The 72,089-nt window shown below is 38.7% G+C and overlaps 3 protein-coding genes across 4 annotated transcripts; 2 read left to right on the top strand and 1 right to left on the bottom strand.

The window, feature by feature from the left end:
• Positions 1-21,544: 21,544 nt before the first annotated feature.
• Positions 21,545-23,271, bottom strand: LOC147889272 (putative serine/threonine-protein kinase PBL22). The gene has a single exon (XM_087392038.1). The coding sequence runs from the start codon at positions 23,193-23,195 to the stop codon at positions 21,744-21,746; it is 1,452 nt and encodes a 483-aa protein (XP_087248164.1). The 5' UTR covers positions 23,196-23,271; the 3' UTR covers positions 21,545-21,743.
• Positions 23,272-37,147: 13,876 nt separating this feature from the next.
• On the top strand, positions 37,148-60,625 carry LOC147889271 (uncharacterized). Its single transcript, XM_087392026.1, has 6 exons — positions 37,148-37,207; positions 37,325-37,390; positions 37,509-37,586; positions 37,669-37,731; positions 37,825-37,898; positions 60,388-60,625. Exons 1-6 carry the CDS (start codon positions 37,148-37,150, stop codon positions 60,623-60,625), a joined length of 579 nt encoding a protein of 192 aa, XP_087248152.1.
• Positions 60,626-61,583: 958 nt separating this feature from the next.
• Positions 61,584-64,251, top strand: LOC147889270 (G-type lectin S-receptor-like serine/threonine-protein kinase At2g19130). Of its 2 annotated transcripts, XM_087391625.1 has the most exons (2): positions 61,584-62,199; positions 62,593-64,251. In XM_087391625.1, the coding sequence occupies exons 1-2, from the start codon at positions 61,587-61,589 to the stop codon at positions 64,152-64,154; spliced, it is 2,175 nt and encodes a 724-aa protein (XP_087247751.1). In that variant the 5' UTR covers positions 61,584-61,586; the 3' UTR covers positions 64,155-64,251. The 2 variants fall into 2 exon arrangements, with proteins under 2 accessions (XP_087247751.1, XP_087247750.1); XM_087391624.1 differs by having other exon boundaries at positions 61,584-64,251.
• Positions 64,252-72,089: the final 7,838 nt, after the last annotated feature.

Here is a 72,089-nt window from a genome sequence, read left to right as displayed (position 1 = left end):
GAATAGTACGTCCCGCTCGGTGTTGTGGACTGGCCCTACAAAAGAGAGGAAACATACCATTTTTCAAATAAGATGTTAGAGGAAGGAGGAGATTACAAAAGCAACTTCTTGAAAGGAGGAGATTGAGGAGACAAGGAGAAAGAGAAGGAAGAGAAATACAAACAAGACTAGAAGAGGTGAGTCTTCTTTCTTTCTTGAAATCTCGTTTTTTGTTTCAATCCTTTGAAATCAAGCATGAAAACTAGTTTAAAGGTTTAGCAATACAAGGAGAAGCACTCACAAAATGAAATCCAACAAAAAACCTACCTACATTGTTGAAAGAGACTCACCTCTTGAAAAACTTCCTTTCCAGAAATCAAAGAGGAAGAAGGGTGGAGAGGGAGCACAAGAGCTAGGAGAAAGGTGAGGAGTGGAGAATAGAGTGGGAGGTCATCGAAAATAGGTGGGAGCTCGTCGGAAATAGGTGGGAGAAGAGATTGCCTTGCTTACTTGAAAGATTAGAGAGTGCTAAAGAAAGCGCCGTGCATCACATCGGGTTTCGGTTTTAACCCACAGCGTCGCTATATAGCGACGCTTTTAGTGACATTTTTAATTAAAAGCGTCGCTATATAGCGATGGAACAGAGCAAAACGTCACTATATGTATGAACATCATTGTTCGAAGCCTATGTATGTTTGAATTGTGATAGGTTGCTCCAGAAGATGTTGCCCGCACCAAATACCATGCCTGCATCAAGAGATGAAGCGAAAAAGATGCTAGCAATGGTGGGTATGGATTATGATACCATCCATGCTTGCCATAATGATTGTATTCTCTTTCGTCATGAGCATGGAGATTTGGCTAGTTGTCCAAAGTGCGGGGAACAACGACATAGAGATGACTTGTAGGGTGAGCGGATACTGGTAAAGGTCTTGCGACACTTTCCCATCATTGCAAGAATACAACACATGTTCTGATGCAAATCCATAGCGGAGTTGATGACATGGCATGCATCTCATCGGTCCACTGATGACACATTGAGGATTCCTGCAGATTGTGCAGCTTCGAATCACATACACAATCAGTGGTCGGACTTTGCGAGGGAGCCACGCAACTTATATCTTGGGCTTGCCATGGACGGCGTGAATCCTTTCAGGTTACGCTCGACATCTTGGTCGACATGGCCCATAGTCGTGGTGAATTACAATATCCCACCATGGCTAACAATAAAAAAGGGACACCTCATGCTTGCACTACTTGTGCCAGGAAAGTACAAGGCAAAAAATATGGACGTGTACATGGCACCTTTGATAGAGGAGTTACAGATATTATGGAGAGGAGTGCAGGACTTTGATATTTCCAGAGCTCCTAGACATACCAATGATATTTTGGTCAGGGGTATCTTGATGTGGACCATGCATGACTACCCAGGATATGGAGAGTGCGCAGGTACGTGGTTGTGTCTCTACATGTATAATATAGGATTATGCTTTTATGACTCTCTTTCACATGCATGTCTTATACTAACACATTCATGCACGCGTGCAGGACTTGTTACAAGTGGGTACCATGCTTGTCCTGTTTGTGGACCGGGTTTGAAATCGCTTGCACACTACTCCAAACATATAGTGCATGCTCTGGGAAAAATTATCCTCCCGAAAGCAATGTGGATCCTCTCTACGAGGGAGGAGGCAACGGTCAAGGCGGACATTGCCTCTTTTCAAACACCGACAGGGTACATGCATTGCTTGAAAGGAGCATTTTCAAAGGACAATAAGCTTAGTGGGCTCAAGTCCCATGATTGGCACAAGGTCTTACATGTATTCTAAGTAGAATTAGTGTACCGATAATCGTGATACGTTAGCGTAATTATGATTATGCTATATTATTGACATGACTTCTTTGTTGCTTTGATAGTTCATACTCCCAATTACAATAAAAGGGTGATTACAAGAAGATGTTAGAAATGCTATATTCAAGATCTATGGTATTGTGAGGTATGCTTACTATCAAATCGCATTGATTGCATTTTCTTCAATTTAAGCTAATTAATCTGTAGACTGATTATGAAAATATCTTACATGGACATGTGAAATAGGTGGATATCTCAAAAAGAGATCTCCATATCGAGCATCGAGAAGGCTAGGGTGGAATCCATCGAAGCCGTATGCTTCCTTGAGAAGGACTTTCCCTCGAGCATTATGACAACTCAGGTCCACTTGCTTGTGCACATAGTTGATGAGGTGGCTATTGCAGGTATCGTTCATAGTCGATGGATGTTTTTTCTTGAGCGGTTTATGAAAACTTTGAAGGGATTTGTAAGACAAAGAGCAAGACCAGAAGCAATCATGGTAGAGGGATGGCTTGTGCAAGAGTCATTAGTATATATCACAGAGTTTCTTGCATCCACGGATCCTTATATACCGCAAGCTTGGCATAACAAGGATGATGATCGCATCGTTGGTGAGGTTCCCCAAGGAAAAGGGATTGAAAGACAGATGAGCGAAGAGCAAATGGAGAAATTCAATAAGTTTTGTATTCTCAATAGCCCTGAGATGTAGAAGTGGATTGAGAGATATGAAGTGGCCAAAGCAGAAAGAATAAATGCAAGGACGAGATTCAGAGTAATGTACAGGCGATCGCAACCATATCCACGGGATCTGGCTCTTCTCCCCCCTCACATGTCACTTGATTGGCTACAACTAGCTCTACATAAAGCGGAACGCGATGGAGAGACAATAAACGAGCGCGAGCGAGAGTTATCATCTGGACGTATGGTGCATGTAAGTTTGTTACCTCTTCACGTAATTAAGTAATTATTTGTGGCAATATACGCTATAAATAGATGCATCTTCATTGTTTTAATGATGCTCTTTTACAGTACAAAAAGTACAGTGCATTATGGTCATACGGACAACATTTTCGCGTGGAACGCATCGATTCAAAGAGAGTCACGTATGATTGTGGAGTCATGGCTAACTTCACACAAGATATCTGAGCAAGTGCTTCGGATACCAATCTTCTCTCCTCACAGTTGGATTATTGTGGAACCATACGCGAAATCTATGAAGTTGATTTCAGACGATTTAGTATTTTCATTCTTGATATAAAATGGTTTAGAACTATTAACAACGGTCCCCATGCGACAGTGAGAAAAGATAGTAGCGGTTTCTTTGCAATAGACTCCACCAAAATTGGACCGATGAAAGTGATACTTTTGTTCTTCCCGAGCACTGTGAGCAAGTGCATACTAATGATTTAATTAATCGAAGCTTTCGTTTTTAAAGATCCATTGATACATGTACTTGAGCATAATTTCATATATATAACTGAAGACATTTGGGACCCATCTTCAATATAGGTGGTTTTTCAATCAGATCATTCTGATCCAAGATGGTGGTACGTGATCCAAGTTGCACCACGAAGTAAGCAAATTTTTGAAGATAGAGATGTGGATATGGAGATGCGACTACCAATGCCGGATCCAATTGATCCCGATGAATCTAGCGAAGAAGATGAAGATCACAATATGAGCCAAGAGGAAGATGCGCATAATGACATCGCACAGGAGGAAGATGGAGATCACGATATTGAGGAAGAAGACAATGATCATCAAGAATCACCACACTTTATTGAAGAAGATGATCAAGTACTTTTAGGTGAACGTACGATGCTAGAGTACGATGATGATATAGGAGATCAACTCGGTATAGAGTTGGAGATAGACTTGTTTGGCCCCTTAGACTTGGCTCAAGATGAAATAGTTGATGTAAATGCTCTTAATTGATTTTTTTCATCTCAAACTTGGACATGAATATATGAGCTTCAAAGGCTTGATGTACATGCTCTCATATTTTTATTCTCTATGAGATCAAACATGTATGAAAATTTAAAAAATTTTGTGATTGGAAAAAACTAACTTTTAAGGCTTATATGAGTAAATAACCTCTCTGGAAAACGTCGCTATAAAATAGTATATCAGTGTCGCTATATAGCGACCTTTGTAAAAGTCGCTATATAGCGACGTTAGGTAAATGTCGCTATATAGTGATGCTTTACGGGACACGCTTTTCATACCGACGATTAGTGCCCCGCGCGTGCTAAACATCGGTACGTAAACATCACAATAGGATCCGTGTGTGGTAATGCATATCTTTGCCATGAAGGCCTATCACACAAATTTCAACCATTGGTTTCCAATATTGTAATTACAAATGCTAGCTGGAAAATGTTTAAAGTGGGAAAAGGAGCTTGGGTACTAATGCAACCCAAGAGGAACAATCAATGAGCACTTTCTTGGCATCTTGGAAAGGCAGAGTAAAAGATTTTAGAGTCAAAGAAGGCACAAGATGCGTAAAAGAGATTTTGGTGCAGCATGTTTATATGCATCAAGATGTGAAAGAGAAGTTGGATATTCACACAATATATATTGTGTGAATATCCAACTTCTCTTTCACATCATAGATCGAATTGTAAACACATACTATAAATTAAATTATTTTTAAGGCATATAGAGCCAAACTATTTGTAGAAGTGCACATTCATTAAAACCAAATATTGCAACAAGAATAGTCAAATTCACTGTTTTTGTGCCTATCAATGTTTCCGTAGATATTTTTCAAGAATATCCAATCAAAGTTTGTATGACTATGTTTTCATTTAAAGCAAAAGGATGTGATGACATTCCAAAATTTTTGGACAATGGTTGGGATAAATTATGGCCAACACTATGTATTGTGAGGTTGTCCATGACACAATCAACCTTAAGTACATGTTTGCCTCCCAAAATTTTATTTTTTCATTTTACTATAAACGAAGCAGAATGATAGGTACACAACTTGTGCCAATGGAACAAGACGAGAGCTTTAGGTCCAGAAAATGATATTATTGATATAGGTGTCATTGAGAATGGCAGCGTAATAGCATCCATCACACTTGGAAAATGCTTCATACTCTCTCGATTACGTAATGACATTATAAATGAGACTGAAGGGTGTGTCTGCATGGGATTTTCCTTCATTTTAAACAACAAAAAGGTAAACTGAGTTTCCTAAAGTACTCATTCAATGTTGGCAGAATTGTTTTATCACTTTTGAAATTAAAAAAATATAGTCCTCTCATTTCTAAACTATCATATTGCTTCAGATACTGCAAAGAAGAGAAAGCAAGATCCAATGCAGAGATATTGCAAGTAGAACAATTCCGATAGTTCAATCCTCTTGAAGTCAGATACGGTGGACAATTCATAGATACTTATACCAACCAATAAACGCAAATACATATAAAAGCACTATATAATTCTAAACATTTTCAAACCAAAAGGTGATTCCTTGAGAAAAAGTAATTGCAAATGTATTTATATGAATGTATAACAAATACTGTTGTTGTTTTTAGATGTACAAATGATGGTATATCTACAAATGTACAAATATTCCTATGTCTAGGATTTCAGCTAAGGCTGAACTTGGCTTTGGTCCAAAGACTTTGCTAATGGCTCCTTCTCGATGTGGAGCTCCTTTGGCTTCTCCATGTGCTCCTCAGCAACTTCCAAAGGCTCCATATTTTCTAGGTGAGGCTCCTCTTCCTTTGTTTTTCTCTTTAGGCTCTTCAAAAGGATACTCCTGAACTTTTTGGAACCCATTAAGAATGTCATCATTTATATTGAAGGATGTCCGATCATCCTTCTGCTCGTTAGCACCTTCCACATCAACATTGTTAAGTGGAATCTTGGAACTCTCTCCTATATGGGATTTTGGCTCAATAGGACTTAGAGGAGTTGCAAGAGTTGGAGAAGCAAGTGTAAGCAGCCCCAAAATTGTATTGGCTCTGAAAGTATTGACATAGTTAGAGCCAAAACAATCTTCTTGCATCTGCAATAAAGAAAATATTATGTTCAGATCCAGATTGCATTTATGTTTAAATTTGGAAATTTTGAAAAGTGAAAAATCTTTTTACTTACAAACTCAGGATGTTTCTCTCCAAAGTAGGAGTCCAACATGTATTTAGAATGGCCCCTCAAAAGTCTGAGAAGAAAAGAAAATGGATTGTCGCGAGCGGGAAGTTTCAAAAATACTCTTTCACTCTAAGATGGACTAAAATCTCATGATAGAGACACGATGCATATGAGAATTAGAAACAAATCTTCCTATTCATCTCACACGCTTCTACCAACATAAAATACAATTCTTTTTTTCACTCTTTTTTTGTGGATTTTCTACATTACGTTGGCCTTCTCCTGATCTGTTGAGAGACATTTTCTCCAAATCCTAAAAGGCCCCAAAATGATGTCCCTTTTTTCCTAATGCATCTTGGCATTTTGGCAAGAAAAGGCCAAACTTTTGTGAAGCTTGGCTATGCTAGGAATCCACCAGTAAGCTTGCTAAGATTGGTAGTGGCAGAAAGTGATAAGAAGGCAAAGTGTAGCTACGATCTATGGCATGCATCACCACATTTTTAGTGTAGCTAAGAGTTGGAAAGCCATGCATTGCCATGTTTTTTGGGACTTTATCTCTAAAGATTCACGTCATTTGGACAAAAAGTGAACCATTTTGATCCTATAGCACTATCTCCCTTGGGGGCAATGCTAATACATGAACTGGTCATGTATGTAATATTTTTTTATAATGATATTCAAAAACCTCATCTTTTTGAACCCATGTGATGTGTTTACGTATATTCTCAAGGGGGGCCCTCCTAAGAAACCCTATGTATCACGTGCGTTCAAGGGGCATTAAAAATTTTCATTATCTCAAAAATTTTCTTGAATTAAATGCCCCCTTTTTTGTTAGTTATAAACGTATGTGTTTTTCCAAATTTGATTTAAAAAACACTTCATGTAAATCTTATATTTTAGGTGAGGCCTCAAAGCATATATTTCAGTGACCCAACAAGGAGTAGTGACTAAAATTGTACATGCTATAGCCGTCTCACATTTTCCCTTGGAGCTTTATGACATGCATGAAGCGAAACATATCATTAATATGCTCTTCCAAGGACAAATGTCCAAACAACCATCTCTCTTTTCCCCCTACATGACACATCAAGCTCGTTATTATGTACAAGTTAGAGTTGGACAAAAACATGTCAAAAGCCATTACCTTTTTTTATATACTAGTGATGGAGTGGGAAAAAGTACAAAATGAGTCATAACTAATTTCTCTATCCATCTCCTTTTTAAAAGTTACTTTCTGGATAAGTTTAGTGGTCTCAATCGATTGCTGCATACTTTTTGTATGAGAATATTAGTTCAATGGTGGGAACCTATGTTTAAATAAATATGCAGTAAAATGTCTAGAAATTGGGACGTGCAAGTTCAAGGGTTGAGAGCTGTACATCCACCAATTGGAATGACTCTTGAATAGCTTAAGGGCTCTAGCTAGGCACCCTTTGATTGTGCACAATAGAACCTTCATTATTGTTGAAATAGTAGGTACATATGAAAAGCCTGCACAATAGTAAACACATGGATTACTTATGCAGCATGCCCATTGTCATCCATTCGCACACATCATGAAGAGAAGGTGCTCTTTGATGACGTTGCATTGTTCATCGACCTAGCAAATAGCTACCACTCTCCTATAAACATAACATAGCAGCAAGTAGCATAGCAAATAGTGTCTATTTCTCTAGCAACATATTCAACAATTAGTGAATGATGATGTGGTAGGCCAACACCAAAGGACTGCTACGGCAAGAAAGGATGCTTGTCGAAGGTAGAACGGCCCCTTAAAAGTTCGAGATGAAAAGAAAATGGATTGTTGCGAGTGGGAAGTTTCAAAAAGACTCTTTCACTCAAAGATGGACTAAAATCTCATGATAGAGACATGATGTAGATGAGAATAAAAAACAAATCTTCCCATTCATCTCACATGCTTCTACCAACATAAAGTACAATTCTTTCTTTCTTTTTTGTCACTCTTTTTTTGTGGGTTTTCTACATTACATTGGCCTTCTCCTGATTGGTTGAGAGACATTTTCTCCAAATCCTAAAAGGCCCCAAAATGAGCTCCCCTTTTTTCTAATGCATCTTGGCATTTTCAACAAGAAAAGGCCAAACATTTGTGAAGCTTGGCTATGCTAGGAAACCATAGGTAAGCTTGCTAAGCTGGGCAGTGGCAAAAAGTGATAGGAAGGCAAAGTGTAGCTACAATCTATGGCATGCATCGCCACATTTTTAGTGCAGCTAAAAAAATAGATAGTTCTCTCTATAAAATGAGAAGAGAAAACAAGTTTGGTTTTTTTGCACAGACCTGCAATGCAATGGGTTAAATTAAGTTAAGTAAATTCGCATTTGGTGGACACAAGTCCAGTGCATCAAAAAGTCTTTTTAAGATGCTACAATACCAAAACAAAATGTGAGAAATATTCATGAGTCTTTTAGATTAGCTTTTTTCATATTCCAAATTTTCATGAGAATAAACAAAGGAAAAGACTTACAGGCCTAGCTCTTGTTGGGTACCTTAAAGAGAGTTAAAAGTATAACATCTCTTTTGTTCTAAATCTATGGATACAAAACTCCAATGAGAGATGCAAAGACAAGAATAATGTAAGGGCCAGAAAGATAAAGATACAACCAAAGCAGAGTACTGTAAAATCTTAAATCTGGGTGCAGTTCTTTCTTGGAGTGGTATGGGAGGAAGATGACATCAACTACTTCAAAATTACAATATCCGAACCACTTTGCAATGTTTGCACTGACCTTTGTATGATTTCTGAGCTTGAAAGAGATGCTTGGATCAATGATGAAAACCCTATGCATTATCCCAAGATGTAATTTGCTTTTGAACATACTGCAATAGGAAAGACTTAGTTAGCCTTTGAAGAGAATTAAAACTGTTGTAGAAAGCTAAATCTTTCCATATCCCTACTAGAGTGTAGCTAGGATGACAGTATCTGTAAGGTAGGTATTTGTTTGGGAAAGAGCTCTAATGCAATCTTTTGTGAGCTTGAACTCCAGATCAGAATCAATAGTTCAAATTTTATTGTGATTTTGGGCCCAACCTCCAAAATCTTCTCTTGTATCTTCAACTCCTTCACTAGTGTCTTTGACTCTAGGTCAGAGGAAGATGCTTTGACTTGTTGTTCATTAATTATTCATAAGTAGACTTGCCCCTAGTCTCATAGGTATGAGTGACCTCATCTATTCTCACCTCATCCTCAGAGGACCTCCTGGTAGGTGGTATTAGTAAGATGTCTCTCGTCTTAATGTCATCCCAGTCCTCTGCATTGAGAGTCTTATCATACCTGTATCTAACTCTTACTAAATTGTTGATATCATTTTTCATGATTGTAACTTTGTGTGCATGGGCAACAACTAGCATGGTATCTTGGAAGAACTGTATTAGAAAATCTTATGATGCCTCCTGAAAAGTGAGAAGTGCTGTCCTACTCCATCTGAATCCCACACCCCAATAATCACATATTTGTCTCACAAGTCTCTGAAAAGGTGCCATAGGCATTGCAAATCCTACTGCCTTTTGTGCCTTCCTGATATCCCTAAGTATATTAGTTTCATGATTAATTCTTCTCTTTTGGTTTCTCTGAAGCATGTGCATAGGCTTCCCCTTTTTGGAGGACTTTGACCTGCCTTTTGAAGGAGCTCCAGCTACTGCTAAGTTGGAATCACTTCCTTTCTTCCTTGTAGTTTCCTTGGTTCTTGCCATCAAATCTGTAAGAGAAACATGTGACATGGTAATTTAGCAACAAGAGGTCATTAAAGGTGCCATGGAAGCAAGGAAAGCTCACTGATAAATAGGGACAATGAGGAAAACTGAAGTTGGAAATCAAAAGGGAGATGATTATGAGTGTAGAAAGAGTCACAATTTTGCCAAAGGATATGAAGTTAGCTCTTTGCTTGCATGGTGATAAGGTTTTTTTAGTGATAGATTTGACGTAAAAGCTATATAGCTAGCTATGTGTACAATTTTGAGAGAAGATACTTTGTATTGTGCTTCTTCAATGCAATATGAAGAGTTTTTGTGCAAATTTGCATGTTTTTGTATTTGGTGCTAGAATTTTTTCTTTTCATGTTGCTAGAAAGGGGCACAAATGCCCAAAAAGGAGGGAGAAAACCTTTTTTTTAATTAAAGAAAAAAGCACAATAAAGGAGGGGGCCGGGAGTGCACAACTTTAGAAGGGTCCGACTCTATCAAACCTTCCAAAGTCGCGCTCTAGTGTCCTCCTTTTTTAGGAAAAATTTTCTCAAAACTTTGTTGGAATATTAAAAAATGGAACATTTTCCTTCTCTAACCATAATATACACATGCAATGTGATGCTTGTACACTTTTTTTTTCCAAATTTGTTGGAAATGTTTTTTTAAAAAAGGGGCTTCTAGGGCCTGACCTTAGAAGGGTTCGACTTTGTTGGACCCTTCTAAGGAAATTCTATGTCGGCTCCTTTAAATTTTTAAAAAAAAATCGACCGTATAATGCCCTGAATAAACTCCCACATTCACAAAAAATCTACTAGTTGCATTCAAATTTTATAGAGTAGCAAGTGTACACATTCAACCATGAAGGCTTGAATTATTACATGTTAATGTCACCTTTGAAAGCAGTTGAAGCATAGAATCCTTGCCTTCAACTCCCAAAAAGGACTTGAAGTCCAGACTACCTCTAATATTTTCAGGGTCTTACTTTCTACATTGACCCATTGCTATCTTGACCCTAATATTTGCATCGATGTTAGAGCCAAAAACATAGTTGGCAATGTCTCGCCTCACTAACAAAGCTCTTTCTATATTTGTCCTCATTGAATGATTACCCAGGGCTTTAGAAAGAACTCTACACTTCATTATCTCATACAAACCATTTGGAGAGGATTTTATATCAAACACAACCAAAATAACCAAAATACCCCTTAGGAATCAGTCCGATGTAATCCCCCAATGATGAATTTATGCCCACAGCAAAATGAAGATCAACTTTTCAACTAGAGAATGAATCATGCACCAATTGGTTTTCCATGTGCCCCATTCACATGTTAGATATCCAATTTTCAAGCCATAAAATTGATTCTTCAAATTTAAAAAAAAAATTCTTACTGATTCTTTCTCATCATACTGCACAAGCTCATTTGATGCTCCCAGATGCTTGTGCCTCTTCATTTGATGGAAAATTAATTTGTGGCAAAGCAGTATTGGTAGATAGTCTATTAACTCTGTATTGATGGTTGAGGTGTGAAATCCCTTTAGTAATAAAAACTATCAAAAGATTGAGTATGAGATAAATTTACCAATATGCCATGAGTTAAAATTAGCAGAATTAGTATGGTTGGGTTCTACACTAAAAGATCTTCAGATATGTCTTTGCACCTTGAAATTTGGATATGTGACGAAGTTACAAGATTTTGGAAGGAGGTTGGTTTTCATATTTCAGTGTACTTTTTGTTTTACCCCCCCTCATCCAAAAGACCCCTCCTTGAGTCTCACATATTATGAAAAATATGTACAAATCTTTAAATCTGCATATTTTTCAAGGTATATTCCTTGAAAAATATGTACAAATCTTAAAATCTACATACTTATCATCTGTAGGAGGGGGGAATTTTGATTTTCATATTTTTCTCTTGCATATTTATAATTTTAATAAGAAATCCATCCATATTTTGTATGGACCTTGTCCCGAAATACCCTAAATTTTGAACGAGGGTAATAACAATGCATATTGAGTTGGTGCCCCAAGCCATAGATCTCACAATGGCCTCTTCAATAGGCATTTTTGCAACTGAAGGCATGGATGCCTCCAAGTCAAGATGAATTAAAGATGGGTCCGTTGATTTAGAAGGGATGCCCAGTATTTCATCTAGCCCAAGCTTTAACTAAGTATGAATATAGTGCAAGAAAACATATGTTTTTCCATCTATCAGCATAGATGGAAGAAAGGTTAATTCTCATTGGGGATCTTGTGTTTGATTGCTCTCATCTTTGACAACCTCGATACCTTCCCCGCCATGTTGACTACTTTCACCTACACTAAATCTTTCAACCATAATTGCTTCTTCCTCTACATAGATATCCTCCAGAACTTCTCTTGGCTCCTCAAGCTCTTTTTCTTTAGAACTTTGCTTTTCATACACATGAGTTGATGAAGAATCATTTTCAACATGGCTCTCATTTAAAAAAAACAAAAAACACATCTCTCAAGACAAAAAATGCATGCCAATAGCACCTAAATTTTATTTGATTATTTCCTCTTCCTCTGCTTCCATGTAGTGATCTACATGCAAGTTGGCTATGAATCTTTGAAACCTCTTTTTTAAGTTTTGTCATAGCCAACAAGATGAAATATAATGTCAAACAGCACCTAAGCTTTCGTAGTATCTTCCCACCTCACTACATGTGGAGCAAAAATTGTGGCCATATAATCAATGGTGGGTTGGAATTCATGCATGTACGTAAAGGCAATCTCCAAAACAATCTATCTTCTTGCAAAACATGTCCAATAGAGCTTCTTCTTTACTAATGTAAGAAGTCTCAGACAGGAAGCGATGGAAGGCATCTTTAGCACTCACCATGGGCTCTTGAAAATATGAAGAATCAAGTTTTTTGTGGGAGAAATGAGCTTCACTTATATATATATATATATATATATAGATCTTTTCAACCCTAAACGTTTGGGGGAAAAAGGCTTAATGTATGAAAATCTTGTAAATGGTCATGTAAAAGACAATAGTTCTTGTAAGGAAAATTTGACTCATTAGCAACTTTTTTAAAAAGCCCTATACGATTTTGTTAAGACTTCGATCATATGAAACAAATGGTTATGTGAAAGAGAACAACTCTTGTAAGGCAAAGTTGATAGAGTAGTAACCCCCTTTTTTTAATACTTGTACAATTGCATTATTTCTAAACTGCAAATGTGCAAATGTGAAGTTGTGTAGAACACCAAAAAAAAAAAATCCATTGAAAGTTTTGAAACATGTGATTTTACAATCGCATAATAGTAGTTTCTAGCAATGTAAAATTAAAAAAATCAGGAAGCCAATGACCCCTTGGATATAGTTTTGTACTTGTACATTTTCCTAGTGCTTTATTGACTCTTTAATTCAATGTTATGTGGTTTTCTTCACCCACCACTTTCCACTACGCTCTCTAGATTGATGCCACTAAAGATGCTTCGCTACATCAACCCCCTTTTTCCAATTGTCTCTTGTTATTGTTTTGTGTTCTCACCATTGTCTGACCATTCCTGTGGATAGTCAATTGGAAACAAGGGAGTGGATTGTCTTCTCATTGCCACATGATTAATCATATTTTTATCATAATTGCAAGCACTACACGAAGATGTTAGAGATTGTTTGACTCTGTATACCTTGGAAGACCTTCAAGTGTGTCCCATTTTTCCACAATGATAACACCTCTTCGGTATCCATTCTTGTCTCTTTGGTCCTCCTTTGGTCTTCATCCCATCTTCCTAAAAGGAGATGAGTAATGCAGTGGTGTTTGGGGGGGTTGTGAAGCATATTTCATTGTTTTAGCCAAGGTACCATTGTTGTGGTCTTGTGAAAGATCCTTACTAGAAGGACATAGTGGATTTACCACTCTGACTCGTGGTTGTATCACAAGTTCTTCCAAAGTGAGACTTCTTATGTCCATTCGATGTGGCCGTTTCCCTCTCTTGGCAAGTTGGGCTTTGGTAGGGATGATTGGCAACCAAGACACAATATCATTTATATCATGGCATAACCATCCAATACGCTGACCAATGGTAAACATAATTGCCATATCTAGTGTAACTGGTTGTTATTGCATCACATAGCAACTCACAGACACATCTCTCAACCCTTTTAGAAACCATTTGATCAGAAATTGTTGAGATGTCCAAGGTCAAGCCTTTTTGCCAAGGATCTAACTTGCAAGACATAATTCTGAAGTGTTTGGCCTTCTTGCATTTCCGTATATGCAACCCTTCTAGAATATTATATGAGCTTGAGATTGAAAATGAAGCGAGATTGTCATTGGTAGAGGTTGACTGAGAATGTTGGACAAAACAGCAGGTGGAAAGGGTAAAGTGGAATATCTCAAATTTCATTGTTGATCCGTTGAATAGCAATTAGCATTTCATGATCCAACACAAACATAACTAGCAATGTCGAATTCGCAAGCTGGTCCTGATACAAGTTTGCCATTTTGTATCTATCTTCTATGCCCTCAATAAACCATTAGATCTATTGTTCCTACTGTTGCAAAACATTGTTATCAACTGCTTTTGACAAACTCATCACTCTTTCCACATAGGATTGAAATGTTGCATGATCACTCATCTCAATCGTGGCAAATTCCTTCAATTGTAGTGTTAATTCCTTCTCTGAGAGATCGGATGTATTGGATACATCATCATCTTCTTCTTCCATAGTATGTTCCAAAGCCACCATCATGTTAATTTCCACATTAGGAAAGACACCTAACCAATCCAAAATCCCTTGATCAAAGTCTTCACCATCACTGCAATCTACTTGTAAGACACCTTGATTATTAGCATTGATCTACAACACCACATGATCCGACTTGATCTTAAACAACTTCTGAGATTTTGCATCCGATCCTTGATTAATCACCCATCCCTTTTCTTCCCAAGTATAATTCCTTGTTGTCGATGGATGTACATCCATTTGGCTGGGTTGTCCCTTCATTACATTTTTTACAGTTGTTTTCACCTGCTTGGTTGGTTGTCCATCTGTTCATATGCTAGAGTTGATATTTGCATTCTCCTTGGCTACGTTGACACCCATACTTGCAGATTCTCGCTCTCTAGAAGTATCACCTTGAGTGCTCGTGATCCCCAAAGAAGTATTGGATTTGTTTTGGCTATAGGACAAGTTGTGAATCACTAGTTTACCTTCAATTGCACCATCTGAGATGGTTAAAGTCCCTTTGCACCAATTGTGTACCGCCTCAGCTTGGAATAGCCAAGGTTTGCCTTAGAACCACAGTGAATACGCATTGGCAGCTACCAAGGTACGCAAAACAACATAATCTTAAATTTGACATCACCGTTTTAACTCCTTGCAGGATACCTACTGGCTTAATCCGTTGTTAATCAACAAGCCTAATGACAAAAGGAATTGGTTCTATGTGAGTCAAGCCTTTTTTTTGCATTATATCACAAGTCATGATATTAACACCTAAACCTCCATTAATCAACCCCTCTGGAATAAAATAGTCATCAATTTCCACTTCAATAGTAGGTGCACTCATGTCCACAACCTGCGTTGTCATAGCAACAAGAGATTGTGGTTTGACTTGTTTACGGGCTACTAGAGTTGAAGATAACACTCTCCTACATTCATGTGATAGCATAAGCAAGTGATTAAGAGTGATGTTGGGTTTCACATTGCCTAGATCACCCAACAGATCATAAGCTTCAGTCTGCCTAGCCAATTTTGATACTCTTTTATGTCTTCTCCTTTGCCTTTTAGGTTTGCCTACATCCATTAGGAAAATTTTGGATTCAAAAAGGGGCCTTGTAACAGATCCCTTGGGATGGTAATGTGGACAAATCAAGCCAATAAACCCACATATAATATTGGAGGGTAGATGCGTCATTTTTGAGTTCTTTATTCCATTAACTAACATGTGGCATGTTTTTTAATTCAAAACAATGCCTCTTAAGTATAGTTTTTTATTCCCATTATGGTGCCTTATTTTATTGAAAAAAGTCACCATTCTCTTTCTTCATTGCACTTTTGAATGGAACCAAGCCAACTTTGCTTGCCAAACTTGAACTGAACTTCGTCCCTGCAACCCATCATCTTGCATTGTCTCCCTCATTCTCTTCTCGACTCCACAACCACAACCACTCCAAATCTAAATTGTTTTGAGCAAGAAGTTTTTGATTTTCTCTTCCTCTCATTCACATTCCTTCCATTTTGGAAGCTCATAGCCTCCCGCATCTTTCTCACACCACAATCTTCCTCTCCATCTCATGAGTGCCTGCCTACCTCCAAGTTTGTGGCACATTCAATGGAACATTGATTCATCATACATCAAGGTTTGAGGAGAGACTCAGGCGGCAAGTTTTGAAAAAGGATGGAAAAGAATTTGTTCTTCATGCACCATACCTGCTTGTGCATGAATAACAATCCTATTTCTTACCTCTTTCAAGTGAGGGTTGTGCTTACAAGTATTGTGTACATTTTGGTGCATCCATTTGTTTGATGGACAAGGAGGTATTATTTAGTGATGATGTCTTTTGGTTTTAATGAAGCAATCTTCTTCACGGGAGATAAGCATAATATCTTTGGTTTCTTTTGGTAAAAGTGTGAGTTCATGATGACTTTTGGTATTGTTAAAGCACAAAACAATGCAATGGAACCTGTGAAACAAAAGAAGAAAAAGGTGGACATCCACTTCCAAGTAGAAGCCGACTATGCTCCCTATTGTAATAGAAATTGGACTAGGCCGGCATGCAAAGCCCACATTATTGAGCTTCGAAATGAAGGACATAAAAATATGGGCCTATGGTTGGATGGTAGTATTTATCCACCAGATCCAACCTCCTCTCAATCTCCATCATTCACTGGGTTGACAAGTTTCTTCAAGATTTTGTGTGAGGGTGAAAATGGATTGCTTGGATATTGCAAAAGATTGTTTGGCCAATGTCAAAGTATCATTCAATGTAATTTTGAAAGACATTTGAGTGATAGAGATGCCAGAATAAAAATGCTTGAAGGTGTGAATTTTTACTTGGCATTAATCACAATAGCTGCAAGCTTCATATGAGGACAAAGCAAAAGTTTGTTCTAAGTTACAAAAAGAGATTGATCATTTGCAGTAGACTGTTCATAAGATGCAAGCCACTATTGAAGAGAAGAATGAAATTTCGGTAGTTCAAGAATCACTAATTTCACTCTCAAGAGTGAGAATGCATACTTTAGAAAACAACTTGAAAAGTTCAACAAAAAATTACAATATTTGAAAGACACGCCATTGGGTGCTCGATTACGCAAGAGACAGTTCAAACCATTGGAAGAACTCAATGTTGGAGGTGGCCAATGGAAGTGTCGTGTAAAAGCTTGCACGTATTATGGGATCTATAATTTCTTTGAACACTCACTTTTCATTTTCATCTTTAGTTCCTTTTTCCAAGATGGGGGATTGGGGGTGGGGGTGGGGATGGTATACTTAGATGAATGATGGACTACAATAGTTATCGTTGTTGCTTCAGGATGGTCACACATGTTGTGGGTCTAAAAGAGCAAGGTTCTGATATATTTGGCAAAGTTTTGACAAAAGACATCGTGGAGTCAGCAATACATCATCCTAAGTTTGCAAGACTTCGATCAGACATAGCAAAGCAATCCTTGCAGAAGGTGAGTGAAGCATTCACTCCTGCAAATGCACAAGGTATATGTGACATGGCTGGCATAAGCACAAAGTCTTACAGGATGTTGTTTAATAAAGTTAAAGAAGGTTTCAATTCTAAGCTTGGGAAAAAAACAGTAATTCCCATTCCAAAACCATTTCACATGAACAAAGCTCGAAATATTCTCAACTTAGGAATGGTCAAACTTGTTGGAGAGCCTTGTCATGTGTCTAGTACATTGAGAGTGACTAAAAAGAGTGGGGAACAGAAAATCATAGAGCTTACAGAGTTCAACAATTTCATTATGGATGTTCAAAAATTACAAATGGCTATGGTAAAATTTTATGACATCAGTGTTCATGAGTGCAATGGAAGGCTAAAATTTGTTTTAAAACTTTGATGAGAGTCAGGTGATCAAAGGACAGAAGCTGGAAAGGGTTAGCTTGACTTTAATGAATAGAGCTTTGGATGCAAGTATCAGTAATGCTGATGAGAGGCACTTTAGTATACAATCAGAAAATGAGATTTGGTGGCTGACTGCATTTGAGGTGAGGTGCTATCCATTCAAAAAAAAAGTATATTATGTTGCTATCCATTACATGTTGTAGACAACTTAATTGGCCTCTTATTAACAGGTTCCAACAGAGACTCATGAAATTCTAAAGTGGTACTTTAACCAGACTGAGCTTCCTTCTACTATCCAGTAGCAGTCAAATGGTGAAAAGCTTTATGTAGAAGGATATGGTGAATATGAGGTTGAATGGCACCTGGCTGTAGATCTTAAAACCTTGAAATGTATGTTTGGTATTTCCCAAGGACTAATGGCCAAGTATCCTTGCCTGTATTGCATGGCCGAATGAGGTGTCTCCAAAGGAAAAAAAGAGAGAGAATGGAAATTCCTAAATGCAAACAGTAATAGGCGTCAAGCCCCAAATCATGATGCTCTAGGAGCGGATCCTAATTGGGATCCAATTCTTGCTATCCCTTTGATCAGAGTTCATATTTGTGTTTTGCATGCACTGGTTAGAATAATTAAGAAACCAGTCTACATATACATCAAATTTGCATGGATTATGAAACCAACATTAGAGAGTGAAAGAACTATTAAAAAAATAGAGCAAGTGCTTTCAGATGCAGGTTTATATTGTGGTCAAGTGAAGATTGAGAAGGACTTGAAAAGATCAAGGAAGACAGGAAATGTTCCTAGCAAACCATGTTTTGGAGGTGCAAATGCTAGAAAGTTCTTATCTAATCATACCTAGAGAGGTCACCTAGGTACAGATTTTGAGGTGTGGACAAAGCTTCATGCAGTTGTACCTAATCGAGGCTCTTCAGAACAAGCAAGGGTGGCAAAGGCCAAAGCGTGGTTGGCACTTGATCGCCTAGCACCTTTGTTGCAAAAAGCAAGGTTTGAAGATGGGATTGTTGAGAAATTCGAGGTAGTTGTGACAAAGTTCTACACTAGCTATGAAAAGGCATGGGGCACGACAAACTTGACACAATACATGGTTATTACTTGAATACCTACAGCTTTGAGTTTTTATTGTTGTTCAAAATATATTGTATGGTACTAAATGTCTTTTTGTTGTTGAGCATTTGTAGCACATTGTATGGTACTAAATGTCTTTTTGTTGTTGAGCATTTGTAGCACATTTTGCATGCACATGGACCCTTTTTTGCGAAAGAGTGTGGGAAGTCTTGGGATTTGGTCTACCCAAGGCATGGAAAGATCTCATTTGCAAGCACGTTGTGCCTATCAAAGGGCCACTCAACATGGAGGAGGAGTGAAGAAACGTAATCCCATGAAGCAACTGTCAGTGGTGGTATAAGCGGATTCAAGTGAGGGCTCGTGTGAAGATCAAACAGTCTAAATCAGCTGTGTCATATGCAATAAGAGAGATGCACGCTGAACGGAGACGATCAATATATGTCTCCTCACAGGGGAGGCAAATACATATTATAAAACAATGATGTAACTTCAAAATATTTCAAACAGGGGAGAGCTTTCATCTATGTCCCATACAAATGTTTTCAATATATATACATTTCATAGTTTTTAATGGTAAGCAAGAAGATATTGAGAAATTTGAAGAAACTTCTTAACAACTAGAACAATCTAAATCTATTGTTGTGGAGCAGAGTCATCCCCCAGCCTAGCCCTTTTTTATGAAGTTTCTGTAACATCTTCTTCTTCCTCTATTAATGGCACAGTAGGGACCATTGGCCTTGCTATTCTAAGAAGATGCTTCTTCCCGTAAGCACTCAATAGATTAGGATCTGTGATTCCACATGCTAAGCTGTAAGCAGCATGCTGTAAGCAGCATATGTTAAATAATATTTACATCTCAATGAATATACTCTTGGTCCCTCCCCAAAAAATTGAACAGCCGCTTGCCGCTCTAGAAGTATTGCCTTGTTTGCATTCAGCCTTAAGTGATAGCCGCCTAGATACCTGGATAGCATCTTTATCACCATCAGAGGAAAACTTGCATTGCCCTTGGAGAAGCTAGCATGGAATATTACAATTTGAGGGAATTTTAGGCGATGTATATATGTTCCTAGTGTCGAATCATGGCCCAATCCTGCCATACGCTTGCCTGAAGCACGTTTGAGGAATGTGTTCATATATTTTCAACTGAAAAAATAAAGGAGCATTAGCCCAGAAACAACATCACCAAACAATTCAGGACAAAGTTAATAAAGCCAAATCCGCAACAAAAGTACGAAAACACAATAAAAGAAAATAACCTCTTGGATCTCATCTACTTCAAGCAAGGCGTCTTGCCATAAATTAGTGCTCGAACTAGGAACGGTTTCTGCTGTCTTACTTGGCACATCCCTACACTCTCCCATGTTGAAAATATTCAGTCTTTCCCTTGCTTCTTGTAGCTCTTCCTCTGTAGCATCTTTTCCTTCATATTTAAGGGCATCAGCATAGATCATCTTTAGTGTTGTTGCAGCAGATAGGAACTCGGTGTCTTTCACATGGCTATCCACTAAAAAGTACTCATCTATCCCATCATCATTTGCAAAATTGTCATCAACCTCCAGATTTTGGGCTATGAAGGCTATGCAATGGGGCCTCCCTTAAGTTAAATACATGTTGTATGTCTATCAGCAATATATACTTTGAATCTCCTACTTGGTAGGAGGGGAGCAATGGCGTTGGAATGGGGGAGAACTCATTTGATTCAATCACAAGTTGGCCTATGTTAGTGTCTTGTTCTCTCAGTGCCTCAATATCAACCGCCGCACTCAGCTTCCTCTCTTCTTCAACATTGAACTCCTCCATCACATGAGGAGTGTCCTCCTCTTCAGCAACTTCCTCAATGGTGGGACTAGCCTGACAAGAAACCATGTCTTTACTTTCATTTGTCGCACGCGGCTTTGTACATTTTTCATCTGTTAATTGCACATTCATGTGCAAGAAGCATAAGAAGGCATAAGAGTATTCCATCAAGCGGCATTTTCTTTTGTGAGCAGGTCATGGCAAAGCTCTCTTCTTATCACATGGTACCTTGTGCCAATCCCTATTTAACCTCTGCTTCTTCTCTGGCGACACCTTGAGATTAAAATGAATGTAATTTCTCCCATCAATCGTCATTGTATCTTAATGACTTTTGAAGAGCTGAAAGCAACCCCAGAGGCACAAAAAAGGCCAAAAAGGTCCAAAAAAAACAATGGTGTGGAAGAAAGTGATTAGAAGCCTACTCAACTTATCAAATCGCCTTTTGCAGATTTGGTTTTCCAAGCCTTTTAGGCCCTTTCCAAGCCTCTAGTTGTTCGTTTTTAGTGTTTTAAAAGTCATTTCAGTTATTTTGGCCCACTCGAGACGCGTTGATGAGGTAAAAAAACACCAAATTCTATATCACGTGTTAGATATAATAAAGTAGCTCAAGTATTCTTATTAAATGCACGTCTACCTAGAACACATACTTTGTAAGTTTGCTTTTAAAAACTATTTATTTTGAAGCAAGACAAAAGAAAAATATAGCGATTTTCTTAAGGCCCCAAAATGAGCTCTATTTTTTTCTAATGTTTTGGCAAATGAAAATTATCCATTATATGGAATTTCACATCCCACCTCTCATTCTAGTTTTAAAAGTGGAAAATTAAAAAAATGCCTCATGCTTGACACTTCACATCCCACGTGGAATTCTAGTTTTTAAAATGGGGGATTAAAAAAGTACGTCATGACTCATAAAAAGTCCACAAAAACTATATATCATGACTATGAATTTTGAAAGGGCAGGCAATTACATAAGACCTCTTAGGCCAAGAAGTACTTTCAAGAGACTTACAAATGAGCTCCCTACGCTATAGAAAAGTGAAGAGATTTGTGTTAAGCTTATCTAGCTGTACTACATTGATCAGCATATGGCATCTTAGAGTAGCAAAGGGAATTAGAGATTTATGTTAAGTTTATCTGCATTTGGCATCTTAGATCAGCATTTGGCATGTTACATAATTTGCTCTCCATGAACGACAGATTTCTGTGAAATTAACGGATTGGACCTTAAAGCATGCGAAAACTCCAAGAGACCAGAGAGTGGAGGAACGGAGACTGCCTTGTGCCCTTTGATCATCACTAGCAAATCCTCCATAGATGGCCTTTGATTAGGATCACCTTGCAGACACCAAAATGCAACCTTAACCAGCCTCTCAACATCCTCTTCACTATAGTTTCCTTTCAAATTTTCATCACTAAAATCTCCATATTTTCCTTCCTCCATCCATTCAACAGCTTGCTGGAAATACAGCACTCTTTTCTTCCTTGCCTCTGCTTGACCACCATCTTCTCCTAGTTGTTGTTTTGCTACCCTCTTTCCACTTACAATTTCCAGCAGAACCACCCCAAAACTATATGCATCTGCCTTCTCCGTCACCATAGCTCCCAGCCTCCAGCACTCTGGTGCCATGTAAGTTGGTGTACCTCCAGGAGCATAATTTGTCAGATGTGTTCTCTCAGGACCCATTATTTGTGACACCCCAAAATCTGCCACTTTGGGTTTGAAATCCTGATCGATTAGAATGTTTGCTGGTTTGATATCTCTGTGCACTATCTTCTTCGGACAATGGGTATGCAAATACTCTATCCCAGTTGCAGCTCCTACTGCAATATGGAAGCGAGTGTTCCAATCTAGTACATTAGATGTAGAGAAAAGATACCTGTCTAGAGAGCCATTTGATACAAATTCATACACTAGGAGGCGTTCTGGACCCTCAGCACAATAGCCCAGCAGGCTTACAACATCATTATGGCGAATGGATGCGAGAATTTCAACCTCTGCAAGGAAATCACTGTTTCCTTCGTCTTCTCTGGCACCTTGTTCTCGATTCAGCCTTTTGATAGCCACATCCAGCTTAGTATTGGGCTTGTTGGCTAGTTGGAAACTTCCTTTATACACAGATCCGAAGCCCCCAGCCCCAATTTTGCTACCTTCACTGAATCCCTCCGTCGCCATGTACAGATCCTGGAAGGTGAACCGCTTCGGCCCTCCAATCCTCTCTGTCATGTCTAGTTCCTGAATGAGAGGAACTCTGCCACTGCCACTGCCCCAGCTCCTCCATGGTGATCTTATCCAGTACGCCGCACACAAGCAAATTGCTACTAACGATGATGCTGAAATAAGGACTATAGCGTAAATTGGAAACGTCCTGCTACCTTTGCTGGTGTCGCTTGTTGTTGGAATAGAAGCATTAATGGTTCGAATGTATGATATTCGTGTATCACTAGCGTTACTTTTTCCGTTGGAGAGATTATCTCTGTGAAGCCAACAATATAAGGTAGAGTTCTGGTGGGTGGCTGCTTTGCAAGTGCAGTCTTTGAGACAATCGTTTACGCAATCTTGCTGGCTCAAGAGCTGCAGATCAGGATTCGCTGTGGGCTCACCAAAAGCTGTATGGGGCATGGACGTCGTAATGAACTGAGAGCAGTCGATTGCAGAATTTGGGCGACAATATCCATCCGATCGCGTAAAACCTGCAGGGCAAGAGCATATGGAATCGGTGGGTTCTGTCAATGGGCAACCTTCCGCACCCACCGTTTTGGTGTTTTGATCATAGTCACAGATAGAATTGTCTCCACAAGCATCCGACGCGCTCCCTACTCCTTCAGGCACTTGGACATTGAGGATGAATTCTACAGCTACTTCAATTGTTCTTTACGATGATGCGGGCCTTGCACCCCCTTTGCCGATCGACACATTCAACTGCAAACGCTCCAAGGTCTTCAGAAAGGTCCGTTTGGACGTGGATGGCAACCTTCGGTTGCTTGAGTGGTATCCCGTCCCAAAAAAGTGGAATACTCTGTGGAGGGCTTTGTATTTACAGTGCAGTGCATGCACAAGGGACTTTGGACCTATCTCTATATAGGAAATTGCTAGGCAACTAGAAAATTCAAGCATATTTCCTAGATAGGAAGAGCGATTTTCTCCCCTTTATGTAGGAAATTCTTTTTCCTATATAGACAAGGTAGTGCTATCTAGGAAATTTGACTTTAATGTGGAGAACCAAGTGGATTCTATGTTATCTATATAGGAAATGAGGTCTTTTGTATTTCCTATTTCCTATATAGACCATGCAATGCTATGTAGGAAATGTGACTTTCTATATGGTGAATGAAGTGGATTTTATGTTTCCTATATAAGAAGTGGGGTCTTTTCTAAGAAATGTGACTTTTTATATGGAGAATAAGTGGATTCTAAGTTTCTATATAGTTATTTAGCAAAAATATATCTTTTCTATGTGGTGATTTCAATTACCTACATAGAAATGAGTTGTTTATGCAACCAAGAACATTGTATTATCCATGTGAATTTTTATATTAAAAATGAGGATATATATAAGAATCTTGCATAATTTAATTTTAATATGATACACTGTAGGCTAATAATAATTTTAAAAATTTTTAAAACTCTCATATTTCTTCTATATATCCAAAAATTTATAGGTGCAACATATAATAATATATCTATTTGTCAAATAATGTCAATGTGAATTGTCAAATGTGTAAATAATAAAAATATGATATGTAATTTCAAATTGATGTTTCAAATAAAACTGTCAATTAAAAGTAAATGCACAATGTGCAGATGATATTCAAATGAAAGTCTCAATTGTCTAAGGTTTTCAAAGCAAAGTGGTAAATAATTCCTTGAGCCCATGAAATGAACAATGTGTGTGATGTAAAATGAAATGTTTTGGTGTAAAAATTAGTTATCTCATGTTAATCCAAATGATAAAATTACAACTCAAAATAAATTCTCTTGAGCATAAGATAAAAATTATATTCCAATAGATATATCAAGTCGATTAAATTAATTTTAAATGAGCTGTTGATATCCTCTAGTGCACAAAATTTCAATCAGGTATGCAAACTTTTATGTTGTTATGTCAACGATCAATGCATCTTCACTCCATTGATTTGCAAAATAGACCTCTATGTTGCTTGCTATATTGTCCATCGATATCCAAGAGGCATTCATCTAATTGAAATAAAAATTGCTAATCTACCATTGTTTTTCCTTACATTTTTGTATTTTGTTCATCGTACACATTATACATTAAGTTAGTATTATGTTGTGGTGTTAATCTATAGTCACTCTATGAACTTTTTGATACCCTTCATCCATGTACATTTGAAAATAAATCCAAAATAAAACTCTATGTTGCTTGCAATATTGTCAATCCAAAAGGAAGCCATCTAGCAATAACATAATTTTCTTAGGTCCATCCAAGCACGCTGATGAACTGAGTAGTGCATGCCTACCACCCATTCCTATGTGGTGCTAGGGAGAAGAGGCTCCCTAAAAAGATGGAGAAGCGACTTAGAAGCCATCAAGTGTGTGAAAACAATGAGTGTGGTGCATGGTGAGGATGGAAGTACCTCAAAATATGTGGAGGGAAGTGATGAGAGTAGTGCCTCGAAAGAGGTGGTCACTACAAGTGAGGCTTCGGGTGAGCAACGCAAAGAGGATGGAGAATCAATGTCTTACATGGAAGCACTAAAAAATCTCCAACCGGCTTCACTCCATTGGAGTTCGAAGAAGCCAAATAGATCTTGCAAGCAGAGATTTCTCAACATGCGAGGGAAGTTGCCACCAAAGGGTGATACGAAGTGGGTTAGAAGCATGTTGCAAACTTTGAGCTCCAAGTTGAAGACATGAGGCCGAGAGCTCAAGCGGTTGGCAAGAGGAAGTTCCTACTTCTTCTTTACAGGCAGGGTACCAACTTTGGAGCAGCTCGAACAAGTCCTAGCTAGTTTTTGAATGCGATATTCTAGCCTTGGCCTATATGGCAGAATTCATCGATAAATGATTTTTTTTTGTGCGCTTTATTTTGAAAGCTCTTTGCTACGATGATTTGAGTAGGTCCTTCATGTTTCCCAGTGCTTTAGTGCTTGTTATCCCTTGGAGTGTGACCTTCTTCACCATCAAATTTGTCCCTTGGAGTGCGACCTTCTTCACCAATCCAATTTGCTTCTAATCAAGTGATCCCATCATCGTATCCAACCACGAGCAAATGCGATCCCGTCATCGTATCCAACCATGAGCAAATGCGATCATGGATCAATGGGGGGCCAACACACATTCAGTTTGCTTCTAATCAAGTGGTCTTGCCATCATATCCGACCATGAGCAAATGCGATCATGGATCAATGGGGGCCAACACACATTCAGGTGAAAAATGGAGGGTGGTGGGTAAAAAAGATAAGTCCAAGGTGGTCGACTCTAGTGAGAAGCCCATGCAAAGTGTTGACCCATTGCATGAAGCCCTCATAGTTCATGATAAGGAGCTATTGGTGTTGGATTCAGTAGTTGTGGTCTCTCAACTTCCAGACACTCCATAGATCGTCCTGCATGGTGGTTAAGATATTCCCAATGCCAATCATAAAAAATGCCTCCTCAAAAGAAAAATCTCAACCAGGCCCATAGGAAGATCATCATGAAATAATTAGTACAGAAGGCAAGGCCCTCCTTGCCAGCCCATCGGCTAAAAACTTCACGAATAGAATAAAAGAAGTTGCCAGGTCTACTGGGTCAAGGAAAGAGAAAAGATTTAATTTCTTAAGAGATGCCTACAAAGTCTTTGCTCAGTAATCTGGATGCTGAGAGGAGCAAGGGTTTGGGTATTGTTGTAATGTCTTGGAATATTAGAGATAAAGGAAAACAAAAATGTTGTCTCACTATAGTGAAGAAGTGGAGACCTCGAGTTCTCCTACTTCAAGAATTGAAGTACGGCTCGGATGAGAATTGGTGGTTTGATTTTCATAGGCTTGGTTTTGAAGTCTTTGCTAATTGTCCACATCGAGGTAAGGGTGGCACAACAGGCTTGTTGCAGAGTAGCCTCAGCCCTAAGGAATCTACAAAGATGACAAATGCTCAATTGTTCTCCAATTGTTATAGTTGCTGCATGTAGGAATGGCTTTGTGTTTAGGGTTGCTTCAATATATGGACCCCATTCTCCACAAGATAGGATCAATTGTTGGGAATCTTGGAGGAATGAATGGTGTATGATCACCGAATAGTCGGGCAGGATTGGAACTTGACCACCAATGAGCTAGATTGGTTTCACCTAGCTCCATCAATCTCAAGTCTAGAAAAGGATGCATGGTAGCATTTGGTGATGAGTAAAGGCTTAGTGTATTGTGCAGAGCTAGATCCTGTGAATTTGAAGGACTTCTCATGGTCGAACCGCAGAAAGGGTGAAGAGTATAGGGCTCCTAAGACTAGTTTGATTCTATGCTTTGGAAGAGGGGTGGTGGCTAAGAGGTCCCATGCATGGTGAAATTGTTCTTGACATGGGTCTATCTAATCATGTGCCCGTGGTTTGGACATTTGGTACCCCGCTGGTGGCAGGGAGATCCTTGGATATCCCCTCCACCTTTAAGAAGCATCTTTTAGAATCCAAAAAATTATGCAGAGAGATTAGGGAGTTATGGGTTGAGCACGTAGCTGCCTTTTCTAAACCGTGTATGAAATGGGACCACGCCATCTGCAAAGTAGTTATTAGAGCTAGGGAGATCGATTGCAGGCTACAGGAGTGTCAAAAGATTGAGGGGGATCACCATATCAAATGATCCCACATTTTTGTGGGTTTGCACACAAAACACTAACAAGTACTTATCAAATGATGCCCCCTTTGCATTGCACACAAACCTCTAACATGAATCCAGCAAATGATCCAACTCTTTGGTTTGCACACAAACCACTATCATGAACCATGTCATGAATCATTGATGAATAATTAATAAAGAAGACTCAAATTGTTTAATAGGTTCAAGAGACACTATACGATTCTATATATGTATCATATATATCTTTTGTGTATCTCATATATACATAGATGGTTGTTTCTATATATGATTCTACATTTGCTCTTCGTTGTAACTCTAAATTTGGGACATATATATATAGCTTATGCACACAACCAACAACCCACTCCATCATCTCTTTTTTATCTATATATGCCTATGTCTATGTATGCCTATCTGTGCTTTATGATTTATGCTTTATGTAAATGCTTTTTCTTGTAACTCAAGAGCACACCAAAGGATGTATATCTTTTGCATCTCTCATCTATAAAGCTTAGATTATACTTTTTTGCATCTTTATGTTTCATATGAACTAGAAGTAGTTCTAGTTAGCCACCTCATTGTTTTAGTAATTGTAAGCGCAATTCTGTGGATGATGATGCATGGCAAAGTATTGATAGCTTTCATACCTCAGATTTCGAAGGACAGAAATGTCTTTAAAGGGAAAAATGCCACTTCATACCTCTCATTTCAAAAGACATAAGTGCCTATGGAGGAAAAAATTGGCTTGGCTAAAATATTTAGAGTCATAAAGAAACATAAGCAAGGCCATACCCACATCACAGTTTGGGGCATCGCACCTTTAAGGTGAGCTAATCTAGTGCTTATTAATTGAGAACTAGGCTCAAGGGATGATATTGGCAAGGGAGGGGAGGAGGGATCAAGGCTGGGAGATGAATTAAATAAGGAAAGGGAGGGGATGCGTGGAATGTATTTTTTAAAAAAAACAACCCCTAAAGCTTCCTCTGCTCTCATCTGCATCGACACCTCCAAGACATAAATAAATGAGCTCTAACATAAGATAAATATTTTTTACCAATAAATATATGAAGTTGATTAAACAAATGTTGTCCAACCTATGACTTCCTATGAGCAACACACATACAACCAATGGCTCTCCTTTGAGCAAAACACATACAACCAATTGGTACCAAAATTTCTAAAGGTCTCAAGTTATGTGGTTTCCATGTCCTTCAAAGTCCCATGTGCATCGAACACTAGATGTGTGGTAGTGAAGGTGAAATGTCCCAAATTCACATGTGCATCATGCCTATGTGAAGGACATAGGATGTGTGGCCATGAAGATGGAATGTCTCAAATTTGCATGTGCATCCTACGTTCATGTATATGGAACATTCACAAATATGGATATGTATAACCATCAGATTGGTACCCAAATTTGCAATGGTATACGATTGAGTGATTTTCATGTCCTTGCAAAGTTCCATGTGCATCAAAAATATGATGTTTGCATGTGCATCCTACAAACATGTAAAGGATAAATGCGTAAAGGTCACCAACACCAATATGCCCAACTTTCCAAGTGGTATCAAACTTTGCATGGTCTTAAGTGAAATGGTTTCCATGTGCATTAGACACTGAATGCATGGCTAGTAAATGTAAATTTTAGGATTATGAGGTGTAAGTGCTATGGTGAATTGAAAGTGTTAGCCTTAATTAAGTTAAAAATATTAATATTAAGGTTAATTAAGTATTGAAAGTTAATATTAAGGTAATTAAGTGTTTAAGGTTAATATTAAGGCTAATATTAAGGTTAATTAAGTGTTTAAGTTATAGGGACATTGGTTTTACTATGTTAGTTAGTTAGTATGGAAGGGGAAGGGTTCAAGGGGTAAAGGGCAAAGGGGGGAAGGCGCCAAAATGCATTTTGGGCGGAGAAATCCCCCCAAAATTTTTCCTCTGCTACCCTAGCCTCGAACGGCTCTACCTAACGGAACTCTTGACTTGCCTCCAGCTTCTCGATGCTTTCTAGTCTCTGCTCTCGTGCATTAGCTTGCTCACGTTACTTGTCCCATAGCCTGGAACTCGAGTTTCGCAGTCCCCTGCAGCCATTCGTGATAGGATATTGATACATTTCATGAGATTCTGCAATTCGAACTCATGCAGATAGCGCCTCGTAGCTCGGGTCGTGTACTCGAAGGTACTGGCGCTTCTGTCGACGTCGTTGTCCTGTGCATTGTCCCGCGGTTCAAGATTCATATATGAAGGTGATCTGCACTAGCTAGCTGGTGACGCGAGACCTGGGTCCTGCAGCAGATCAGAGCTTCTGCTGCTACCTGCAATACTGCATCTGACACCGGCCCGACGATGATGACGTATGACGTATACATATATAGCGCCCGCAATATATTAATTCTACTGGTAAGTCGATCGTCCCTTTCGATATTCGACTGCTGCTGTACTACTACTGCACATCCCTAATAATTGGGCCTAGCGTATAGCTGCTCGAGCCTGGCGTCCTGCATCCCATATGGCCAGCAACGCAGCTATAGGCTACATCTACGATGTCCTCTCTGCTATAGCTAAATCTAATGCAATATACCGTACGTCCCTTTCCGTTAGGCTAATTGCGCCCTTTCCCAGGAAGCTGCTCGAGGCAATATGCGTGGTACCAGACGTTGGAGCTCCCAGCTCGTTGCGCTACTGTACATATTGTTCTAAAACTTTCTATTGCAAGATTGGGAATGTATGCTCGAGGGCCAATAGGATTGCGACGCGCGGCAGCAATTTAATTTCCAAATCGAGGTGTTTCTATAGATATGCATTATGCACGTGCTCTCTTTCTCTCTCTCTATTTCAACAATTCTATATGCATTATGCTCTCTCTCTCTCTATCTCTCTCTCTCTCTCTCTCTCTCTTCCTATATTTGTATAAATGTAAATTCAAAAATTTAGTTTTAAAATGTATATAAATATAAAGCTCGTGTTTATTCCTACGTTTGTTAGAATGCTTTAGTTTTTAAATGTATAATATAAAGCTCATGTTTAAAATCTTTATGCTTCTACTTAATGAATGTATGTCCTTCTATATGCCTATGTGAATGCCTATGTTTCTATATGTCTATGTATGCATATCCCTATGTATGCCCATGCCTATGCCTATGTCTATGTACATGCATATCCGTACGTATGCCTATATCTTTATGCTTCCATATCTATATGCTTCTATGAGGTAACGTATGCCTATTCTTTAAGTTTAAGTATGCTTATGTCTATGCTTCTATATGCATCTTTAGTCTATTCTTTAAGTTAATGTATGCCTATGCCTTTAGTCTATGCTTCTATATGCAATATGCCTATTCTTTAAGTTTATATCTAGACTGTTTATGAATGCCTGCTTCTATATGTCTATATGCCTATGTAAATTCATGTGCCTTATTCCAGATGGCAACAGATGATTTCATGTGCCTTATTCCAGATGGCAACAGATGATAGCCCACGGAGATGTAGATCAATTATAGGTGTAGGCATTCGCCTCTTGGCTATCAAGATGTGAGCCGGAGGACGTATTATGTGCATTTGCAACAAGACTCCATTGGAAACTTACACGCATCAATTTTGAGGAATGTGAATGAGGAGAACTCTATTGACAATGATACTGTAGTGAATGAAGAACTCATTGAATCATCTAATCGACGGAGGCGGGTATGGTATAGATGTGAAACTTATTGCCATGGTGGCCGCTTGGTCGCTCCATCAACTTATGCAAGGCATATGCAAGTTGATGAGCGATTTGAAACTATTACAGAAAATCTTGGTTTGCATGCTCCACACTTTAGCTCATGTGGACCTGAAGAAGAGGAGAACAATGAGCCTATCCATCAGATGGAAGGGAACGATGAATTTACTGATATGCATGAACAGGATAGGTTAAATGATGAAGAGGATAACATGGATGCTTTAGGAGAGGATAGCCATTTATCTCTCGCTGATAAAATCATACAAAGATTGATTGAGTTGCAAGCTCTTTGGGATGGACATCAAGCTTCAGTGGAGTTTCAAGATAGTATGCTTAAAATTCTATTTGGAGATATGGGTGGTCCTAGGTCTACAACACATGAAGGCGCAAAAAGTTCGAGTTTGAGTAAATTATTGGTCCAACTTCCAGAAACATGGGATGGAAGTCTAAATGGAATAACTGTTCCCACATGTTGGGAGCAATTAATTACTATGTTGACAAGGCTTGGAATGGTTGAATCAAAGAGATATAGAATATGTCAAGGAAAAGAGGATTCCATACATGCTCTAATACTCTATCTACCAAGCAAAGAGGATGCTTATAGTGGTAACACTGTTGAATGCAATAGAAATATCCCTGGAAAGAAAATCGGAAGCACTTTTGGAGGGTTGGAAAGAACGTGAGAAAATTTACAAATTTGTTTGCAAGGCTTGTTGAGCTTTGATACAAGGTCCACAGAGACTCTGTAAGGTAAATTTTGTACATATATACTATGTGTGGTCTCTAATTAATTTATGTTTGAGAATTCCACGTAATGTTGTACTCTAAATGTGTCTTTGTTTACATATACAGGGAGATCCACGCAATTTTGCTCTTCTATTGCACTGGGATGGGTTCCAGAAATCAACAACAACCCAGAAGAATTGTGGCGTCGTCGAGATAAAGGTTCTCAATTGTGGAAAGAAGTCCATAATTGGAGCAATACTAGTCTTGTTCATTCCATTTAGTTGCAATAAAATTTTAGGAAGCTCAAGCAAACTCTTTCATGTTTTTATGAAACCTTTGATAGATGAATTAGAAAGTTTGTTCATAGATGGAATTGATATAGATTTCAATTTCCATTGCCTTTAATTTTTTGGCGTGATAGCTCTTTTTCCCAAACCTTCAAAGCACGTGCTATGCTTATGATGGTGACTGGTGACCATCCAGCTCAATGTAAGATTGGAGCTTTTAAAGATGGTGGCCAAGCTTTTTGTCGTAGAGACAAACCTATAGCTACTTTAGAATGTGAAGGATTGAGTCGATACCTTTATGACCAAAATAGATTCCAATTCAGATATGCTCCAACCAAGAGGTCCACAAAAGATATGTTGAGAGACTTGCTTCTTGCAGAGCGAGCAAGCACTCAAACGCAACGTGAAGACATTCTTAAAGAGGCTGGTCTTTCAGGTAGATCATGTCTATGGAGATTATATGATCTTTATGGGTTCGACTTATCTCTTGATCTTGTGTACGATTGTATGCACATACTAGCATTGAATATGTTTTCAAAGTACATGAGCTCTTTAATGAGAGATATCGATAATAGAGTGAAGAAAGAAATCGATGAAGCAACTCATAGAATGACATTGGCCACACCTTATTCCATCCGATATGGTCGATGGCCAAGGTTTCCTAGCAAGTATTTTGAGAGTTACAAGGCAGAGGAAACACAAAAGTTCATACAATGGTGTCTTCCTTATGTCCTGAGTGAAGTCCAAGGTATTCCTAAGAAATTCTATGATTTGGGTCTCTTGATCATAGATATTGCTCATGCCTTTTGTAACTATACTAGAAGTAATGGCTGGTCTCAAGAAGACATAAACACTCTGAGGGTATTGCTTGCTTCTTGGAGAGTAAGATCAGAAGAGTGGATTGGAAGAAACTCAGCTCCATTAGAGCATGTTGCAGGTTTCGGAGAATTTCTTGATGATATTTTACGACATGGCAGCCACGATGGGTTTTGGTGCTACATATATGAGCGTATGGTCTCAACATATGCTAGCATCAAAACAAACAATAAGGACAATGAGATCTCATATGCAAACTATCATCGAAGGAGATTTTTCACATGGGTCTTTCTACATATTCAAGAAGATGCTGATAGGTTGTTTTCTCATCAAAGGATGTTGAAAGAGTTTCATGGAGTTCTTTCAGTCCCAGATGGATATTTAGTGGACAAACATGGATGTTATGACTGTCCTCAATGGCATTCACTAGGATTGATACATGTATCATCCATTGAAAAAGCAAAACATTTATGGAGTTTAGCTACATTGCATGCGAAAGACTATCCTAACCAAAGAGTCATTGGCCAAAAGGGTATTGTAATAGCAAGAAAGAAGCCAAAAGTTAGATATGCAACAAGTGAGGAAAGAAGGTATGTAGAGCAAAATCTTCAATTCGGGATTGAGAGAGTAACAAAATATAAGAAAATTATGTTTAAGGGTGAGGTTTATAAGCTTGAAGATAAGGTTATCGTAAAGTCTGAAGAGGATGCAACATTAGTCTCTAGTGTGGGACACTGGAAAGCATGCATAGCATCATTTTTTTCCTTTCAGCATAATGGTGACATGCAACTATTCTTTGGAGCATACTACTATAGGCAACGCATTGTTGTTGAAAGAGGATATGAAAGATTAGATGTTGATGGCACCACTGGCATGAGTGTCCTACAAAATGCATATTTGCCATACACCTGGAATTGTATAAGGCCAATTAGTTCTTTATTGCATAAGTTTATTCCTCTACAGCATGGAGGTGGTATCATTGCATATGAGACAAAAGATTTAGGATTGAGAACACGTTTAATCCAGCCTGGTTGCATTGGATGTATTCCTCCTTGGCTAGAGGAGAATGATATTGTTTTATTGAAGTCTTGTCTTATAGATAGAATATGTTCACCAAATGATCTCAAGTATGACGTTGTCAGAGATGTGGATCACACGCTAAATCAAGTTAAAGTAGCATGGATAAAGCTGGTTCACGTAGAGGAAAAGAGATGGAAGGTCTTGATGGAAGACAACGAATGGAAGGATTGGTGGTTTTGTGTGTCTGTCAACGAGACGTGGAAAGTTATCAAGACAAAGAACATGGTAGTTCAGGGCAAAGCCAAGATAGTTCCTATCATGTGGCAATCTTAGGCATGTAGCTAGGATACATGAAGTTAACATCATTCAAGGAATTAGAAAACGGATTTGGTACGTATTTGTATTTGATTTCCTTTTACATCTATTTCTATTTTGTGTGTTTTTATTTCATACTAACAATAACTAAACTCTTTTATGCTGTTGTTGTGCATGATCAAGATGGCTAGCAACAACATGGACATGGCGGCACTACTAAAGAAAATGATGAGTGAAGATGCAAGTTTCCTTGGACTCTTAGATTCCATGGTTAGTTCAATTAAACGTGTGTCATTTTTTTGTTGAACTTATGTTATGCATTTGGAGAAAGAAGGGGTTGAAAATATAGAGAAGGTGCTGCGTGGTTGATGAATGCATGGCATGTATTCACTGCATTTAGAGAAAGAACGGGCTGATTTTGTAAGCATGTATGTTATGCATTTGGAGAAAAAATGTGGCTGAATTTATAGCATGTATGTCTTTGCCTTTGGATGTAAGGGAAGGGGTTGAATATATGGGAGAAGGGGGTTGAATATATGGGAGAAGGAGGCTGAATTTACAGCATGTATGTTTATGCTTTTGGATGTAAGGGAGGGGGCTGAATTTATGCATTTGGATTTAAGGGAGAAGGTTGAATTCACGCATTTGGCTTTAAGGGAGAAGGCTGAATTTTTGGGTGAAGAGAACTGTTTTATGAACTTATGGGCTGTATTCATTGCATTTACAGAAAGAAAGGGCTAATTTGTAAGCATGTATGTTATGCACTTGGAGAATCTAGGTGGCTGAATTTATATCATGTATGTTTTTGCCTTTGGATGTAAGGGAGGGGGCTGAATTTATGGGAGCAAGAGGCTGAATTTATGGCATGTATCTTTATGCATTTGGATGTAAGGGAGGGTGTTGAATTTATGGAAGAAGGGGGTTTAATTTATGGCATGTGTGTAGATCCATTTGGAGAATGCATGTGGCTGACTTTATGGCACATATGTTATCCACTTAGAGAAAGAAGGTGGCTGAATTTCTGGCATGTATGTTTTTTATATAGGGAAAATGCCTATGGGAGATGAATCAAAGGATGTGTCCTTCAAAGAGAACAAGGAGCATCTCTCTTTGCAAGATAAATCTCAAGTTTCTGTTCCTCCAATCTCAGGGGTAAGTTGTACACCTACATATGATGAGGTGTTTAAACCACCCAAAATGATCTGTAGGGATAAGAATAAGCTATATGGGAAAGAGCTCCTAGAAAAGTGCTTTAGAGACCATCATTCTCTATTGTTAGAAAACTACTATCGTGTACGAAGGTGGTTCGAGGGAATAGAGACTGTTATAGATCTACGGCATAAAAAGGAAGAACAACGGCATATTAAAGGCATCATACATGAGCGTCATCATGAGATAGTGCCTCTAAAGTTTAGTGGAGTTGAATATAGCTGGAGAGAGGAAGATATACTACAGGTGGTGGATCTCCTCAAAGCAGTCTAGCAGGAAATACTCGAAGAAGAGGACCCTTGTAAATAATGCGAGCTGGCCTTTCAATTATGTGATATTTTATAAAACTGTATATTTGCAATATAGATATGATCTAGTCAATGTATTCTATTGTGTTTCAAAGGACGAAACGAGCAAAGTTCAAAGAAATCTAGAGCTTGAAGCAACTAGTCCTTGTATTGACAAGTCTCCACATAATTCAATTTCAAAGAAGGTATGTTCAATACATTTGATGGTTCTCTAGCGTGAAGTAAAAATTTGTATTTATTTGCATAATTTGTGCCACTTCTTACTTAGATTATTTAACTCTTTAGCAGTCTATTGGAGATTCTATTTCTATTAGAGAGGAATTTCATGGACAAGGATATTCAACATCTCAGGTTGTTGATGCATTTGAAAGATATGTTTTTTCAAGAAAAATTAAGAATATCGTATACCAATTGAACTAAGTTCTCATTCCTTTGGATTTTAAAATGATCTATAAGAGTTTAAGGAGAATTTTGTATGTCTATTTGAAACTTTTTAGAGATATATGGAGCCTCAAGCAACTACTCCTTGTATTGACGAGTCTCCACGTAATCCAATTTCAGAGAAGGTATGCTTATATTAATACCTTGAATGGTTCTCTATTTTTAGTAAAAAATTATACTTTTTCATGTAATTTATGTGACATCTTACTTGGATTATTTAATTCATGGGCAGTCTATTGGAGATTCTATTTTTATTGGAGGAGAATCTTGTGAACAAGGATATTCAACATCTCAGGTTGTCTATGCATTTGAAAGATATGTTTTTTCAAGAAAAATTAAGAATATCGTATACCAATTGAACCATTCCTTTGGATTTCAAAATGATCTATAAGAGTTTAATAAAATTTTGTATGTCTATTTGAAACTTTTTAGGGATATATGGAGCCCCAAGCAACTACTCCTTGTATTGACGAGTCTCCACGTAATCCAATTTCAAAGAAGGTATGTTTATATTAATACCTTGAATAGTTCTCTACTTTTAGTAAAAAATTATACTTTTTCGTGTAATTTATGTGACATCTTACTTGGATTATTTAATTCATTGGTAGTCTATTCGAAATTCAATTTCTATTGGAGGAGAATTTTATGGATAAGGATGTCCAACATCTGAGGTTGTTTAAGCATTTCCAATAAAAGATATGTTTTTAATTTTATAAAGAATATAAAATGTTTTCTTTAATAAAATCATATGTTCTTTTGTGTAGATAGATAAGTTCATGGCGAAGAGATTTGAAGGGTTTGAGTATTATCACTCTGATCAGGTGTGTAAGTTTCAATCATGAGTTGTCTTCTATTTTGAAAAAGTATTATTAACCATTCAGTTATTCACAATTCATCTATCTTGAATATTTTATGTCAAGATTCTTATGGTGAAGCGAATGCTAATATGAATGAGATGACATTTTCTAAGATGCTTCATGATGACATCACTACAAATGAAGATAAGGTATGAATTGCCTTTATCTTTTAGATACGCTTATGATTGAAGCTATTTTATGGCATTCAATTGTGATCAGCATCTTCTTTTTAGACAAGTTTTAATTTAATTTTGTCATATTTTTAGGATCCAATATCAAATGTGATTGATTCTACGAATGAAATGTCTAGAAAAAGTGAACGAAAGAGAAAGGTAAAAGTTTTCATTTATGCAATACCCTTTAAAAGTAAAGCAAGTACTTTGTATGCTTGTATTCTTTACATAATTCTTTCCAATGGCATTAACACTACTTGTTGTTTATCATTCATAGGTGAGTGAAAAAATGAGAGATCACTTAGAACAGAAGACCGTGCAAAGAAGTGATAAATCCCAAGGAAAGAGATGCAAGGTATTCTTATATTTAGAATTTATTTTCTATGATTTGAAGTCTTTATACCTTGATTTTAATCTCAATTTTTTATTTGAATTAGAACTTAAAAGATATTCAAGGTACAGACATGGAGGTGACTACGATTTCAAGCAAGTATAAAAGAGTATGTGAGCCTTTTACATTAGGCTTCATTATTTAAATCATTTGCTTCGAATTTGTTAATATATTGTCACTTATTTTGTTATTATGCCCTCAGGTGGATGACATTTCAGAGGAAAATATGGAGACGATACTTTTGAAATACATGGGAGTCCACACAATTCATGATATGTACTTTTCCTTAAAAAGTACAATAGCATTTAACTTCTTATCATCAATGAAAATCCTCCACTTACCATTCTTTTTTGGAGTGACAACAACTGGTGACACCCATTTAATGTCATCAAGGAATACTTCAATAAAAACTCCTAAGTATGGACAAAATACCATTTGCATGAAATGTTGAAAAGTGGCAAGAGCATTAGTGAGCCCAAACAGCATCACCTTGAAAGCAAATGTGCCCCACCATGTAGTAAAGGTGGTCTTGATGACATCCTTCTCTGCAATATGTATTTGATATAAGCCTAAGTAACCATCACAAAAGGTATACATCTCATGCTTGCTTACCTTTTCCAAAATGATGTCTTGGAAAGGTAAGTGGCAAGAACATTAGTGAGCCCAAATGGCATCACCTTGAAAGAAAATGTGCCCCATTGTGTAGTAAAGGTGGTCTTGATGACATCCTTCTCTGCAATATGTATTTAATATAAGCCTAAGTAACCATCACAAAAGGTATACATCTCATGCTTGCTTACCTTTTCCAAAATGATGTCTTGGAAAGGTAACATATGATAATCCCTCTCGGCAATAGCATTTAACTCCTTATCATCAATGAAAATCCTCCACTTACCATTCTTTTTTGGAGTGACAACAACAGGTGACACCCATTTAATGTCATCAAGGAAGACTTCAATAAAAACTCCTAAGTATGGACAAAATACCATCTGCATGAAATGTTGAAAAGTGGCAAGAGCATTAGTGAGCCCAAACGGCATCACCTTGAAAGCAAATGTGCCCCACCGTGTAGTAAAGGTGGTCTTAATCACATCCTTCTCTGCAATATGTATTTGATATAAGCCTAAGTAACCATCCCAAAAGGTATACATCTCATGCTTGCTTACCTTTTCCAAAATGATGTCTTGGAAAGGTAACAGATGATAATCCCTCTTAACAATAGCATTTAACTTCTTATCATCTATGGAAATCCTCCACTTACCATTCTTTTTTGGAGTGACAACAACTGGTGACACCCATTTAATGTCATCAAGGAAGACTTCAATAAAAACTCCTAAGTATGGACAAAATACCATCTGCATGAAATGTTGAAAAGTGGCAAGAGCATTAGTGAGCCCAAACGGCATCACCTTGAAAACAAATGTGCCCCACCGTGTAGTAAAGGTGGTCTTGATGACATCCTTCTCTGCAATATGTATTTGATATAAGCCTAAGTAACCATCACAAAAGGTATACATCTCATGCTTGCTTACCTTTTCCAAAATGATGTCTTCGAAAGGTAACAGATGATAATCCCTCTTGACAATAGCATTTAACTTGTTATCATCAATGAAAATCCTCCACTTACCATTCTTTTTTGGAGTGACAACAACTGGTGACACCCATTTAATGTCATCAAGGAAGACTTCAATAAAAACTCCTAAGTATGGACAAAATACCATCTCCATGAAATGTTGAAAAGTGGCAAGAGCATTAGTGAGCCCAAACAGCATCACCTTGAAAGCAAATGTGCCCCACCGTGTAGTAAAGGTGGTCTTGATGACATCCTTCTCTGCACTATGTATTTGATATAAGCCTAAGTAACCATCACAAACGGTATACATCTCATGCTTGCTTACCTTTTCCAAAATGATGTCTTGGAAAGGTAACAGATGATAATCCCTCTTGACAATAGCAATTAACTTCTTATCATCAATGAAAATCCTCCACTTACCATTCTTTTTTGGAGTGACAACAACTGGTGGCACCCATTTAATGTCATCAAGGAAGACTTCAATAAAAACTCCTAAGTATGCACAAAATACCATCTGCGTGAAATGTTGAAAAATGGCAAGAGCATTAGTGAGCCCAAACGGCATCACCTTGAAAGCAAATGTGCCCCACCGTGTAGTAAAGGTGGTCTTGATGACATCCTTCTCTGCAATATGTATTTGATATAAGCCTAAGTAACCATCACAAAAGGTATACATCTCATGCTTGCTTACCTTTTCCAAAATGATGTCTTGGAAAGGTAACAGATGATAATCCCTCTTGACAATAGCATTTAACTTCTTATCATCAATGAAGAGCATTAGTGAGCCCAAACGGCATCACCTTGAAAGCAAATGTGCACCACCGTGTAGTAAAGGTGGTCTTGATGACATCCTTCTCTGCAATATGTATTTAATATAAGCCTAAGTAACCATCACAAAAGGTATACATCTCATGCTTGCTTACCTTTTCCAAAATGATGTCTTGGAAAGGTAACATATGATAATCCCTCTCGGCAATAGCATTTAACTTCTTATCATCAATGAAAATCCTCCACTTACCATTCTTTTTTGGAGTGACAACAACTGGTGACACCCATTTAATGTCATCAAGGAAGACTTCAATAAAAACTCCTATGTATGGACAAAATACCATCTGCATGAAATGTTGAAAAGTGGCAAGAGCATTAGTGAGCCCAAACGGCATCACCTTGAAAGCAAATTTGCCCCACCGTGTAGTAAATGTGGTCTTGATGACATCCTTCTCTGCAATATGTATTTGATATAAGCCTAAGTAACCATCACAAAAGGTATACATCTCATGCTTGCTTACCTTTTCCAAAATGATGTCTTGGAAAGGTAACAGATGATAATCCCTCTTGGCAATAGCATTTAACTTCTTATCATCAATGAAAATCCTCCACTTACCATTCTTTTTTGGAGTGACAACAATTGGTGACACCCATTTAATGTCATCAAGGAAGACTTCAATAAAAACTCCTAAGTATGGACAAAATACCATCTGCATGAAATGTTGAAAAGTGGCAAGAGCATTAGTGAGCCCAAACGGCATCACCTTGAAAGCAAATGTGCCCCACCGTGTAGTAAAGGTGGTCTTGATGACATCCTTCTCTGCAATATGTATTTGATATAAGCCTAAGTAACCATCACAAAAGGTATACATCTCATGCTTGCTTACCTTTTCCCAAATGATGTCTTGGAAAGGTAACAGATGATAATCCCTCTTGGCAATAGCATTTAACATCTTATCATCAATGAAAATGCTCCACTTACCATTCTTTTTTGGAGTGACAACAACTGGTGACACCCATTTAATGTCATCAAGGAAGACTTCAATAAAAACTCCTAAGTATGGACAAAATACCATCTGCATGAAATGTTGAAAAGGGGCAAGAGCATTAGTGAGCCCAAACAGCATCACCTTGAAAGCAAATGTGCCCCACCGTGTAGTAAAGGTGGTCTTGATGACATCCTTCTCTGCAATATGTATTTGATATAACCCTAAGTAACCATCCCAAAAGGTAGACGTCTGATGCTTGCTTACCTTTTCCAAAATGATGTCTTGGAAAGGTAACAGATGATAATCCCTCTTGACAATAGCATTTAACTTCTTATCATCAATGAAATTCCTCCACTTACCATTCTTTTTTGGAGTGACAACAACTGGTGACACCCATTTAATGTCATCAAGGAAGACTTCAATAAAAACTCCTAAGTATGGACAAAATACCATCTGCATGAAATGTTGAACAGTGGCAAGAGCATTAGTGAGCCCAAACGGCATCACCTTGAAAGCAAATGTGCCCCACCGTGTAGTAAAGGTGGTCTTGATGACATCCTTCTCTGCAATATATATTTGATATAAGCCTAAGTAACCATCACAAAAGGTATACATCTCATGCTTGCTTACCTTTTCCAAAATGATGTCTTGGAAATGTAAGTGGCAAGAACATTAGTGAGCCCAAATGGCATCACCTTGAAAGAAAATGTGCCCCACCGTGTAGTAAAGGTGGTCTTGATGACATCCTTCTCTGCAATATGTATTTAATATAAGCCTAAGTAACCATCACAAAAGGTATACATCTCATGCTTGCTTACCTTTTCCAAAATGATGTCTTGGAAAGGTAACATATGATAATCCCTCTCGGCAATAGCATTTAACTTCTTATCATCAATGAAAATCCTCCACTTACCATTCTTTTTTGGAGTGACAACAACTGGTGACACCCATTTAATGTCATCAAGGAAGACTTCAATAAAAACTCCTATGTATGGACAAAATACCATCTGCATGAAATGTTGAAAAGTGGCAAGAGCATTAGTGAGCCCAAACGGCATCACCTTGAAAGCAAATTTGCCCCACCGTGTAGTAAAGGTGGTCTTGATGACATCCGTCTCTGCAATATGTATTTGATATAAGCCTAAGTAACCATCACAAAAGGTATACATCTCATGCTTGCTTACCTTTTCCAAAATGATGTCTTGGAAAGGTAACAGATGATAATCCCTCTTGGCAATAGCATTTAACTTCTTATCATCAATGAAAATCCTCCACCTACCATTCTTTTTTGGAGTGACAACAATTGGTGACACCCATTTAATGTCATCAAGGAAGACTTCAATAAAAACTCCTAAGTATGGACAAAATACCATCTGCATGAAATGTTGAACAGTGGCAAGAGCATTAGTGAGCCCAAACGGCATCACCTTGAAAGCAAATGTGCCCCACCGTGTAGTAAAGGTGGTCTTGATGACATCCTTCTCTGCAATATATATTTGATATAAGCCTAATTAACCATCACAAAAGGTATACATCTCATGCTTGCTTACCTTTTCCAAAATGATGTCTTGGAAATGTAAGTGGCAAGAACATTAGTGAGCCCAAATGGCATCACCTTGAAAGAAAATGTGCCCCACCGTGTAGTAAAGGTGGTCTTGATGACATCCTTCTCTGCAATATGTATTTAATATAAGCCTAAGTAACCATCACAAAAGGTATACATCTCATGCTTGCTTACCTTTTCCAAAATGATGTCTTGGAAAGGTAACATATGATAATCCCTCTCGGCAATAGCATTTAACTTCTTATCATCAATGAAAATCCTCCACTTACCATTCTTTTTTGGAGTGACAACAACTGGTGACACCCATTTAATGTCATCAAGGAAGACTTCAATAAAAACTCCTATGTATGGACAAAATACCATCTGCATGAAATGTTGAAAAGTGGCAAGAGCATTAGTGAGCCCAAACGGCATCACCTTGAAAGCAAATTTGCCCCACCGTGTAGTAAAGGTGGTCTTGATGACATCCGTCTCTGCAATATGTATTTGATATAAGCCTAAGTAACCATCACAAAAGGTATACATCTCATGCTTGCTTACCTTTTCCAAAATGATGTCTTGGAAAGGTAACAGATGATAATCCCTCTTGGCAATAGCATTTAACTTCTTATCATCAATGAAAATCCTCCACCTACCATTCTTTTTTGGAGTGACAACAATTGGTGACACCCATTTAATGTCATCAAGGAAGACTTCAATAAAAACTCCTAAGTATGGACAAAATACCATCTGCATGAAATGTTGAAAAGTGGCAAGAGCATTAGTGAGCCCAAACGGCATCACCTTGAAAGCAAATGTGCCCCACCGTGTAGTAAAGGTGGTCTTGATGACATCCTTCTCTGCAATATGTATTTGATATAAGCCTAAGTAACCATCACAAAAGGTATACATCTCATGCTTGCTTACCTTTTCCCAAATGATGTCTTGGAAAGGTAACAGATGATAATCCCTCTTGGCAATAGCATTTAACATCTTATCATCAATGAAAATGCTCCACTTACCATTCTTTTTTGGAGTGACAACAACTGGTGACACCCATTTAATGTCATCAAGGAAGACTTCAATAAAAACTCCTAAGTATGGACAAAATACCATCTGCATGAAATGTTGAAAAGGGGCAAGAGCATTAGTGAGCCCAAACAGCATCACCTTGAAAGCAAATGTGCCCCACCGTGTAGTAAAGGTGGTCTTGATGACATCCTTCTCTGCAATATGTATTTGATATAACCCTAAGTAACCATCCCAAAAGGTATACGTCTGATGCTTGCTTACCTTTTCCAAAATGATGTCTTGGAAAGGTAACAGATGATAATCCCTCTTGACAATAGCATTTAACTTCTTATCATCAATGACATTCCTCCACTTACCATTCTTTTTTGGAGTGACAACAACTGGTGACACCCATTTAATGTCATCAAGGAAGACTTCAATAAAAACTCCTAAGTATGGACAAAATACCATCTGCATGAAATGTTGAACAGTGGCAAGAGCATTAGTGAGCCCAAACGGCATCACCTTGAAAGCAAATGTGCCCCACCGTGTAGTAAAGGTGGTCTTGATGACATCCTTCTCTGCAATATATATTTGATATAAGCCTAAGTAACCATCACAAAAGGTATACATCTCATGCTTGCTTACCTTTTCCAAAATGATGTCTTGGAAAGGTAACAGATGATAATCCCTCTTGGCAATAGCATTTAACTTCTTATCATCAATGAAAAGCCTCCACTTACCATCCTTTTTTGGAGTGACAACAACTGGTGACACCCATTTAATGTCATCAAGGAAGACTTCAATAAAAACTCCTAAGTATGGACGAAATACCATTTGCATGAAATGTTGAAAAGGGGCAAGACCATTAGTGAGCCCAAACAGCATCACCTTGAAAGCAAATGTGCCCCACCGTGTAGTAAAGGTGGTCTTGATGACATCCTTCACTGCAATATGTATTTGATATAAGCCTAAGTAACCATCCCAAAAGGTATACATCTCATGCTTGCTTACCTTTTCCAAAATGATGTCTTGGAAAGGTAACAGATGATAATCCCTCTTGACAAAAGCATTTAACTTCTTATCCTCAATGAAAATCCTCCACTTACCATTCTTTCTTGGAGTGACAACAACTGGTGACACCCATTTAATGTCATCAAGGAAGACTTCAATAAAAACTCCTAAGTATGGACAAAATACCATCTACATGAAATGTTGAAAAGTGGCAAGAACATTAGTGAGCCCAAACGGCATCACCTTGAAAGAAAATGTGCCCCACCGTGTAGTAAAGGTGGTCTTGATGACATCCTTCTCTGCAATATGTATTTAATATAAGCCTAAGTAACCATCAGAAAAGGTATACATCTCATGCTTGCTTACCTTTTCCAAAATGATGTCTTGGAAAGGTAACATATGATAATCCCTCTCGGCAATAGCATTTAACTTCTTATCATCAAAGAAAATCCTCACTTACCATTCTTTTTTGGAGTGACAACAACTGGTGACAGCCATTTAATGTCATCAAGGAAGACTTCAATAAAAACTCCTAAGTATGGACAAAATACCATCTGCATGAAATGTTGAAAAGTGGCAAGAGCATTAGTGAGCCCAAACGGCATCACCTTCAAAGCAAATGTGCCCCACCGTGTAGTAAAGGTGGTCTTGATGACATCCTTCTCTGCAATATTTGCTCGGGGGGGTCAGTCATCATATGTAACCCTATCACGTGAGTTCAACAGAACGATTTTTTTTATTTCTAAAATTTACAGAAATAAATATACATAAGGGACTATTTAAAATAGTTTTGGAAAAAATTTACAGATTTGTATAGAAAAGGGGTACATTTTATTAATAAAATTTTTTACAGATAAGGGACTTTAAATATAGGCCTTGAACGCACGTGATATAGAGGGTTTATACATAGTGACCCCCCCGAGAATATTTGATATAAGCCTAAGTAACCATCACAAAAGGTATACATCTCATGCTTGCTTACCTTTTCCAAAATGATGTCTTGGAAAGGTAACAGATGATAATCCCTCTTGACAATAGCATTTAACTTCTTATCATCAATGAAAATCCTCCACTTACCATTCTTTTTTGGAGTGACAACAACTGGTGACACCCATTTAATGTCATCAAGGAAGACTTCAATAAAAACTCCTAAGTATGGACAAAATACCATCTGCATGAAATGTTGAAAAGTGGCAAGAGCAATAGTGAGCCCAAACAGCATCACCTTGAAAGCAAATGTGCCCCACCGTGTAGTAAAGGTGGTCTTGATGACATCCTTCTCTGCAATATGTATTTGATATAAGCCTAAGTAACCATCACAAAAGGTATACATCTCATGCTTGCTTACCTTTTCCAAAATGATGTCTTGGAAAGGTAACAGATGATAATCCCTCTTGACAATAGCATTTAACTTCTTATCATCAACGAAAATCCTCCACTTACCATTCTTTTTTGGAGTGACAACAACTGGTGACACCCATTTAATGTCATCAAGGAAGACTTCAATAAAAACTCCTAAGTATGGACAAAATACCATCTGCGTGAAATGTTGAAAAGTGGCAAGAGCATTAGTGAGCCCAAACGGCATCACCTTGAAAGCAAATGTGCCCCACAGTGTCGTAAAGGTGGTCTTGATGACATCCTTCTCTGCAATATGTATTTGATATAAGCCTAAGTAACCATCACAAAAGGTATACATCTCATGCTTGCTTACCTTTTCCAAAATGATGTCTTGGAAAGGTAACAGATGATAATCCCTCTGGGCAATAGCATTTAACTTCTTATCATCAATGAAAATCCTCCACTTACCATTCTTTTTTGGAGTGACAACAATTGGTGACACCCATTTAATGTCATCAAGGAAGACTTCAATAAAAACTCCTAAGTATGGACAAAATACCATCTGCATGAAATGTTGAAAAGTGGCAAGAGCATTAGTGAGCCCAAACGGCATCACCTTGAAAGCAAATGTGCCCCACCGTGTAGTAAAGGTGGTCTTGATGACATCCTTCTCTGCAATATGTATTTGATATAAGCCTAAGTAACCATCACAAAAGGTATACATCTCATGCTTGCTTACCTTTTCCAAAATGATGTCTTGGAAAGGTAACAGATGATAATCCCTCTTGGCAATAGCATTTAACTTCTTATCATCAATGAAAATCCTCCACTTACCATTCTTTTTTGGAGTGACAACAATTGGTGACACCCATTTAATGTCATCAAGGAAGACTTCAATAAAAACTCCTCAGTATGGACAAAATACCATCTGCATGAAATGTTGAAAAGTGGCAAGAGCATTAGTGAGCCCAAACGGCATCACCTTGAAAGCAAATGTGCCCCACCGTGTAGTAAAGGTGGTCTTGATGAATTCCTTCTCTGCAATATGTATTTGATATAAGCCTAAGTAACCATCACAAAAGGTATACATCTCATGCTTGCTTACCTTTTCCCAAATGATGTCTTGGAAAGGTAACAGATGATAATCCCTCTTGGCAATAGCATTTAACATCTTATCATCAATGAAAATGCTCCACTTACCATTCTTTTTTGGAGTGACAACAACTGGTGACACCCATTTAATGTCATCAAGGAAGACTTCAATAAAAACTCCTAAGTATGGACAAAATACCATCTGCATGAAATGTTGAAAAGTGGCAAGAGCATTAGTGAGCCCAAACGGCATCACCTTGAAAGCAAATGTGCCCCACCGTGTAGTAAAGGTGGTCTTGATGACATCCTTCTCTGCAATATATATTTGATATAAGCCTAAGTAACCATCACAAAAGGTATACATCTCATGCTTGCTTACCTTTTCCAAAATGATGTCTTGGAAAGGTAACAGATGATAATCCCTCTTGGCAATAGCATTTAACTTCTTATCATCAATGAAAATCCTCCACTTACCATTCTTTTTTGGAGTGACAACAACTGGTGACACCCATTTAATGTCATCAAGGAAGACTTCAATAAAAACTCCTAAGTATGGACAAAATACCATTTGCATGAAATGTTGAAAAGTGGCAAGAGCATTAGTGAGCCCAAACAGCATCACCTTGAAAGCAAATGTGCCCCACCGTGTAGTAAAGGTGGTCTTGATGACATCCTTCTCTGCAATATGTATTTGATATAACCCTAAGTAACCATCCCAAAAGGTATACGTCTGATGCTTGCTTACCTTTTCCAAAATGATGTCTTGGAAAGGTAACAGATGATAATCCCTCTTGACAATAGCATTTAACTTCTTATCATCAATGAAATTCCTCCACTTACCATTCTTTTTTGGAGTGACAACAACTGGTGACAGCCATTTAATGTCATCAAGGAAGACTTCAATAAAAACTCCTAAGTATGGACAAAATACCATCTGCATGAAATGTTGAACAGTGGCAAGAGCATTAGTGAGCCCAAACGGCATCACCTTGAAAGCAAATGTGCCCCACCGTGTAGTAAAGGTGGTCTTGATGACATCCTTCTCTGCAATATATATTTGATATAAGCCTAAGTAACCATCACAAAAGGTATACATCTCATGCTTGCTTACCTTTTCCAAAATGATGTCTTGGAAAGGTAACAGATGATAATCCCTCTTGGCAATAGCATTTAACTTCTTATCATCAATGAAAAGCCTCCACTTACCATCCTTTTTTAAAGTGACAACAACTGGTGACACCCATTTAATGTCATCAAGGAAGACTTCAATAAAAACTCCTAAGTATGGACGAAATACCATTTGCATGAAATGTTGAAAAGGGGCAAGACCATTAGTGAGCCCAAACAGCATCACCTTGAAAGCAAATGTGCCCCACCGTGTAGTAAAGGTGGTCTTGATGACATCCTTCACTGCAATATGTATTTGATATAAGCCTAAGTAACCATCCCAAAAGGTATACATCTCATGCTTGCTTACCTTTTCCAAAATGATGTCTTGGAAAGGTAACAAATGATAATCCCTCTTGACAATAGCATTTAACTTCTTATCCTCAATGAAAATCCTCCACTTACCATTCTTTCTTGGAGTGAACACAACTGGTGACACCCATTTAATGTCATCAAGGAAGACTTCAATAAAAACTCCTAAGTATGGAGAAAATACCATCTACATGAAATGTTGAAAAGTGGCAAGAACATTAGTGAGCCCAAACGGCATCACCTTGAAAGAAAATGTGCCCCACCGTGTAGTAAAGGTGGTCTTGATGACATCCTTCTCTGCAATATGTATTTAATATAAGCCTAAGTAACCATCACAAAAGGTATACATCTCATGCTTGCTTACCTTTTCCAAAATGATGTCTTGGAAAGGTAACATATGATAATCCCTCTCGGCAATAGCATTTAACTTCTTATCATCAAAGAAAATCCTCACTTACCATTCTTTTTTGGAGTGACAACAACTGGTGACAGCCATTTAATGTCATCAAGGAAGACTTCAATAAAAACTCCTAAGTATGGACAAAATACCATCTGCATGAAATGTTGAAAAGTGGCAAGAGCATTAGTGAGCCCAAACGGCATCACCTTGAAAGCAAATGTGCCCCACCGTGTAGTAAAGGTGGTCTTGATGACATCCTTCTCTGCAATATGTATTTGATATAAGCCTAAGTAACCATCACAAAAGGTATACATCTCATGCTTGCTTACCTTTTCCAAAATGATGTCTTCGAAAGGTAACAGATGATAATCCCTCTTGACAATAGCATTTAACTTCTTATCATCAATGAAAATCCTCCACTTACCATTCTTTTTTGGAGTGACAACAACTGGTGACACCCATTTAATGTCATCAAGGAAGACTTCAATAAAAACTCCTAAGTATGGACAAAATAGCAGTTGCATGAAATGTTGAAAAGTGGCAAGAGCAATAGTGAGCCCAAACAGCATCACCTTGAAAGCAAATGTGCCCCACCGTGTAGTAAAGGTGGTCTTGATGACATCCTTCTCTGCAATATGTATTTGATATAAGCCTAAGTAACCATCACAAAAGGTATACATCTCATGCTTGCTTACCTTTTCCAAAATGATGTCTTGGAAAGGTAACAGATGATAATCCCTCTTGACAATAGCATTTAACTTCTTATCATCAATGAAAATCCTCCACTTACCATTCTTTTTTGGAGTGACAACAACTGGTGACACCCATTTAATGTCATCAAGGAAGACTTCAATAAAAACTCCTAAGTATGGACAAAATACCATTGGTGACACCCATTTAATGTCATCAAGGAAGACTTCAATAAAAACTCCTCAGTATGGACAAAATACCATCTGCATGAAATGTTGAAAAGTGGCAAGAGCATTAGTGAGCCCAAACGGCATCACCTTGAAAGCAAATGTGCCCCATCGTGTAGTAAAGGTGGTCTTGATGACATCCTTCTCTGCAATATGTATTTGATATAAGCCTAACTAACCATCACAAAAGGTATACATCTCATGCTTGCTTACCTTTTCCAAAATGATGTCTTGGAAAGGTAACAGATGATAATCCCTGTTGGCAATAGCATTTAACATCTTATCATCAATGAAAATGCTCCACTTACCATTCTTTTTTGGAGTGACAACAACTGGTGACACCCATTTAATGTCATCAAGGAAGACTTCAATACAAACTCCTAAGTATGGACAAAATACCATTTGCATGAAATGTTGAAAAGTGGCAAGAGCATTAGTGAGCCCAAACGGCATCACCTTGAAAGCAAATGTGCCCCACCGTGTAGTAAAGGTGGTCTTGATGACATCCTTCTCTGCAATATGTATTTGATATAACCCTAAGTAACCATCCCAAAAAGGTATACGTCTGATGCTTGCTTACCTTTTCCAAAATGATGTCTTGGAAAGGTAACAGATGATAATCCCTCTTGACAATAGCATTTAACTTCTTATCATCAATGAAATTCCTCCACTTACCATTCTTTTTTGGAGTGACAACAACTGGTGACACCTATTTAATGTCATCAAGGAAGACTTCAATAAAAACTCCTAAGTATGGACAAAATACCATCTGCATGAAATGTTGAACAGTGGCAAGAGCATTAGTGAGCCCAAACGGCATCACCTTGAAAGCAAATGTGCCCCACCGTGTAGTAAAGGTGGTCTTGATGACATCCTTCTCTGCAATATATATTTGATATAAGCCTAAGTAACCATCACAAAAGGTATACATCTCATGCTTGCTTACCTTTTCCAAAATGATGTCTTGGAAAGGTAACAGATGATAATCCCTCTTGGCAATAGCATTTAACTTCTTATCATCAATGAAAAGCCTCCACTTACCATCCTTTTTTAAAGTGACAACAACTGGTGACACCCATTTAATGTCATCAAGGAAGACTTCAATAAAAACTCCTAAGTATGGACGAAATACCATTTGCATGAAATGTTGAAAAGGGGCAAGACCATTAGTGAGCCCAAACAGCATCACCTTGAAAGCAAATGTGCCCCACCGTGTAGTAAAGGTGGTCTTGATGACATCCTTCACTGCAATATGTATTTGATATAAGCCTAAGTAACCATCCCAAAAGGTATACATCTCATGCTTGCTTACCTTTTCCAAAATGATGTCTTGGAAAGGTAACAGATGATAATCCCTCTTGACAATAGCATCTAACTTCTTATCCTCAATGAAAATCCTCCACTTACCATTCTTTCTTGGAGTGAACACAACTGGTGACACCCATTTAATGTCATCAAGGAATACTTCAATAAAAACTCCTAAGTATGGAGAAAATACCATCTACATGAAATGTTGAAAAGTGGCAAGAACATTAGTGAGCCCAAACGGCATCACCTTGAAAGAAAATGTGCCCCACCGTGTAGTAAAGGTGGTCTTGATGACATCCTTCTCTGCAATATGTATTTAATATAAGCCTAAGTAACCATCACAAAAGGTATACATCTCATGCTTGCTTACCTTTTCCAAAATGATGTCTTGGAAAGGTAACATATGATAATCCCTCTCGGCAATAGCATTTAACTTCTTATCATCAAAGAAAATCCTCACTTACCATTCTTTTTTGGAGTGACAACAACTGGTGACAGCCATTTAATGTCATCAAGGAAGACTTCAATAAAAACTCCTAAGTATGGACAAAATACCATCTGCATGAAATGTTGAAAAGTGGCAAGAGCATTAGTGAGCCCAAACGGCATCACCTTGAAAGCAAATGTGCCCCACCGTGTAGTAAAGGTGGTCTTGATGACATCCTTCTCGGCAATATGTATTTGATATAAGCCTAAGTAACCATCACAAAAGGTATACATCTCATGCTTGCTTACCTTTTCCAAAATGATGTCTTCGAAAGGTAACAGATGATAATCCCTCTTGACAATAGCATTTAACTTCTTATCATCAATGAAAATCCTCCACTTACCATTCTTTTTTGGAGTGACAACAACTGGTGACACCCATTTAATGTCATCAAGGAAGACTTCAACAAAAACTCCTAAGTATGGACAAAATAGCATTTGCATGAAATGTTGAAAAGTGGCAAGAGCAATAGTGAGCCCAAACAGCATCACCTTGAAAGCAAATGTGCCCCACCGTGTAGTAAAGGTGGTCTTGATGACATCCTTCTCTGCAATATGTATTTGATATAAGCCTAAGTAACCATCACAAAAGGTATACATCTCATGCTTGCTTACCTTTTCCAAAATGATGTCTTGGAAAGGTAACAGATGATAATCCCTCTTGACAATAGCATTTAACTTCTTATCATCAACGAAAATCCTCCACTTACCATTCTTTTTTGGAGTGACAACAACTGGTGACACCCATTTAATGTCATCAAGGAAGACTTCAATAAAAACTCCTAAGTATGGACAAAATACCATCTGCGTGAAATGTTGAAAAGTGGCAAGAGCATTAGTGAGCCCAAACGGCATCACCTTGAAAGCAAATGTGCCCCACAGTGTCGTAAAGGTGGTCTTGATGACATCCTTCTCTGCAATATGTATTTGATATAAGCCTAAGTAACCATCACAAAAGGTATACATCTCATGCTTGCTTACCTTTTCCAAAATGATGTCTTGGAAAGGTAACAGATGATAATCCCTCTTGGCAATAGCATTTAACTTCTTATCATCAATGAAAATCCTCCACTTACCATTCTTTTTTGGAGTGACAACAATTGGTGACACCCATTTAATGTCATCAAGGAAGACTTCAATAAAAACTCCTAAGTATGGACAAAATACCATCTGCATGAAATGCTGAAAAGTGGCAAGAGCATTAGTGAGCCCAAACGGTATCACCTTGAAAGCAAATGTGCCCCACCGTGTAGTAAAGGTGGTCTTGATGACATCCTTCTCTGCAATATGTATTTGATATAAGCCTAAGTAACCATCACAAAAGGTATACATCTCATGCTTGCTTACCTTTTCCAAAATGATGTCTTGGAAAGGTAACAGATGATAATCCCTCTTGGCAATAGCATTTAACTTCTTATCATCAATGAAAATCCTCCACTTACCATTCTTTTTTGGAGTGACAACAATTGGTGACACCCATTTAATGTCATCAAGGAAGACTTCAATAAAAACTCCTAAGTATGGACAAAATACCATCTGCATGAAATGTTGAAAAGTGGCAAGAGCATTAGTGAGCCCAAACGGCATCACCTTGAAAGCAAATGTGCCCCACCGTGTAGTAAAGGTGGTCTTGATGGCATCCTTCTCTGCAATATGTATTTGATATAAGCCTAAGTAACCATCACAAAAGGTATACATCTCATGCTTGCTTACCTTTTCCCAAATGATGTCTTGGAAAGGTAACAGATGATAATCCCTCTTGGCAATAGCATTTAACATCTTATCATCAATGAAAATGCTCCACTTACCATTCTTTTTTGGAGTGACAACAACTGGTGACACCCATTTAATGTCATCAAGGAAGACTTCAATAAAAACTCCTAAGTATGGACAAAATACCATCTGCATGAAATGTTGAAAAGTGGCAAGAGCATTAGTGAGCCCAAACGGCATCACCTTGAAAGCAAATGTGCACCACCGTGTAGTAAAGGTGGTCTTGATGACATCCTTCTCTGCAATATATATTTGATATAAGCCTAAGTAACCATCACAAAAGGTATACATCTCATGCTTGCTTACCTTTTCCAAAATGATGTCTTGGAAAGGTAACAGATGATAATCCCTCTTGGCAATAGCATTTAACTTCTTATCATCAATGAAAATCCTCCACTTACCATTCTTTTTTGGAGTGACAACAACTGGTGACACCCATTTAATGTCATCAAGGAAGACTTCAATAAAAACTCCTAAGTATGGACAAAATACCATTTGCATGAAATGTTGAAAAGTGGCAAGAGCATTAGTGAGCCCAAACAGCATCACCTTGAAAGCAAATGTGCCCCACCGTGTAGTAAAGGTGGTCTTGATGACATCCTTCTCTGCAATATGTATTTGATATAACCCTAAGTAACCATCCCAAAAGGTATACGTCTGATGCTTGCTTACCTTTTCCAAAATGATGTCTTGGAAAGGTAACAGATGATAATCCCTCTTGACAATAGCATTTAACTTCTTATCATCAATGAAATTCCTCCACTTACCATTCTTTTTTGGAGTGACAACAACTGGTGACACCCATTTAATGTCATCAAGGAAGACTTCAATAAAAACTCCTAAGTATGGACAAAATACCATCTGCATGAAATGTTGAACAGTGGCAAGAGCATTAGTGAGCCCAAACGGCATCACCTTGAAAGCAAATGTGCCCCACCGTGTAGTAAAGGTGGTCTTGATGACATCCTTCTCTGCAATATATATTTGATATAAGCCTAAGTAACCATCACAAAAGGTATACATCTCATGCTTGCTTACCTTTTCCAAAATGATGTCTTGGAAAGGTAACAGATGATAATCCCTCTTGGCAATAGCATTTAACTTCTTATCATCAATGAAAAGCCTCCACTTACCATCCTTTTTTGGAGTGACAACAACTGGTGACACCCATTTAATGTCATCAAGGAAGACTTCAATAAAAACTCCTAAGTATGGACGAAATACCATTTGCATGAAATGTTGAAAAGGCGCAAGACCATTAGTGAGCCCAAACAGCATCACCTTGAAAGCAAATGTGCCCCACCGTGTAGTAAAGGTGGTCTTGATGACATCCTTCACTGCAATATGTATTTGATATAAGCCTAAGTAACCATCCCAAAAGGTATACATCTCATGCTTGCTTACCTTTTCCAAAATGATGTCTTGGAAAGGTAACAGATGATAATCCCTCTTGACAATAGCATTTAACTTCTTATCCTCAATGAAAATCCTCCACTTACCATTCTTTCTTGGAGTGACAACAACTGGTGACACCCATTTAATGTCATCAAGGAAGACTTCAATAAAAACTCCTAAGTATGGACAAAATACCATCTACATGAAATGTTGAAAAGTGGCAAGAACATTAGTGAGCCCAAACGGCATCACCTTGAAAGAAAATGTGCCCCACCGTGTAGTAAAGGTGGTCTTGATGACATCCTTCTCTGCAATATGTATTTGATATAAGCCTAAGTAACCATCACAAAAGGTATACATCTCATGCTTGCTTACCTTTTCCAAAATGATCTCTTGGAAAGGTAACATATGATAATCCCTCTCGGCAATAGCATTTAACTTCTTATCATCAAAGAAAATCCTCACTTACCATTCTTTTTTGGAGTGACAACAACTGGTGACAGCCATTTAATGTCATCAAGGAAGTCTTCAATAAAAACTCCTAAGTATGGACAAAATACCATCTGCATGAAATGTTGAAAAGTGGCAAGAGCATTAGTGAGCCCAAAGGGCATCACCTTGAAAGCAAATGTGCCCCACCGTGTAGTAAAGGTGGTCTTGATGACATCCTTCTCTGCAATATGTATTTGATATAAGCCTAAGTAACCATCACAAAAGGTATACATCTCATGCTTGCTTACCTTTTCCAAAATGATGTCTTGGAAAGGTAACAGATGATAATCCCTCTTGACAATAGCATTTAACTTCTTATCATCAATGAAAATCCTCCACTTACCATTCTTTTTAGGAGTGACAACAACTGGTGACACCCATTTAATGTCATCAAGGAAGACTTCAATAAAAACTCCTAAGTATGGACAAAATAGCATTTGCATGAAATGTTGAAAAGTGGCAAGAGCAATAGTGAGCCCAAACAGCATCACCTTGAAAGCAAATGTGCCCCACCGTGTAGTAAAGGTGGTCTTGATGACATCCTTCTCTGCAATATGTATTTGATATAAGCCTAAGTAACCATCACAAAAGGTATACATCTCATGCTTGCTTACCTTTTCCAAAATGATGTCTTGGAAAGGTAACAGATGATAATCCCTCTTGACAATAGCATTTAACTTCTTATCATCAACGAAAATCCTCCACTTACCATTCTTTTTTGGAGTGACAACAACTGGTGACACCCATTTAATGTCATCAAGGAAGACTTCAATAAAAACTCCTAAGTATGGACAAAATACCATCTGCGTGAAATGTTGAAAAGTGGCAAGAGCATTAGTGAGCCCAAACGGCATCACCTTGAAAGCAAATGTGCCCCACAGTGTCGTAAAGGTGGTCTTGATGACATCCTTCTCTGCAATATGTATTTGATATAAGCCTAAGTAACCATCACAAAAGGTATACATCTCATGCTTGCTTACCTTTTCCAAAATGATGTCTTGGAAAGGTAACAGATGATAATCCCTCTTGGCAATAGCATTTAACTTCTTATCATCAATGAAAATCCTCCACTTACCATTCTTTTTTGGAGTGACAACAATTGGTGACACCCATTTAATGTCATCAAGGAAGACTTCAATAAAAACTCCTAAGTATGGACAAAATACCATCTGCATGAAATGTTGAAAAGTGGCAAGAGCATTAGTGAGCCCAAACGGCATCACCTTGAAAGCAAATGTGCCCCACCGTGTAGTAAAGGTGGTCTTGATGACATCCTTCTCTGCAATATGTATTTGATATAAGCCTAAGTAACCATCACAAAAGGTATACATCTCATGCTTGCTTACCTTTTCCAAAATGATGTCTTGGAAAGGTAACAGATGATAATCCCTCTTGGCAATAGCATTTAACTTCTTATCATCAATGAAAATCCTCCACTTACCATTCTTTTTTGGAGTGACAACAACTAGTGACACCCATTTAATGTCATCAAGGAAGACTTCAATAAAAACTCCTAAGTATGGACAAAATACCATCTGCATGAAATGTTAAAAAGTGGCAAGAGCATTAGTGAGCCCAAACGGCATCACCTTGAAAGCAAATGTGCCCCACCGTGTAGTAAAGGTGGTCTTGATGACATCCTTCTCTGCAATATATATTTGATATAAGCGTAAGTAACCATCACAAAAGGTATACATCTCATGCTTGTTTACCTTTTCCAAAATGATGTCTTGGAAAGGTAACAGATGATAATCCCTCTTGGCAATAGCATTTAACTTCTTATCATCAATGAAAATCCTCCACTTACCATTCTTTTTTGGAGTGACAACAACTGGTGACACCCATTTAATGTCATCAAGGAAGACTTCAATAAAAACTCCTAAGTATGGACAAAATACCATTTGCATGAAATGTTGAAAAGTGGCAAGAGCATTAGTGAGCCCAAACAGCATCACCTTGAAAGCAAATGTGCCCCACCGTGTAGTAAAGGTGGTCTTGATGACATCCTTCTCTGCAATATGTATTTGATATAAGCCTAAGTAACCATCACAAAAGGTATACATCTCATGCTTGCTTACCTTTTCCAAAATGATGTCTTGGAAAGGTTAGTGGCAAGAACATTAGTGAGCCCAAATGGCATCACCTTGAAAGAAAATGTGCCCCACCATGTAGTAAAGGTGGTCTTGATGACATCCTTCTTTGCAGTATGTATTTAATATAAGCCTAAGTAACCATCACAAAAGGTATACATCTCATGCTTGCTTACCTTTTCTAAAATGATGTCTTGGAAAGGTAACATATGATAATCCCTCTCGGCAATAGCATTTAACTTCTTATCATCAATGAAAATCCTCCACTTACCATTCTTTTTTGGAGTGACAACAACTGTTGACACCCATTTAATGTCATCAAGGAAGACTTCAATAAAAACTCCTAAGTATGGACAAAATACCATCTGCATGAAATGTTGAAAAGTGGCAAGAGCATTAGTGAGCCCAAACGGCATCACCTTGAAAGCAAATGTGCCCCACCGTGTAGTAAAGGTGGTCTTGATGACATCCTTCTCTGCAATATGTATTTGATATAAGCCTAAGTAACCATCACAAAAGGTATACATCTCATGCTTGCTTACCTTTTCCAAAATGATGTCTTGGAAAGGTAACAGATGATAATCCCTCTTGGCAATAGCGTTTAACTTCTTATCATCAATGAAAATCCTCCACTTACCATTCTTTTTTGGAGTGACAACAACTGGTGACACCCATTTAATGTCGTGAATGGGTATGATGAACCCTGCATCCACCAACTTTTTGATCTCTAGTCTTAATGCATCTATTTGTACTAGTCCCAAGCATTTGTAGTGTTGCACCACGGGCTTCACGTCTGGTTTGAGCTCTATTTGGTGCTCAATGGCTGTCACATGTTGCAAATGATGATGGCTTGTAGCAAAGAGATTCGGGAAATCTTTGAACATTTCGAGGAACTCATCCTTTTCCTCGGGGGAACACAAGAATTTGTAGTGTTGCACCACGGGCTTCACGTCTGGTTTGAGCTCTATTTGGTGCTCAATGGCTGTCACATGTTGCAAATGATGATGGCTTGTAGCAAAGAGATCCGGGAAATCTTTGAACATTTCGAGGAACTCATCCTTTTCCTCGGAACACAAGTCATCAGAAAGCATAGACTAGAGTTGTTGGAAAGTAGGAATTACCATTTCTTCAGGTGCGTTAGTAGCATCGAGAACATATACCTCCTCATAAGTGAAGTCCTCCCCCCCATTTGTGTCTCCAGTTGATTCAGATGAGGGTGAGGGTGAGGGAGAGGATACTGAAGAGGAACTTTCTTCTTCCATATGGGATCATCTATGGTGATAGGAGCTTTCTTCTTTATAAGATATCTATGGTGATAGGTATTGAATATTTTAAGCAAAAGGAGATGATAGTGATAGGGAGGAAACTTAATGAACATGTATGGAGAAATTGAATAACATATTTGTGCTAAGTAAAGGTGACAATGCCGTGATATATTAATAAAATATTCATAGTCAAGTATGGTTCTATGATCTTTCTTTAATGTCTTTACACATGATAGACAAGAGTTTCATAGCATTTTTTCTATTTTTTGTGATCTCAAAAGGGATATTTACTAAGACTAGCTATGCTTGTAGGAATTTACACTACGTTTTCATTGTTTTCAAATCTCAATTGATACTGGAACTAATAGGAAGGGGTAGAAAAAGACAAGTTTTTTGCATTTAAAAATAACTGGATGGATATATTTAATGACCAAAAAATTCACGGGATGCAAAAATGTCAAAATAGGGGTTTCTTTAATACCCTTCAAATGCACATTATACACATGCATTTCAAAAGGTGCACCCCCCAAGCAAAAGTGTAGCATTGAAGTCAAAGGATGTGGATGGACATGGGAGTAAATAGGAAAAAAGGTCGGAGGTTAGGTGGTGGGTTAGGTGTACCTTGGGTGAGGAAATGGGGACGGCTAGTCTACAGCATATTAAATTTCAAGTACTACATTTTATAGGCACATTACTTATGGTATTTAGGGGATGAAATTGAAGGGCATATCTTCATTAAGATAGCTAGTTGAATGTGTCGATCAACAAAGGGGGTGCAAGGTGTAACGGTCTGGGACCATTGACAAGGGATTCGTCATTGAGGACGAAACCGCGTTGCTCACACCAACATACGGTTGACAAGGTTTCGGCATTGAGGTCGGATCCGCGTCAGCCTCACCTCCTTTCATTGACAAATATTCGGCAATGAGGTTGGGTCTACGTCAATGGTATGTGGCAAGGATTCGGCGATGAGGACGGATCTGCGTCACGGTTAGCTCCTGCTGTCGACTAGGGATTCGACGTTGAGGTCGGGTGTCGATTCCGTTGTGTGATGGTCTGGGACTATTCACATGGGATTTAGTGACGAACTGTCTGAATCCATGTCTCCATGCCGTTGGCAGAGGTTCAGCAACGGACTGTCCGAACCCATGTTCTCCACAGGCTTGGCGTGTAAGGGGAGAAATCCTCTGTTGATGCGGATCCAGGCTCTAGGAACTTGGGTTGTGTGCGGCACTTACGTCCATCGAGTGTCCATCTTGGCGATGAAGCCGAGGTGCATTGGCTTCGTTGAGAAGGCCGAATGAAGATGCCGACGGACTAGTGTCTTATGCGGACATGTGCGCACGAGTCTCGGCATTTCGATCGAGGCATGTGGCTCGCGAGCGGGTCAAAATGTGATGTAATTTGTGGCGTTATCCCAAGGGCACATGGTTTAATTAAAGGTACAAGAGGCTTTAATTGAGGGCCCAAAGAGGGGTCAAAAAGGGCTCAAAGGGTGCATGCTATGGTGCATGCATGGTGGAAGACAATGGACATAGGCATGCATTGGATGCATGTGTGTGGATGCCATGAATGACACATTATGGCATGATATGGTGCTTGCATGATGATGGTCTCATGGTTACGTGGCATGGCACGATGCATGGCATGTGGCATGGTTCATGCATGGGCACATGGGCTAAGTACAGCAGGTACGTGAGGTGGTAGCTACTATGAGGGCGACTGCAGGCAGGCAGTACAAGCACTGACACATGGCAGGTACATAGCACGGCAATAGCAAACAGCAACCACGTGTCAGGTAGGCCAGTCGTGACACGTGGACTGTGCAGTCTGCGTGGCGAGGTAGTCAGTAGACAACCTGGCAGTGCAGTAGATGTGGCGGTGACGTGGCAAACTCGTGTGCAAGCATGTCAACATGCGCAGGGCCAGCTCAGACAGCAGCAGTCGTCTAACGTTGTCGCGCTGACATGTGGTAGCACGAGCAGTTCATGTGTATTAGTTGCGGCGCGATTTCCACGTGCAGCCCCTAGCTCTCCACATGTGCGAACTGACAACGTACCGCGTTAACTGTGCCCACACGAACGAACTTAACCAAGGACAGTACCCGGCCAACAGGATTCTGACAGGAGGCATCTCGCCCGTGCATGAGTGTCTTTCGTCAGTTTAGTAGATAAAAATAAACTTTTGGTTATTTTGATAAAGCTTTTGCTAGTGCTCTCTGCCAATTTTAATTCCTCCCTTTATCTCTTTTTCGCCCAAATTAATATAACTCATCCATGTCCCAAAGGTGACGTCTTAGTGGTTAATACTTGGGCTCATAGTTGAGATGTTGTGGGTTCAAGTCACGTTAGGTGCACCATTGGCTTGGACAACTGTTTTCACTTGGTGTGTTTGTGTGAGTCCAGGCTCTTGCACTTGAACGCTTGGTTGGCATGGCTCTTGTTGGTTATATATATTAGTATCTAGAGGGGAGTGTGCCTTTATCTCATAAAACAAGGTTGAGAATCTATAGAGGCCCTATTATAGGGTGGTGGTTGTTTATATGTTTATTTTCATTGCAAGGAAGATACATGTTATTTGTTTTTATGTTATGAGAATGAGAAGTGCAAGGTAGCACATAGAATATTATAATTCTTGATGTTATGGTTTGTACTTTTTCTTTTGCTTTGTGAGTGATCAATGTTTGAAAGGCTTAAGAAAAGAGAGAAAAAAGGTTGAGGGACCACTTACGCCCTCCTATCACGATGTGATTTTTGGTAGAAAAAAATTGGTTTTGTGAAGATTATTTACATTATTATTATACAAGGAATAAGTATTTACGTGATCACGTAGATTTTTAACATGATTAACAACGTTAATAACATTTTCATGTATATCATGAATGTGATCATGAATCGGAAAACCAGCGAGCTCCGTGTGGTTTTGGAAAAGCCCAATGGGCTCTTCAAAAATCCCTAATCATCCATAAGCAATTTGTAGCGAAATGAAATTCATCCAAATGAATTTCATGGATTTCAGTCTTCTTTATATGATGATTCACTACTTGCTTTGTGATGTACCTCCTCCGAGATTCACATCCATGAGGGGTACTATTATGCTTAGTGGTCTCTTGCTGAGCTCCTTCCTTCCTCTTCCATTTTGCACTATCATTCCGCCCAATTCTACACTCACTCCTCTCTCAAATCCTTCTTCATGGACCTCTTCCAATGGTGGATTCGCCCTGGGCTTCTTCTCATTGATACCCAACACCTATTATGTTGGTATTTGGTACACTTCCTTGCCTCTAAACAAAAGTATTGTATGGACTGCTAACAGAAACCGAAGTGTTCGTCAGAATAGCCGCCTTCAATTCACCCATGATGGTGCCCTTCAGCTCCTTGATTCCACAAATTCGGTCACTTGGTTTGCTTCCAGTACAGTCGGTGTTGTTGTTAATGGAAGTGAAGCTGAAATGATGGATACCGGAAACTTTGTCATTAGACAAGGTGCTTCCACCATTGTTTGGCAGAGTTTTGATCAGCCCACCGACTCTCTTTTGCCTGATCAGAACTTCTCCGCATCTAATCCACAGCTCGTGTCTTGGATATCAAGCACCGATCCCACTCCTTCAGGGAATTTCAGCCTCGTTTTTGAAAGCGTCGGTAAGATTCGTCTGCTTTATCAAAGCAGCATCGAATACTGGTCAGAAATCCCTCCTACAGGCGTTGTTTATAGGACGTTCAGGCTGAATTCTACCGGTTCAATTGCTCTTTACGACGATGTGGGTGCATTGGTTTGGGCTAATTTTAGCTGCGGAAGCTCCAACAATTTCACGAAGGTCCGTTTGGACGTGGACGGCAACCTTCGGGTGCTTTCCTGGTCTGCTATGTCCAACGACTGGATAACTTTGTGGAGGGCTTTGTATCTACAATGCGATGTGTCGAGTGCTTGTGGAGACAACTCTATCTGTGACTATGATCAAAACGTGAGATCTGTAGGTGGCGGAGGTTGCCCATTGACAGAACCCACCGATTCCATATGCTTTTGCCCTGCAGGTTTTACGAGATCGGATGGATATTGTCGCCCAAATTCTGCAATCAACTGCTCTCAGTTCATGACGACCATGGCCGATACCGCTTTTGGTGTGCCCACAGCGAATCCTGATCGGCAGCTCTTGAGCCAGCAAGATTGCGTAAACGACTGCCTCAAAGACTGCACTTGCAAAGCAGCCACCTACCAGGACTCTACCTTAAATTGTTGGTTGCAGAGAACAAATCTCTTCAACGGGAAACGATCCATGAATTTCACGAGAACTTCATACATCCGCACAATAGCTAGTTCTGCTAGTACAATAGCTAGTTCTGCTACTAGCAAGACTTTTCCAATTTATGCGATAGTTCTCGTAATTTTAGCATCATTGTCAGTAGCAATGATTTTCTTGTATGGGGCGTACTGGGCAAGATCACGATGGAGGAGGGGCAATATAAGGCCTCCTCCCATACAGCAACCTGCGTTTCCAGACATTACAGAAAGAATTGGAGGGCCTAGGCGATTCGCCTTTCAGGATCTGTACATGGCGACAGAAGGATTCAGTGAAGGTAGCAAAATTGGGTCTGGGGGTTTCGGATCAGTGTACAAAGGAAGCTTCCGGCTACAAAATACGAAGCTAGATGTGGCTATCAAAAGGCTGAATCGAGAACAAGGTGCCCAAGATGACAAAGAACACAGTGATTTCTTTGCAGAGGTTGAAATTCTCGCATCCATTCGCCATAATGATGTTGTAAGCCTGCTGGGCTATTGTGCTGAGGGTCCAGAACGCCTCCTAGTGTATGAATTTGTATCAAATGGCTCTCTAGACAGGCATCTTTTCTCTACATCTAACGTACTAGATTGGAACACTCGCTTCCATATTGCAGTAGGAGCTGCAACTGGCATAGAGTATTTGCATACCCATTGTCCAAAGAAGATAGTGCACAGAGATATCAAACCAGCAAACATTCTAATCGATCAGGATTTCAAACCCAAGGTGGCAGATTTTGGGGTGTCACAAATAATGGGTCCTGAGAGAACACATCTGACAAATTATGCTCGTGGAGGGACAGCAACTTATATGGCACCAGAATGTTGGATGCTGGGAGCAATGGTGACAGAGAAGGCAGATGCATATAGTTTTGGGGTGGTTTTGCTTGAAATTGTAAGTGGGAAGAGAGTAGCAAAACAGCAACTAGGAGAAGATGGTGGTCAATTAGCAGAGGCTAAGAAGAAAAGAGTGCTGAATTTCCAGCAGGCGATTCAATGGATGGAAGAAGGAAGGTATGGAGATTTCATTGATGAGAGATTAGAAGGAAATTATAATGAAGAGGATGTTGAGAGGCTAGTTAAGGTTGCATTTTGGTGTCTGCAAGGAAATGCTAATCAAAGGCCATCTATGGAGGATTTGCTACTGATGATCAAAGGGCACAAGGTAGTCTCACCACCTCCTCTCTCAGGACTTTTTGAGTTCTCTCAGCAATTATATGCTGCTTCAGCCTCTGCTTCCAGTAGTAGTGTTAGCTCCAATCAGTTCATTTTACAACAATCTATGATTAATGCAGAGCAACTCTCTGCTGGGAGATGATCAAATGTTTAAAAATCTTCTACTTGTAACCTTCATACGTACAGCACAGATCTCTTCCCTTTTATATTGCTCAGTGTGCCTCTCACACATTACAAATTTCATGTTGAAGAGTACATTACTTCTTAGTAAGCTAGTAATTACTGTGTTACGTTTTTTAAAAAATAAATAAAAAGTTTCATTTCTTTTAAGCCCTTCTTCGGAAGAGCAAAAAACCTCTTTGATGGGTTTTGAATGGTGCCTTTTGTCATACATTGTAAGATTATGCTATTGCCTGCTTTTTCTATCAATAATATATATATATATATATATATATATATATGCCTTTATTCGGAAAAGGTGATACGGCTAGACAGGAGAAAACAATCGGCCCTCAATCTTTATTGTTTGGGACTTCTTTATTGAGGGCAGATTGTTTTCTCCTGAAAACAATCCACCCTCAATCTTTATTGTTTGGGACTTCATATAAATGCCTTTATTCGGAAAAGGTGATACGGCTAGATTGAGGGCGGATTGTTTTCTCCTGTCTAGCCGTATCACCTTTTCCGAATAAAGATTGAGGGCCGTATCGCCTTTTCCGAATAATGGCATTTATATGAAGTCCCAAACAATAAAGATTGAGGGCGGATTGTTTTCTCCTGTCTAGCCGTATCACCTTTTCCGAATAAAGGCATTTAAAACAAATGCATGCAACATTTTAAATAGATGTTTCGTTTGACATTCAAGCATTTAAAACTAAGATTTTCAAAATACGTTTACTTCAAAATAGAACGCATATACTTATCTTCTAGTGTTGCTTCTCATGTGCTTCGCTTAAAAGTTCATGAGCTAAGAAGCCTTGAATGTGTGCAGCAAAAATATAGCATTTTAAGTTCATCACGTATGTCCTCCCAAATTCTATATGAATGCTATGATTCTCTCCATGCTAACACTTACCTATTTATAAGAGTAGTGCTCTTTGTAAAGGCCAAATTTCTAGTATAATATGCAAAAAGATAAGTCCTCGCAAAATTTATATGAATGCTACGATTCTCTACATGCTAACACAATACACTTATGCATTCATAAGACTTTTGCTCTTTGTGAAGGCAAAAGATAGCTATGTTATGTGGTGTCTGACATTCCATTAAGTGTATCATATTTCGCACTTAACATTAACTCCATGATTTGGAGATTCCCTCACTAAAATCTTATATCTAGGGTTTACAAAAAACCAAAAAAATCACAAGTCTATGTAAGAAATTGTACACCACTAACAAAAATGGCCATACTTAGTCCATGCTAAAAAATGAGAGGATTCTCAAATTAGCAAGGTAACTTTTGGAGGAATATGGAGAATGCACTATTGAGTCTTGAAGAATGTTGATACCATTGGTAAGATAAATGTACACACAAGTCTCTTGAATTTTGATTATTGAGCGAGGTCAATTTTGAATCCCCTTGAAGAACTAATGGAAAATAATATGTCCTTGGACATTGCCATTAGCACTATGCTCCTAGCACTAACCAAATTTTATACTCGTGCTCCTATGATACCCTACACACAAATTCACCACAAGAACAATTTGTCATATGCCAAGTGGAAATAATTAATGTTTATTGAAGCTACTTGAATATTGTAAATTAGCACAAAAAGTGTTACAATTAGCTTGCTTTTACCAATGTATACATTACACTACTACCAATGGCCAATTTTTGTTGTATATATTGTTTGAAAATACATTATATAATACAAATAAGAAAATCGCATTTTAGTTGGTATATTTGCTCATATAGGCCTCAGTACCATACCATCAGTGTACACGCCAATATATATCAATGGTAGGACTGATGCTTTTACCGAGGGAATATATCAATGAGTATATCATCTCTGTGTGCATTATTTTTATGGCACAAAATGGTGTCAAATCTCTATTATGCCCCATTTTAGTTATTGTTATGTATCTTTGCTAAGCTAGTATTTTCAATAAATCATTATAGTACATGTAATGCACAATGTAGACGAGAAGTAGGAAATTCAACACTAGTATTATGATAAAAGAATACATGATTTTATTATATTTAAGCCTCAACGCAAAGTAAAGCGATAGTTACAATGAGTACATGCCAATTTGAAATCCACAAAATATTTAAAATGCATATGTACATGTATGAAGAAGATGGCCACTATGAGTACAACATGTACAAGCCTTGAGAAAATGGCCATATATGAACAATACAATACATGACTGAATGCAATCCTTACTATTGCCCCTCCGTGTCCTCCTCCTTTGCGATCTTAGGAGCAAACTTCGACCAATCCACCACTATGCCCTGTGCCATGGCCATATTCATAATGGGTGGCCTCTCTACTAATCATGCATAGCTACTAGAAAAGAATACCATTTCACATGTTAGTGACATTATAATACAAAGACAAACTTTTCAAATTACTTGATAAACACATATTAATGAAAGTAATAAAAAGACTTACAAATCAAGACTGGAGGTGCCCCAAGGGTGCCCCATGCTGCATTGCCGAGAAGGCATGCTTTGTGCCTCTCCTATCGTGCTACTGCAACTACTCGTTGTCGCTCGTACTTGTTGGGAGTGTCTTTTAACTCCCTATTTGCACACTTTCTATGGCCTATTGTCACTGCGTCCCGGATCTCAAATATGCGGCTCATGACAACTTTCATGTGCTGTAGCATCCACCGATAATCAAATTGCAAGTTTGGATCCTCCACTAGAAACTCTTAATGTATTTCATAGATGATTTAGTCCTTTTTGTGCTCAGGTTGGTGGCTCTGCTAGTCCTTGAAGAGGCCATGTGAAAACTACAAGTGCATTGGCTAATGCATGTAGGCGATTGACGAGAGAGCTTGTCTCATCCTAAATGATCTATTTGGACTCATCCACATGCTATGGAGAAACACATGTGGGAGTTGTGCAACCAAGTGCTAGTTTGAGGCTCAAAAGGCATCCGACCCAGTGCACCCCATGGCATCTCTGGTGGTGTGGCAGTGGGAGTAGTCAACCCAATCTGTTGTGTGGGGCATGTGACGATGGCAGGAGGGTGAGGCATCTCAAGTCTATAGGCAGGGATGGAGGCAATCGGCTCTACAACAGGGGATCATGTAGGAGGCTTAACAAGATCCTATATCATGGTGATGTGTCCCTGTAGAAATGGGGCTACCATCCAAATGCTAGCGTAAGTGCAGTGAACTGCCCTCACTGACACTATAATAGGAAATCATATCGTCCCTTTCGATGTCATACCTTTGCACCAAAGGGGCCATTCTGTTCACCAGGCTCAATAAGAGTGCCAATCTCACCACAACATACTGTAGTAAGCAGGATCTCACTATGCAATGTGGTGGTGCTTTTACACTAGGGAGACGCTTCACTGGGTTCAAGGGTAACTTTTAGATGTTGAGAGCAAGTCAAGTGTAGCTTTCTACTCATAATCCTTCTCATAGATGTAGGCAACATTGAGCCCAAAGATTCCATGATCTTACTATGCAACGTGGTGGTGATTTTACACTAGGGAGATGCTTCACTGGGTTCAGGGTTAACTTTTTGATTTCGAGGGCAAGTCAAGTGTTGCTTTCTACTCATAGTCCTTTCCATAGATGTAGGCAACATTGAGCCCAAAGATTCCATGCTTACAACTACGACAATGATTATGGTTTGTAAAAAGGGTTTAGGGAAACATGAAAACCTCTTGGATCATGTGGACCATATTGTTGGGCAGGGGATTGTTTAGCTAAATAAACCAAGTGAATTGTCTCCCTTCCATGAAAGGGCATATGAGGGAAAGGGATGCTATAGCAAGATGGTGAACTCCATCCTCCCTCCATTGCATATGGGAATGGAGATGGGAAGGAGGGAAGAGAGGAGGCCATATATGATCCTTGCAAGAGGAAGGTCAAATATGGCATATTGGCAAGCTTGCCACCTTTCCCCTAAAGGGTACCTCTCGAGGGGCAACATGCTTGTCAATATGGCCATTGAGCGGTCTCTTTTAGGGGCAAGAGCCATATTGACAAACATGAGGGGATGAAATTATGCAAGAGGGACAAGAAAGGTATGCTTGAGGGGATGAGAGTGTGCATGAGAGGGATGGGGGAAGATATGCTTGAGGGGAAGAGAGAATGTGCATTACCCAATAAATGGGGTTTTTAAAAAAACATGGATTGTGCTAAATTTTGATACCATTCTCTTGTAGATATGCCACATGATGCATCATTCTGTGTAAATACGTGGAATCCATTTAATTGAAAGAGAGAGGAAGGTAGTCAAGCCTTGTATATTGTTCCCAATATGCTACTAGGAAGAGGCTGTTGCAATCAAATCTCAATTTGGACCTATACAAGCCATTTGAATTAGGTTTAGTAGTGGAGTTGCTTGGCCTAAACCTTGAAAAGGTCATGTTTAAAAGCCAAGTCCTTTTACTTTGGTCTTCACTTTTTGTTTTAAGGAATACAAGATTGTACCTTCCTTCACTCCCATGTGTGTATTGTGTTTTGGTTGCTTGCTTTCCTCCTCTTTGTTGTTGCTATGTCTTCATTCGCCTTTCCCCCTTCACCACACTCATGCTACCCCCTTCTTGTCAACATCGAGAGAGAATCTGACAGTCATGGCTTGTGACAACCATGGATTTTAGCACATCGACAGCCTGCATCAACATATGGTGTGAGGTTAGAGGTTGAGCACCTCATCGGAATCACATTCAATCCCCATGCCACACTAGAGAGGTAGATGATCCTTTCTCTTAATATTTTTGGCACCAGCGTTGGGGAGAGAGTGTGTCCTTTGTTTGCCATCCTTCTCCCATTATTACCCATAGCCTAGCTCTCGCAAGAGGCTAGTTGTGGAGTTGAAAGAGGTTAGAAAATAAGAAAAGAGAGGCTATACCCAGTCCAAGAGCAAGGAAGAGAGATTTGCTAAATTCGAGGTAGGTTTGGATGGAAAGAGGAAGTGAGAGAAAGCTTGTTTTTCCATTATGTTATTTAAGTTAGTTGCTTGTCATTTCAAAAAAAATCCAAAAGCACTAACAAATTTAATGGTTTTTTGTGAATTTCTTTACATAGCTAGGTAGAGCAGCTTTTCTCCATCTTTCCACCACATCACAGTCTAAGTCAGTGGCAAAAACATCAGTCAAAAGGGAAATAAACTACTTGACAAAGCTCACAGTAGTAAAAAACTATCAGATCTAGGAAGATGACAATTCTATGCATAGAATTGTTGCAATTCTACATGTAGAATTCCTTATGTCATCATTTCTACATGTAGAATTATGAGCAATCCAAAAAATTATCAATGGCAGAAAAAAAATAATTTTCTTGGAAATTGTGTACCCACTTGTCAACACATATCTATGTGCAGATTTGTTGCAAAAATATGCGTGCAATTATCCTACTTTTATGTATAGAATTTTTTCCAGTCTTAGTGAAAAGTCAATTCTAAGGGTCAATAATTCACGCTAATTCTACGTGCAGAATTGCTTATTTCTATGCATAAAATTGTCTACTTCTACGTGTAGAATTATCTTCAGTTAAACCCTAGCTTGTGACATCATCCAACCAATTGAAGCTTTGTCAATTCACACTGAGTCCCCACAAAAATTCCAAATTTGGAATTCTACACATAATTTCCACCATTATATCTAAGCATAGAATTGTGGGAAAAAAACATGCAAAATACAAAAATTTCACATCCTTTAGTAGACATTTTTGACCAAAAAATGGCAAAAAGTTTATTGATCCCCATACCCCACATGGGCATTGCTTATTGACCCCACCAGGGTGCTGATTGTAAACCACCTTGCTATGCTCTTACGCAAGGAAGCCACAAGGGGTTGCCACCATTTGAACTCTATTTTCCCCCAAAAGTTGGGGAAAATTGCATTAACCCTTGCACCTTGTAGGGGTATTGTTCCTTGACCCCACTGGGACACTGATCGTAAATAAACCTACCCTGTTATGGTGCAAGGAAGCCATAAGGGGGATGTTTCCCCTTGACCCAGTGTAGAGCCAGACTCGAATCCAAGATTGAGACCTCAATTGTGTCAACTGACACATGCACTTTAGATCATTCGAGTATGCTTAGAGCCTAAGAGATAGCCTCAAACACTTGGACAACTAGCCTCACACCTAGCTTCACCTCGCATAAGGCAAGCACCTCAAAATCAAGCTCATACCCCTTGCTAGTGATAGTTCCCACTCAAAACAATCGATCATCTTTGCTATAGACATGGAGGCCCAACAACTTGAGAAGACCCTACTGGTCCCATCTTCCCTAGTGCATCCACAAGTGGCCTTTTTGGTTGAGTTTTTAGTATGCTTGGGATAACGTCTAGAAGATCTGAAACCGAGCGCCATAGCCACACCCACCATCTTTGGGAATACCTTTCCACGGTGATGCTTGACCCTATAGAAATTGTGCAACCCTCTAAATATCCATCCAATCGAGAGGCATTGAAACCAGAACAAGAGGAGCAAGAAGCGCATATGGCGATGTTAAATATGCTCAGTGGTCCATGGTGCTCAAAGTTGAGTGTGTGCGAGGAGAGTCTTTCAAGCGATTTTTAAGGGGAATTTTTTTTGGCAACCACCTAATTTCTAGTCCACTTAGTACTCTTATCCCCTCCCCCCCCCTCCCAACACACACACACACACTCTCTCTCTCTCTCTCTCTCTCCCCCCTTCTCTCTCTCTCTCCCCCCACCTCTACCTCTGTCTTTGTGTGAATATGTATCCCACATTTCTCCTTTTTGTAATGGCATGTAAGAACAAATTTGTAGCATGAACTACATGGTCCAATGAATGGTTCTAGCACACACACACACACACACACACATTCTCTGGGTTGAGGCTGCCCTTGACCTCATCAATTCTATGGAAGGCCATGCGAACCTTTGTGAGGTGCTCTTGCCATGTAGAGTAGATACAAAAATCATCAAGGAAGACTTCAATAAAAACTCCTAGTTATGGAGCAAATACCATTTGCATGAAACATTGAAAAGTGGCAAGAGCATTAGTGAGCCCAAACAACATCACCTTGAAAGCAAATGTGCCCCATGGTGTAGTGAAGGTGGTCTTGATGACATCTTCCTCTACAATATGTATTCGATAGAAGCCTGAGTAACCATCACAAAATGTATACATCTCATGCCCGCTTACCTTTTCCAAAATGATGTCTTGGAAAGGTAACGAGTGATAATCCCTCTTGGTTGTTGCATTTAACTTCTTATAGTCAATGCAAATCCTCCACTTAACATTCTTTTTTGGAGTGACAATAACTGGTGATACCCATTCAATGTTGTGAATGGGTATGATGAACCCTGCATCCACCAACTTTGTGATCTCTAGTCTTGATCTCTAATCTCAAAGCATCTACTTGTACTGGTCCCAAGCGTCTATAGCATTGTACCATGGGCTTGGCATCTGGTTTGAGCTCTATTTGGTGTTCAATGGCTATCACATGTCACAAATCATGATAGCTTGTAACAAAGAGATCTAGGAAATCTTTGAACATTTTAAGAAACTCATCCTTTTCCTTAGAACTCAAGTCATCAGAAAGCATAGATTGGAGTTGTTGGGAAGTAGCCGTTCCCATTTTTTCAGGTGGGTTGGTAGCATCCAGAACATATAATACCTCCTCATCAATAAAGTCCTGCCCTTGTCTATGTCTCTAGTTGATTTAGATGAGGGTGAGGGTGAGGGAAAGGATACTAAAGTGGAACTTTCTTCTTTCACAGGAGGATCATCTCTTGGTTATATTGGGATCTTCTCTTTAGATGACCCAAATGACATGTGTCTGGTTTTCCAATAACTAATAGCATCACTTCGCTGCAACCATGGTCTCGCAAGTATTGTTGAATGGTTCTTCCTAGTACCCTCAATGTCAACCATGTAGAAGTTCATAACACCATGTATGTTCAACCTCCGTCCATCT

The sequence above is a fragment of the Dipteris shenzhenensis genome, chromosome 20, assembly GCF_047967505.1.
Source record: "Dipteris shenzhenensis isolate YYH24624 ecotype China chromosome 20, Dip_SZ_1.0, whole genome shotgun sequence".
Classification (NCBI taxonomy): domain Eukaryota; kingdom Viridiplantae; phylum Streptophyta; class Polypodiopsida; order Gleicheniales; family Dipteridaceae; genus Dipteris; species Dipteris shenzhenensis.
Note: the sequence above shows the minus strand (reverse complement) of the source record. Positions and strands in the feature narration are given on the sequence as shown.

Excerpts from the sequence above, each read along its gene's own strand:
- LOC147889270 (XM_087391624.1), top strand. The coding sequence starts at position 61,587 with ATGATGATTCACTACTTGCTTTGTGATGTACCTCCTCCGAGATTCACA.
- LOC147889271 (XM_087392026.1), top strand. The coding sequence starts at position 37,148 with ATGAATGAGATGACATTTTCTAAGATGCTTCATGATGACATCACTACA. Across the intron at positions 37,391-37,508 it reads AAAGTGAACGAAAGAGAAAG|GTGAGTGAAAAAATGAGAGA; the intron begins GTAAAAGTTTTC and ends TATCATTCATAG. Across the intron at positions 37,587-37,668 it reads CCCAAGGAAAGAGATGCAAG|AACTTAAAAGATATTCAAGG; the intron begins GTATTCTTATAT and ends TATTTGAATTAG.
- LOC147889272 (XM_087392038.1), bottom strand. The coding sequence starts at position 23,195 with ATGCCCCATACAGCTTTTGGTGAGCCCACAGCGAATCCTGATCTGCAG.